The following is a 72,089-nucleotide window of genomic DNA, read 5'->3' as shown; positions in this document are numbered from 1 at the left end:
CAGGGGCAGACACCGTTATTAGGCCCTTACCACCAATTTTTAAAATAACAGCACTTAATGAGAGCCAGAAGGTTGAAGCTCAGCTTTATTCAGTTGAGGAAAAACACCAGGCAGGGGCAGACACCGTTAGTAGGCCCTAACCACCAATTTTTAAAATAACAGCACTTAATGAGAGCCAGAAGGTTGAAGCTCAGCTTTATTCAGTTGAGGAAAAACACCAGGCAGGGGCAGACACCGTTAGTAGGCCGTAACCAATGTTGAAGGCCAAATGCAGTTTAATATCTGATACTATAGGCCCAAAGCCAGAAGGTTGAAGCTCAGCTTTATTCAGTTGAGAGCAAACACCAGGGAGGGGCAGACACCGTTAGTAGGCCCTAACCACCAATTTTTGAAAACACAGCACTTATTGAGAGCCAGAAGGATGAAGCTCAGCTTTATTCAGTTGAAGACAAACACCAGGCAGGGGCAGACACCGTTATTAGGCCGTAACCAAAGTTGAAGGCCAAATGCAGTTTAATATCTGATACTATATGCCCAAAGCCAGAAGGTTGAAGCTCAGCTTTATTCAGTTGAGAGCAAACACCAGGGAGGGGCAGACACCGTTAGTAGGCCCTAACCACCAATTTTTGAAAACACAGCACTTAATGAGAGCCAGAAGGATGAAGCTCAGCTTTATTCAGTTGAGGACAAACACCAGGCAGGGGCAGACACCGTTATTAGGCCGTAACCAAAGTTGAAGGCCAAATGCAGTTTAATATCTGATACTATAGGCCCAAAGCCAGAAGGTTGAAGCTCAGCTTTATTCAGTTGAGAGCAAACACCAGGGAGGGGCAGACACCGTTGGTAGGCCCTAACCACCAATTTTTGAAAACACAGCACTTAATGAGAGCCAGAAGGATTAAGCTCAGCTTTATTCAGTTGAGGACAAACACCAGGCAGGGGCAGACACCGTTATTAGGCCCTAACCACCAATTTTTAAAATAACAGCACTTAATGAGAGCCAGAAGGTTGAAGCTCAGCTTTATTCAGTTGAGGAAAAACACCAGGCAGGGGCAGACACACCGTTAGTAGGCCCTAACCACCAATTTTTAAAATAACAGCACTTAATGAGAGCCAGAAGGTTGAAGCTCAGCTTTATTCAGTTGAGGAAAAACACCAGGCAGGGGCAGACACCGTTAGTAGGCCGTAACCAAAGTTGAAGGCCAAATGCAGTTTAATTTCTGATACTATAGGCCGAAAGCCAGAAGGTGGAAGCTCCGATTTAGACAGTGGAGGACAATTTGAATTAGGGACTGCAGACAGACTTAGTAGGCTGTCCCCTGTGGACCATGCATCCAACACATTAACCCATTGCGCCGTAATGGACACGTAATCTTCCGTGGCCATGCCTACAGGTCCATGCGTCTGTTGTCAGGTGCACCTTTATACTCACAGATTGCCAGAGTGCATGGACAATGCGGTCTTTTACATGCTGGTGGAGGGTTGGGATGGCTTTTCTCGCAAAAGAAGTGTCGACTGGTTAGCTTGTAGCGTGGTACAGCGTAGTCCATCATGGCCTTATTAATAGTAAATAAAATATATAACTAGGCTCTATGAACTTTTAAATAGGTTCCAGGGGTACACGGGCAGCATTGGTGTGGTCAGTGGAGGAGTATTGCAAGTAGGGGCCGCAGACAGGCTCACAAAGGCCTAAAATAACAAACAGTAGGCAGTCATGGCAGTTTTACATCAGTTACATGGATACACAGGCAGGCAGTATTGTGGTCAGTGGAGGAGTATTGCAAGTAGGGGCCGCAGACAGGCTCACAAAGGCCTAAAATAACAAACAGTAGGCAGTCATGGCAGTTTTACATCGGTTACATGGATACACAGGCAGGCACTCCAGGCAGCATTGTGGTCAGTGGAGGAGTATTGCAAGTAGGGGCCGCAGACAGGCTCACAAAGGCCTAAAATAACAAACAGTAGGCAGTCATGGCAGTTTTACATCGGTTACATGGATACACAGGCAGGCAGCATTGTGGTCAGTGGAGGAGTATTGCAAGTAGGGGCCGCAGACAGGCTCACATAGGCCTAAAATAACAAACAGTAGGCAGTCATGGCAGTTTTACATCGGTTACATGGATACACAGGCAGGCAATCCAGGCAGCATTGTGGTCAGTGGAGGAGTATTGCAAGTAGGGGCCGCAGACAGGCTCACAAAGGCCTAAAATAACAAACAGTAGGCAGTCATGGCAGTTTTACATCAGTTACATGGATACACAGGCAGGCAGCATTGTGGTCAGTGGAGGAGTATTGCAAGTAGGGGCCGCAGACAGGCTCACAAAGGCCTAAAATAACAAACAGTAGGCAGTCATGGCAGTTTTACATCGGTTACATGGATACACAGGCAGGCAGCATTGTGGTCAGTGGAGGAGTATTGCAAGTAGGGGCCGCAGACAGGCTCACAAAGGCCTAAAATATCAAACAGTAGGCAGTCATGGCAGTTTTACATCGGTTACATGGATACACAGGCAGGCAGCATTGTGGTCAGTGGAGGAGTATTGCAAGTAGGGGCCGCAAACAGGCTCACAAAGGCCTAAAATAACAAACAGTAGGCAGTCATGGCAGTTTTACATCGGTTACATGGATACACAGGCAGGTAGCATTGTGGTCAGTGGAGGAGTATTGCAAGTAGGGGCCGCAGACAGGCTCACAAAGGCCTAAAATTGCAAGGAGTGTCTGACACAGTTAGTACTCCAAAAAAATAAATAGATGTTAATGTCTCGCAAAACAACTATAAGTAAAAAAAGGGTTGCATGCTTAGGTACAGGGGTGGGCTCATCTGCAGAGTTTATGACAAAGTAATTTGGCAGTAAATTAGTATTTACTGGTGTCAATATAGGACACTGACCCAGACTACTTTAACTAGCATCATAGATGCAAACAAATTGGTATTGTTTGTCAGTGCCAGGCATTGAATGATGTCAGTGCATAGACTAAACATTGGTGGAGCTGTGCGAGATAATTTTGCACGTGGTAGACCACAGTTTGAGCTGGGGGGGGAACTCTCTTGAGGCCGGCGGTACCGCCCCAGGGCCCCTCATGTTACAACGGTGTGTCTGACGTTGGGTGCGCACCACCACCGCCAGAGACATTACATTGTACTATGAGGGACCCAGTGGCAATGCCGTCAACCAAAAGCGGGCACACCCGCCTCCTCAGACAATCAGCACTGTAACGGGTGCTTGCGCCATGTGGCGAGACAACGGCCCCGTGGGGGGATTTTTCCCATTGGGGGAGGTGTAAACATGTCGTATGCTGGACAAACAGCTGCTGCAATTAACAGATTGGAACACTCAGTAAGACCAGTCCACAAGCAAGACCTTTTTATAGGAAAGCTAGGTGTCAGCCGGTAAAGGTGGGGCAAAATAATTTGAAATCCAGGAGTGGTTCATTTTAATGAAGGTGAGATCATCCACATTTTGGGTAGCCAGACGAGTCCTTTTTTCGGTTAATATTGAACCAGCAGCACTGAATACTCTTTCTGATAGCACACTAGCTGCTGGGCAAGCAAGCTCCTGCAATGCATATTCTGCCAATTCAGGCCAGGTGTCTAATTTTGATGCCCAGTAATCAAATGGGAATGATGGTTGAGGGAGAACATCGATAAGGGAAGAAAAATAGTTAGTAACCATACTGGACAAATGTTGTCTCCTGTCACTTTGAATAGATGCTGCAGTACCTGTCCTGTCTGCGGTCATTGCGAAATCACCCCACAACCTGGTCAGAAAACCCCTCTGTCCAACGCCACTTCTGATCTGTGCACCTCTAACACCTCTGCCATGTAGCCCCCTGCAGCTTGTGTGAGAACCATCACCGGCGCTGTGTGCTGGGAATGCCTGAATCAAACGGTCTACAAGAGTAGCTTGTTTGGTTGCTAAGATTTGTTCGAGGTTCTCATGTGGCATAATATTTTGCAATTTGCCTTTATAGCGAGGGTCAAGGATGCAGGCCAACCAGTAATCGTCATCGCTCATCATTTTAGTAATGCGTGGATCCTTTTTGAGGATACGTAAGGCATAATCCGCCATGTGGGCCAAAGTTCCTGTTGGCAAATCTGCGGTTGTGCTGGTTTGAGGGGCAGTTACAGGCAAATCTACGTCACTTGTCTCCCTTAAAAAAACAGAACCCGGCCTTGCAACGCCACTAATTTCTGTTGGCCCAGGAGAAGCTTCCTCATTAAAAAAGTACTCATCCCCATCATCCTCCTCGTCCTCCTCCTCCTCTTCGCCCGCTATCGCGTCCTCTACACGGCCCTGACCAGACAATGGCTGACTGTCATCAAGGCTTTCCTCTTCCTCTGCTGCAGACGCCTTCTCCTTTATGTGCGTCAAACTTTGCATCAGCAGATGCATTAGGGGGATGCTCATGCTTATTATGGCGTTGTCTGCACTAACCAGCCGTGTGAATTCCTCAAAACACTGAAGGACTTGACACAGGTCTTGTAGCTTCGACCACTGCACACCTGACAACTCCATGTCTGCCATCCAACTGCCTGCCCGTGTATGTGTATCCTCCCACAAAAACATAACAGCACGCCTCTGTTCGCACAGTCTCTGAAGCATGTGCAGTGTGGAGTTCCACCTTGTTGAAATGTCGATGATTAGGCGATGCTGGGGAAGGTTCAAAGACCGCTGATAGTTCTGCATACAGCTGGAGTGTACGGGCGTACGGCGGATATGCGAGCAAAGTCTGCGCACTTTGAGGAGCAGGTCGGGTAACCCCGGGTAACTTTTCAGGAAGCACTGCACCACCAGGTTTAAGGTGTGAGCCAGGCAAGGAATGTGTTTCAGTTGGGAAAGGGCTATGGCAGCCATGAAATTCCTTCCGTTATCACTCACAACCTTGCCTGCCTCAAGATGTACAGTGCCCAGCCATGACTGAGTTTCATTCTGCAAGAACTCTGACAGAACTTCCGCGGTGTGTCTGTTGTCGCCCAAACACTTCATTGCCAATACAGCCTGCTGACGCTTGCCACTAGCTGTCCCATAATGGCACACCTGGTGTGCAACAGTGGCAGCTGCGGATGGAGTGGATGTGCGACTGCGGTGTGTGGACGAGCTCTCGCTTCTGCATGAGGAGGAGGAAGAGGAGGAGGGGGGGCGAACGCCTACAGCCAACTCTTTCCTTGACCGTGGACTAGGCAAAACTGTCCCAATATTGCTGTCCCCTGTGGACCCTGCATCCACCACATTCACCCAGTGTGCCGTAATGGACACGTAACGTCCCTGGCCATGCCTACTGGTCCAGGCATCTGTTGTCAGGTGCACCTTTGTAGTCACAGACTGCCTGAGTGCATGGACGATGCGGTCTTTAACATGCTGTTGGAGGGCTGGGATGGCTTTTCTAGAAAAGAAGTGCCGACTGGGTAGTGTTATGACCCCAATGGCAGAGGGTCTCAGGAATAATGCTAAGTCTGTAAATACAGAAAACCAGCTCATAGGGCAGTGGTAACTGGGCTAACCATATAACTAATCCTAGCACCACAAATACCAGCAGGCGGGGAACGTTCCTACGTTGATCCTAGACGTCTCGCGCCAGCCGGAGAGCTAACTACCCCTAGAAGGGAAAAGAAAGACCTTTCTTGCCTCCAGAGGAAATACCCCAAAAGTTGGATAGAAGCCCCCCACAAATAATAACGGTGAGGTAAGAGGAAAAGACAAACATAAGAATGAGCTAGGTATTTAGCAAAGAGAGGCCCACTAGCTAATAGCAGAATATAGAAAGATAACTTATATGGTCAGCAAAAAATCCTATCAAAAATATCCACACTGGAAATTCAAGAACCCCCGAACCGTCTGACGGCCTGGGGGGAGAACACCAGCCCCCTAGAGCTTCCAGCAAGGTCAGGAATCACATTTAGTACAAGCTGGACAAAAATGATAGCAAACAAATAACCCAAAAAACAAGGAAGCAAGACTTAGCTTAATTTTGCACGAACCAGGACCAGCAAACAGGAGCAAACAGAATGTGTCTGATAACACCGATGCCAGGCACTGGACTAAGGTTCCAGGAGGTTTATATAGCAACACCCCTGAAGTAACGACCCAGCTGGGTGCAAACTGAGGGAAGGAAATCCCAGAGTCATATCACTAGTAACCACAAGAGGGAGCCAAAAAAGTCTAATTCACAACAGTACCCCCCCCTTAAGGAGGGGTCACCGAACCCTCACCAAGACCACCAGGGCGATCAGGATGAGCAGCGTGAAAGGCACGAACTAAATCGGCCGCATGCACATCAGAGGCAACCACCCAGGAATTATCCTCCTGACCATAACCCTTCCACTTGACCAAATACTGAATCCTCCGCCTGGAGAGACGAGAATCCAAGATCTTCTCCACCACGTACTCCAACTCGCCCTCAACCAACACCGGAGCAGGAGGCTCAGCAGAAGTAACCACAGGCACAACTTAGCTTCGTAACAAAGACCTATGGAACACGTTGTGAATGGCAAACGAAACTGGAAGATCCAAGCGAAAGGACACTGGATTAAGCATTTCCAATATCTTGTAAGGACCGATGAAGCGAGGCTTAAATTTAGGAGAGGAGACCTTCATAGGAACAAATCGAGAAGACAGCCACACCAAATCCCCAACACGAAGTCGGGGACCCACACCGCGGCGGCGGTTGGCAAAACGCTGAGCCTTCTCCTGTGACAATTTTAAGTTGTCCACCACATGATTCCAGATCTGCTGCAACCTATCCACCACAGAATCTACCCCAGGACAGTCAGAAGGCTCCACATGTCCCGAGGAAAGACGAGGATGGAAACCAGAGTTGCAGAAAAATGGCGAAACCAAAGTAGCGGAACTAGCCCGATTATTTAGGGCAAACTCAGCCAACGGCAAGAAGGTCACCCAATCATCCTGATCTGCCAAAACAAAACACCTCAAGTAAGCCTCCAGAGTCTGATTAGTTTGCTCAGTTTGTCCATTAGTCTGAGGATGAAAGGCAGACGAGAACGACAAATCAATGCCCATCCTAGCACAAAAGGATCGCCAGAACCTGGAAACAAACTGGGATCCTCTGTCAGACACAATATTCTCAGGAATGCCGTGTAAACGAACCACATTCTGAAGGAACACAGGAACCAGATCGGAAGAGGAAGGCAGCTTAGGCAAAGGCACCAAATGGACCATTTTTGAAAAGCGATCACATACCACCCAGATGACAGACATACCCCGAGACACCGGGAGATCAGAAATGAAATCCATGGAAATATGTGTCCAAGGCCTCTTCGGGACAGGCAAGGGCAAGAGCAACCCGCTGGCACGGGAACAGCAAGGCTTAGCTCGAGCACAAGTCCCACAGGACTGCACAAATGACCGTACATCCCGTGACAAGGAAGGCCACCAAAATGACCTAGCCACTAGATCTCTGGTGCCAAAAATTCCTGGATGACCTGCCAACACCGAGGAATGAACCTCAGAAATGACTCTGCTGGTCCACTTATCAGGAACAAACAGTCTGTCAGGTGGACAAGAGTCAGGTCTACCAGCTTGAAATCTCCGAAACACGTCGCAAATCAGGAGAAATGGCTGACAAAATAACTCCCTCTTTAAGAATACCAACAGGTTCTGTGACTCCAGGAGAGTCAGGCACAAAGCTCCTTGAAAGAGCATCAGCTTTCACATTCTTTGAACCTGGTAAATACGAGACCACAAAGTCAAAACGGGAGAAAAACAATGACCAGCGGGCCTGTCTAGGATTCAAGCGTTTAGCAGACTCGAGATACATCAAATTTTTGTGATCAGTCAAGACCACCACACGATGCTTAGCACCCTCGAGCCAATGACGCCACTCCTCAAATGCCCACTTCATGGCCAGTAATTCCCGATTGCCAACATCATAATTCCGCTCAGCAGGCGAAAACTTCCTAGAGAAGAAAGCACATGGTCTCATTACCGAGCAACCAGGGCCTCTCTGTGACAAAACGGCCCCTGCCCCAATCTCAGAAGCATCCACCTCGACCTGAAAGGGAAGTGAGACATCAGGCTGGCACAAAACAGGCGCCGAGGTAAACCGGCGCTTCAACTCCTGGAACGCCTCCACGGCTGCAGGAGCCCAGTTAGCAACATCAGAACCTTTCTTGGTCATATCCGTCAAAGGTTTAACAACGCTAGAAAAATTAGCGATAAAACGACGGTAGAAGTTAGCAAAACCCAAGAACTTCTGAAGACTCTTAACTGACGTGGGTTGAGTCCACTCATGAATAGCTCGGACCTTGACTGGGTCCATCTCCACAGCAGAAGGGGAAAAAATAAACCCCAAAAAGGGAACTTTCTGTACTCCAAAGAGACACTTTGAGCCTTTAACAAACAAGGCATTCTCACGCAAAACCTGAAACACCATCCTGACCTGCTCCACATGTGAGTCCCAATCTTCAGAGAAAACCAGAATATCGTCCAGATAAACAATCATAAATTTATCCAGATACTTCCGGAAAATATCATGCATAAAGGACTGAAATACTGAGGGAGCATTAGAAAGCCCAAAAGGCATCACCAAGTACTCAAAATGACCTTTGGGCGTATTAAATGCAGTCTTCCATTCATCACCTTGCTTAATGCACACAAGGTTGTACGCACCACGAAGATCTATCTTGGTGAACCACTTGGCACCCTTAATCCGGGCAAACAAGTCCGACAAGAGAGGCAAAGGATACTGAAATTTTACAGTGATTTTATTCAGAAGCCGATAGTCAATACAAGGTCTCAAAGATCTGTCCTTCTTGGCCACAAAAAAGAATCCCGCACCAAGAGGGGAAGAGGATGGACGGATATGCCCCTTCTCCAGAGACTCCTTGATATATGAACGCATTGCGGCATGCTCAGGTACTGACAGATTAAATAATCTTCCCTTAGGAAATTTACTACCTGGAATCAAATCTATGGCGCAGTCACAGTCCCTATGAGGAGGCAGAGCACTGGATCTGGACTCACTGAATACATCCTGATAATCAGACAAATACTCAGGAACTTCCGAAGGAGTAGAGGAAGCAATAGACACCGGCGGGGAATCAGCATGAATTCCCTGACAGCCCCAACTTGACACAGACATTGCCTTCCAATCCAAGACTGGATTGTGGGTCTGTAACCATGGCAGACCCAAAACGACCAAATCATGCATTTTATGCAGAACAAGAAAACGAATCACCTCCCGATGTTCAGGAGTCATGCACATGGTCACCTGCGTCCAAAACTGCGGTTTACTTTCCGCCAATGGCGTAGCATCAATACCTCTAAGAGGAATAGGATTTACTAACGGTTCAAGAACAAAACCACAGCGCTTAGCAAATGACAGATCCATAAGACTCAGGGCAGCACCTGAATCCACAAACGCCATAACAGGGTAAGAAGACAAAGAGCAAATTAAAGTCACAGACAAAATAAATTTAGGTTGCAAATTACCAATGGCGACAGGACTAACAACCCTTGTTAGGCGTTTAGAGCATGCTGATATAACATGTGTAGAATCACCACAGTAAAAACACAACCCATTCTGACCGCTATGATTTTTCCGTTCATTTCTAGTCTGAATTGTATCACATTGCATTAAATCAGGTGTTTGTTCAGACAACACCACCAGAGGATTAGCGGTTTTGCGCTCCCACAAACGCCGGTCAATTTGAATAGCAAGCGCCATAGAATCATTCAGACTTGTAGGAATGGGGAAACCCACCATCACATTCTTAATGGCTTCAGAAAGGCCATTTCTGAAATTTGCGGCCAGAGCACACTCATTCCACTGAGTAAGCACGGACCATTTCCGAAATTTTTGGCAATACACTTCAGCTTCATCCTGACCCTGAGAAATAGCCAGCAAGGCTTTTTCTGCCTGAATTTCAAGATTGGGTTCCTCGTAAAGCAATCCGAGCGCCAGAAAAAACGCATCAATATTCGCCAATGCCGGATCTCCTGGCGCTAGCGAGAAAGCCCAATCCTGAGGGTCGCCCCGCAAAAAAGAAATAACAATTTTAACTTGTTGAGCTGAATCTCCAGATGAACGGGGTCTCAGAGAAAGAAACAATTTACAATTATTCTTGAAATTCCTAAACCTAAATCGGTCTCCAGAAATCAGTTCCGGAATAGGTATTTTAGGTTCAGACATAGGACTACTGGTAACAAAATCTTGTATACCCTGCACACGAGCTGCCAGCTGGTCTACACTTGTAATCAAGGTCTGGACATTCATGTCTGCAGCAAGCACAAGCCACTCAAAGGTAAAGGGGAGGAAGAGAAGGAAAGAAAAAAAAAAAAACTCAGAATTTCCTTTCTTATTATCCCACTTCTGCAATGCTTTAAACATTCAATGTTGGCCTGGCATACTGTTATGACCCCAATGGCAGAGGGTCTCAGGAATAATGCTAAGTCTGTAAATACAGAAAACCAGCTCATAGGGCAGTGGTAACTGGGCTGACCATATAACTAATCCTAGCACCACAAATACCAGCAGCAGGGGAACGTTCCTACGTTGATCCTAGACGTCTCGCGCCAGCCGGAGAGCTAACTACCCCTAGAAGGGAAAAGAAAGACCTTTCTTGCCTCCAGAGGAAATACCCCAAAAGTTGGATAGAAGCCCCCCACAAATAATAACGGTGAGGTAAGAGGAAAAGACAAACATAAGAATGAGCTAGGTATTTAGCAAAGAGAGGCCCACTAGCTAATAGCAGAATATAGAAAGATAACTTATATGGTCAGCAAAAAATCCTATCAAAAATATCCACACTGGAAATTCAAGAACCCCCGAACCGTCTAACAGCCCGGGGGGAGAACACCAGCCCCCTAGAGCTTCCAGCAAGGTCAGGAATCACATTTAGTACAAGCTGGACAAAAATGATAGCAAACAAATAACCCAAAAAACAAGGAAGCAAGACTTAGCTTAATTTTGCACGAACCAGGACCAGCAGACAGGAGCAAACAGAATGTGTCTGATAACACCGATGCCAGGCACTGGACTAAGGTTCCAGGAGGTTTATATAGCAACACTCCTGAAGTAACGACCCAGCTGGGTGCAAACTGGGGGAAGGAAATCCCAGAGTCATATCACTAGTAACCACAAGAGGGAGCCAAAAAAGTCTAATTCACAACAGGTAGTTCGTAGCGTGGTACAGCGTAGTCCATCAGCGCTTTGAAAGCTTAGCTTTCAACTAACCGGTAGGGCATCATCTCTAATGAGATTAGTCTAGCAATGTGGGCGTTCAAACCCTGTGTACGCGGATGCGAGGATGAGTACTTCCTTTTCCTAACAAGAGTCTCATGTAGGGTGAGCTGGACTGGAGAGCTGGAGATCGTGGAACTAGCGGTGGTGCCGGTGGACATGGGTGACTGAGAGAGGGTTGGAGATGGTATTCTTGCCGGTGCCCTACATGCAGTGTTTCCTACTACTAACCTGGTGATTCCCTGACTGCTTTGGCCTGGCGACGAAAGCTGCACAGATACTGCAGGTGGTGTGGGAAATGGTCGGCTTACAGGGAGGGAAGGGATGTAGCGTTGCTGACTAGCTTCATTGGCCGAGGGTGCTGCAACCTTTAGGGACGTTTGGTAGTTAGTCCAGGCTTGCAAATGCATGGTGGATAAATGTCTATGCATGCAACTTGTATTTAGACTTTTAAGATTCTGACCTCTGCTTAAGGTTGTTGAACATTTTTGACAGATGACTTTGCGCTGATCATTTGGATGTTGTTTAAAAAAATGCCAGACTGCACTCTTTCTACTATCGGATACCTTTTCAGGCATTGCAGACTGAGCTTCTTTAACCGGATGGCCACGCTGTCCTCCAACTGGTTTTGGTTTTGCCACGCGTTTTTGGCCAGATACGGGCCCGGTAGATGGAACCTGTTGTGATGTTGATGCCTGCTGCGGCTCCTCCTCCTCTGCTTCAGAACTACTGCCGCCTGCACCCTGTTCCCCCAATGGCTGCCAATCGGGGTCCACAACTGGGTCATCTATGACCTCCTCTTCTATGTCATGTGCGATTTCGTCTGTGTCACCGTGTAAGCCGGTGGTATAGCGTCCGTGACGGGGCACCATAGTCTCCGCTGGGTTTGATTCTGCCTCAGTACACTGCGAGGGCAATGTTCTGGTCTGAGTCAAAGGAACAGCATAGTAATCTGGCTGTGGCTGTGCATCTGTGCACTCCATGTCCGATTCAACTTCTAATGGACATGGCCTGTTAACTGTTTCACTGTCTAACCCAGGAACGGTATGTGTAAAGAGCTCCATGGAGTAACCCGTTGTGTCTCCTGACGCATCCTTCTCTCTTGTTCTGGGTGAAGAAGACAAGGAAGCGACTTGTCCCTGACCGGGAGCATCCACTGACGATGCACTGCTCTGACATTTGGCACTTTGCGAGGAGGAGGCGAAAGAGCTAGAGGCAGAGTCAGCAATGAAAGCCAATACTTGTTCCTGCTGCTCCGGCTTCAAAAGTGGTTTTCCTACTCCCAGAAAAGAGAGCGTTCGAGGCCTTGTGTAGCCAGACAACGAACCTGGCTCAACAACTCGAGACTTAAGGTACCTTCACACGAAACGACTTTGTAACGATATCGCTAGCGATCCGTGACGTTGCAGCGTCCTGGCTAGCGATATCGTTTCGTTTGACACGCAGCAGCGATCAGGATCCTGCTGTGATGTCGCTGGTCGCTGAATAAAGTCCAGAACTTTATTTGGTCGTCCGATCGCCGTGTATCGTTGTGTTTGAAAGCAAAAGCAACGATACCAGCGATATTTTACACTGGTAACCAGGGTAAACATCGGGTTACCAAGCGCAGGGCCGCGCTTAGTAACCCGATGTTTACCCTGGTTACCAGCGTAAAAGTAAAAAAAACAAACAGTACATGCTCACCTGCGCGTCCCCCAGCGTCTGCTTCCTGCTCTGACTGAGATCCGGCCCTAAAGTGAAAGTGAAAGCACAGCGGTGACGTCACCGCTGTGCTGTTGGGGCCGGAGCTCAGTCAGTATCAGGAAGCAGACGCTGGGGGACGCGCAGGTGAGTATGTACTGTTTGTTTTTTTACTTTTACGCTGGTAACCAGGGTAAACATCGGGTTACTAAGCGCGGCCCTGCGCTTAGCAACCCGATGTTTACCCTGGTTAGCCGGGGACCTCGGCATCGTTGGTCGCTGGAGAGCGGTCTGTGTGACAGATCCCCAGCGATCAAACAGCGACGCTGCAGCGATCGGCATCGTTGTCGCTATCGCTGCAGCGTCGCTTCGTGTGAAGGTACCTTTAGGTGCTGTACTGCTTTTACCATGACCACCTGATGCTCCATCACCACTACCATCATTACCAGCTGACAATGACCGCCCACGGCCACGACCTCTTCCACTAGACTTCCTCATTGCTTGCAAAACGTAACCAAAGTAACACTATTTGTTACTGTAAAACAACTTATAAGGTGAACTCAAACTTCTGTAGGATTTATATATACCTTTATAGGTGCCTGACACTGAAAGGAAAATCAGGCCCAATGTTACACACTAGGTTTTCTGTGGCCCAATAATTTGAGACAGATGGCACACACAGGCCCAGCACTCAAGCAGAAATGCCAATCTTAATCTCCCACTATTTTTTTTTTTCTGGGAGAATTTACCCTAAAAAAAAAAAAAAAGGCCCAATATTACACAGTGTTTTCAGTGGCACACAATGAGAGAGAGATGCCACACACAGCAATGGCACGGAGGCAGACTTGCCAATATTTATCTCCCAATAATTTTTTTTTTTTTAAAAGGGAGAATGTACCCCCCCAAAAAAAATGGCCAACTATTACACAGTGTTTTCAGTGCCACACAATGAGAGAGAGATGCCACACACAGCAATGGCACGGAGGCAGACTTGCCAATATTTATCTCCCAATAATTTTATTTTTTTTTTTAAAGGGAGAATGTACCCCCCCCAAAAAAAATGGCCAACTATTACACAGTGTTTTCAGTGCCACACAATGAGAGAGAGATGCCACACACAGCAATGGCACGGAGGCAGACTTGACAATATTTATCTCCCACTAATTTTTTTTTTTGGAAAAGGGAGAATTTAGAAAAAAAAAGGCCAAGTATTACACAGTGTTTTCGGTGCCACACAATGAGAGAGAGATGCCACACACAGCAATGGCACGGAGGCAGACTTGCCAATATTTATCTCCCAATATATATATTTTTTTTTAAAAGGGAGAATGTACCCCCCCCAAAAAAATGGCCAACTATTACACAGTGTTTTCAGTGCCACACAATGAGAGAGAGATGCCACACACAGCAATGGCACGGAGGCAGACTTGCCAATATTTATCTCCCACTAATTTTTTTTTTTGAAAAGGGAGAATTTAGAGAAAAAAAAAAAAAGGCCAAGTATAAGGCCGGAGACACACTGGTGCGAGAGACGGCCGAGTCTCGCTGGTTAAAAGCAAGCTGTGGCACCTGCACTTCGGAGCGGAGCGTGCGGCTCCATAGCAATACATGGAGCTGCACGCTCAGCTCCGGAATGCAGGTGCCACAGCTTGCTTTTAACCAGCGAGACTCGGCCGTCTCTCGCACCAGTGTGTCTCCGGCCTTACACAGTGTTTTCGGTGCCACACAATGAGAGAGAGATGCCACACACAGCAATGGCACAGAGGCAGACTTGACAATATTTATCTCCCAATAATTTTTTTTTTTTTAAAAGGGAGAATGTACCCCCCCAAAAAAATGGCCAACTATTACACAGTGTTTTCAGTGCCACACAATGAGAGAGAGATGCCACACACAGCAATGGCACGGAGGCAGACTTGCCAATATTTATCTCCCAATAATTTTTTTTTTTTTTTAAAGGGAGAATGTACCCCCCCCCTAAAAAATGGCCAACTATTACACAGTGTTTTTAGTGCCACACAATGAGAGAGAGATGCCACACACAGCAATGGCACGGAGGCAGACTTGCCAATATTTATCTCCCAATAATTTTTTTTTTTTAAAAGGGAGAATGTACCCCCCCCCAAAAAAAAATGGCCAACTATTACACAGTGTTTTCAGTGCCACACAATGAGAGAGAGATGCCACACCAGCAATGGCACGGAGGCAGACTTGACAATATTTATCTCCCACTAATTTTTTTTTTTTGAAAAGGGAGAATTTAGAAAAAAAAAAAAAAATGGCCAACTATTACACTGTGTTTTCGGTGCCACGCAATGAGAGAGAGATGCCACACACAGCAATGGCACAGAGGCAGACTTGACAATATTTATCTCCCAATAATTTTTTTTTTTTTAAAAGGGAGAATGTACCCCCCCCCAAAAAAAATGGCCAACTATTACACAGTGTTTTCAGTGCCACACAATGAGAGAGAGATGCCACACACAGCAATGGCACGGAGGCAGACTTGACAATATTTATCTCCAACTAATTTTTTTTTTTTTTAAAAGGGAGAATTTAGAAAAAAAAAAAAAAAAAAGGCCAAGTATTACACAGTGTTTTCGGTGCCACACAATGAGAGAGATGCCACACACAGCAATGGCACACAGGCAGACTTGACAATATTTATCTCCCAATAATTTTTTTTTTTTTTAAAAGGGAGAATGTACCCCCCCCAAAAAATGGCCAACTATTACACAGTGTTTTCAGTGCCACACAATGAGAGAGAGATGCCACACACAGCAATGGCACGGAGGCAGACTTGCCAATATTTATCTCCCACTAATTTTTTTTTTGGAAAAGGGAGAATTTAGAAAAAAAAAAAAAAAGGCCAAGTATTACACAGTGTTTTCGGTGCCACACAATGAGAGAGAGATGCCACACACAGCAATGGCACGGAGGCAGACTTGCCAATATTTATCTCCCAATAATTTTTTTTTTTTTTTAAAGGGAGAATGTACCCCCCCCAAAAAAAAATGGCCAACTATTACACAGTGTTTTCAGTGCCACACAATGAGAGAGAGATGCCACACACAGCAATGGCACGGAGGCAGACTTGCCAATATTTATCTCCCACTAATTTTTTTTTTGGAAAAGGGAGAATTTAGAAAAAAAAAAAAAGGCCAAGTATTACACAGTGTTTTCGGTGCCACACAATGAGAGAGAGATGCCACACACAGCAATGGCACGGAGGCAGACTTGCCAATATTTATCTCCCAATAATTTTTTTTTTTTTTTAAAGGGAGAATGTACCCCCCCCCAAAAAAAATGGCCAACTATTACACAGTGTTTTCAGTGCCACACAATGAGAGAGAGATGCCACACACAGCAATGGCACGGAGGCAGACTTGCCAATATTTATCTCCCACTAATTTTTTTTTGGGAAAAGGGAGAATTTAGAAAAAAAAAAAAAGGCCAAGTATTACACAGTGTTTTCGGTGCCACACAATGAGAGAGAGATGCCACACACAGCAATGGCACGGAGGCAGACTTGCCAATATTTATCTCCCAATAATTTTTTTTTTTAAAGGGAGAATGTACTCCCCCCCCAAAAAATGGCCAACTATTACACAGTGTTTTCAGTGCCACACAATGAGAGAGAGATGCCACACACAGCAATGGCACGGAGGCAGACTTGCCAATATTTATCTCCCAATAATTTTTTTTTTTTTTAAAAGGGAGAATGTACCCCCCCCAAAAAAAATGGCCAACTATTACACAGTGTTTTCAGTGCCACACAATGAGAGAGAGATGCCACACACAGCAATGGCACGGAGGCAGACTTGCCAATATTTATCTCCCACTAATTTTTTTTTTGGAAAAGGGAGAATTTAGAAAAAAAAAAAAAAGGCCAAGTATTACACAGTGTTTTCGGTGCCACACAATGAGAGAGAGATGCCACACACAGCAATGGCACGGAGGCAGACTTGCCAATATTTATCTCCCAATATATATTTTTTTTTTTAAAAGGGAGAATGTACCCCCCCCAAAAAAAATGGCCAACTATTACACAGTGTTTTCAGTGCCACACAATGAGAGAGATGCCACACACAGCAATGGCACGGAGGCAGACTTGCCAATATTTATCTCCCAATAATTTTATTTTTTTTAAAAAGGGAGAATGTACCCCCCCAAAAAAAAATGGCCAACTATTACACAGTGTTTTCGGTGCCACACAATGAGAGAGAGATGCCACACACAGCAATGGCACGGAGGCAGACTTGACAATATTTATCTCCCAATAATTTTTTTTTTTTTTTAAAAGGGAGAATGTACTCCCCCCAAAAAAATGGCCAACTATTAGGCCATGTGCACACGTTAAGTATTTTTCTCGTTTTTTTCGCGTTTTTTCGCTATAAAAACGTGATAAAAACGCGAAAAAAACGCTTACATATGCCTCCTATTATTTTAAGTGTATTCCGCATTTTTTGTGCAAATGTAGCCTTTTTTTCCGCGAAAAAATCGCATCGCCATAAAAAAAGCAACATGTTCATTAAAATGCGGAATTGCAGGGGATTCCGCACACCTAGGGGTCCATTGATCTGCTTACTTCCCGCACGGGGCTGTGCCCACGATGCGGGAAGTAAGCAGATTATGTGCGGTTGGTACCCAGGGTGGAGGAGAGGAGACTCTCCTCCACGCACTGGGCACCATATAAGTGGTCAAAAAATAAGAATTAAAATAAAAAATAGTCCTATACTCACCCTCGATGTCTTCCCGCCTCCACTGCACGCTGTCGCTTCGGTTCCTGTAGCTGATGTACGGTGAAGGACCTTGCCGATGACGTCACTGTCCTGTGATTGGTCGTGAGCGGTCATGTGACCGCTCACGTGACCGTGACGTCACGGAAGGTCCTGTGCGCACAGACCAGCTATAGGAAGAGGAACGGACGCCGCTGAGGAGATGTCTGGGTGAGTATAAGCATTTTTTTATTTTTTTTATTATTTTTAAACATTCTATCTTTTACTATAGATGCTGCATAAGCTGCATCTATAGTAAAAAGTTGGTCACACTTGTCAAACAGTATGTTTGACAAGTGTGACCAACTTGTCAGTCAGTTTTCCAAGCGATGCTACAGATCGCTTGGAAAACTTTAGCATTCTGCAAGCTAATTACGCTTGCAGAATGCTAAAAAAACGCGAAAAAAACTGAAAAAAAACGCAAAAAAAAAAATGCGGATTTCTTGCAGAAAATTTCCGGTTTTCTTCAGGAAATTTCTGCAAGAAATCCGCAACGTGTGCACATACCCTTACATAGTGTTTTCAGTGGCACACAATGAGAGAGAGATGCCACACACAGCAATGGCACGGAGGCAGACTTGCCAATATTTATCTCCCACTAATTTTTTTTTTGGAAAAGGGAGAATTTAGAAAAAGAAAAAAAAAAGGCCAAGTATTACAGTGTTTTCGGTGCCACACAATGAGAGAGAGATGCCACACACAGCAATGGCACGGAGGCAGACTTGCCAATATTTATCTCCCAATATTTTATTTTTTTTTTAAAGGGAGAATGTACCCCCCCCCAAAAAAAAATGGCCAACTATTACACAGTGTTTTCGGTGCCACACAATGAGAGAGAGATGCCACACACAGCAATGGCACGGAGGCAGACTTGCCAATATTTATCTCCCAATATTTTTTATTTTTTTTTAAAGGGAGAATGTACCCCCCCCCAAAAAAATGGCCAACTATTACACAGTGTTTTCAGTGCCACACAATGAGAGAGAGATGCCACACACAGCAATGGCACGGAGGCAGACTTGCCAATATTTATCTCCCAATGATTTTTTTTTTTTTAAAAGGGAGAATTTAGAAAAAAAAAAAAAAAGGCCAAGTATTACACAGTGTTTTCGGTGCCACACAATGAGAGAGAGATGCCACACACAGCAATGGCACGGAGGCAGACTTGCCAATATTTATCTCCCAATAATTTTTTTTTTTTTAAAAGGGAGAATGTACCCCCCCCAAAAAAAATGGCCAACTATTACACAGTGTTTTCAGTGCCACACAATGAGAGAGAGATGCCACACACAGCAATGGCACGGAGGCAGACTTGCCAATATTTATCTCCCACTAATTTTTTTTTTGGAAAAGGGAGAATTTAGAAAAAAAAAAAAAAAAGGCCAATTATTACACAGTGTTTTCGGTGCCACACAATGAGAGAGAGATGCCACACACAGCAATGGCACGGAGGCAGACTTGCCAATATTTATCTTCTGCAGTTATCTCAGAAAAGTATGGCAGGCAGCTGTAAAAAGGACTGCTGCACACAAAAGTGTGGACAAACACACAAGATAGCTGTGCAGAAAGGAAGGAAAAACAGGATTTGTGCTTTGAATAAAGCAGTTGGTTTACACAGCGGCGTACACACAAAGCAACGCAGCTATCAGGGAGCCTTCTAGGGCAGCCCAATGAGCTACAGCGCTGAGGAAAAAAAAATGTAGCTTCCACTGTCCTGCAAACAAAAGGTGGTATTGGACAGTGGAAATCGCTACAGCACAAGCGGTTTGTGGCTTTATGTACCCTGCCTATCACTATCCCTGCTTCCGAAGAAGCTGCAGCAACCTCTCCCTACGCTCAGATCAGCAGCAGTAAGATGGCGGTCGGCGGGAACGCCCCTTTATAGCCCCTGTGACGCCGCAGAAAGCAAGCCAATCACTGCAATGCCCGTCTCTAAGATGGTGGGGACTGAGATCTATGTCATCACGCTGCCCACACTCTGCGTCCACCTTCATTGGCTGAGAAATGGCGCTTTTAGCATCATTGAAACGCGACTTTGACGCGAAAGTCGCGTACCGCATGGCAGACCCCACACAGGGATCGGCTCGGTTTCATGAAACGCCGACTTTGCCAAAAGTCGGCGACTTATGAAAATGAACGATCCGTTTCGCTCAACCCTAGTAATTAGTCCTCCGGCTGTGTCGAGATGTCCAGGGAGTGCTAGGTACATTCCACGGCTACTTCTAGTTGCCATGTTAAGTTCAGGGTCTGCGGTCAGTACAGGTTCCACCTTCTCCAGAGTACGTCTCATGCTGCTCTTAGGCCACCAGATCATAACAGGATACCTTCCGATACTTGGTGTCCCATTGACTTGTATTGGTATCGGGTATCGGTATCGGCGATATCCGATACTTTTCGGGTATCGGCCGATACTATCCGATACCGATACTTTCAAGTATCGGACGGTATCGCTCAACACTACCTGTAATATAAAATTGTCCTCCTCTCTATTTATTACACTGCAGAGTTTAGTGTCATCTGCACATATTGAAATTCTGCTCTGAATGCCCCCTACAAGATCATTAATGAATATGTTAAAAAGAAGAGTGCCTGATACTGACCCCTGTGGTACCCCACTGCTAACCGTGACCCAGTCCGAGTGTGCTCCATTAATAACCACCCTTTGTTTCCTATCCCTGAGCCAGCTCTTAACCCACTTACACATATTTTCCCCTATCCCCATTATTCTCATTTTATGTATCAACCTTTTGTGTGGCACCGTATCAAAAGCTTTGGAAAAGTCCATATACACTACGTCCACTGGGTTCACTTGATCCAGTCTGGAACTTACCTCTTCATAGAAGCTGATCAAATTAGTCTGACATGAATGGTCCCTAGTAAACCTGTGCTGATACTGGGTCATGAGGTTATTCCTCTTCAGATACTCCAGTATAGCATCCCTTAAAATGCCCTCCAGGATTTTACCCACAGTAGAGGTTAAGCTTACTGGCCTATAATTACTGAGTTCAGTTTTTGTCCCCTTTTTGAATATTGGCACCACATTTGCTATACGCCAGTCCTGTGGTACAGACCCTGTTATTATGGAGTCTTTAAAGATTAAAAATAATGGTCTATAAATGGCTGTACTTAGTTCCTGCAGTACTAGGGGGTGTATCCCATCCGGGCCCAGAGATTTGTCAATTTTAGTGATTTTTAGATGCCGCCATACTTCCTGCTGGGTTAAGCAGGTGACATTTAATGGGGAATTTTTTATCACTAGTCATTTTGTCTGCCATGGGATTTTCTTGTGTAAATACTGATGAAAAAAAGTCATTTAGCATATTGTCTTTTTCCTCAGCCTCATCCACCATTTCACCCAGACTATTTTTTAAGGGGGTCAACACTATCATTTTTTAGTTTCTTACTATTTACGTAGTTAAAGAATATTTTGATATTATTTTTACTCTCTCTGGCAAGGAGTCTTTCTGTCTAAATCTTTGCTGCCTTGATTTGCTTTTTACAGAAATTATTTAATTTTCTGTATTTATTTAATGCCTCATCACTACTTACTTCCTTTAATTCTCTAAATGCTTTCTTTTTGTCACTTATTGCGCCCCTTACAGCTCTATTTAGCCATATTGGTTTCCTCCTATTTCTAGTATGTTTATTCTCATACGGTATATACTGTGCACAGGTCCTATCCAGGATGCTAATAAACGTCTCCCATTTTCTTTGTGTATTTTTATGTCTCAGGATATCGTCCCAGTTAATTGCACCAAGATCCTCTCTCATCCGTTGGAAATTTGCCCTCCTGAAGTTTAGTGTCCTTGTAACCCCTCTACTACACATCTTATTAAAGGATACATGAAAACATATTATTTTGTGATCAGTATTCCCCAAGTGTCCCCATAAAATGCTCCATTAAACATTTGCCCCATACAGTGCTCAATAAAGGTTGATTATGGCCCCATAAGATGCTCCATAGAAGCATTTGCCCCATATGCTGCTGCTGTGATTTTAAAAAAAATGACATACTCACCTCTTGTCCTGAGCAGGTGGGGACACCGGCACTTGCGATATTCACCTGTCCCCATTCTACCGCCGCTCCTTCTTCCGGCTCACTGTAGTTACTGTTCAGGCAAAGGGCGGCGCACACACTAAACCTGAACGTCATCTGACCTGAATGTCACAGCCAGAGGACGACAAAAATGGAGCCCGGTGGTGGAATGGGGACAGGTGAATATCGCATGGCTCACCCACCCCATCATACTCGCCCTCCTGGCGCGATCTGCACGTCCCTGCTTCTCTGATGCGATGGTCTCTCCGGTGCCGGCAGCTTGTTCCTGTGTTCAGTGGTCACTGGCTCTGCTCATTAAAGTAATGAATATGCACTCCACCCCTATGGGAGTGGAGTCGCGTCCATATTTAATGAGCGATACCACGTGACCGCTGAACACAGGAAGAGCTGCCGTCACCTGGAGACGATTGGAGAAGCAGGGTCCGTGCCGGGAGCAGGTGAGTATGATGTGACAGAGAGGGGAAGAGAGGAGACAGACCGGTGGGGGTGACAGGAGACAGACCGGTTGGGGTCACTCGAGTATAAGCCGAGAGGGGCACTTTCAGCCTAAAAAAATGGGCTGAAAATTTTGGCTTATACTCGAGCATATACGGTACTCTCCTCTCTTCATTGAGCAGTGGTTTGTATGGATATATTTTTAACCCTCCAAGAAAACGTTCTCAGCAATTTATCAGCAATACACTATTCTCTGGTCTGGAGTAAATTTCTGTGATATCTAACCCTCAAAAAATTTCCAAAATGTATCTGGATTCAATTACTCATCCATAAAGTATAATGTCTTCTTATGTTTCGGTGTTATATAAAACTAAGAAAAAAATTGAAAAATGGTTTACTGATTCAATTAATTGATCCATACAGTATTGCAGTTTTTTGTCACATTTTGGTGTTAAATAGTGTTTAGCGATACCTTCCGATACTTGAAAGTATCGGTATCGGATAGTATCGGCCGATACCCGAAAAATATCGGATATCGCCGATACCGATACCTGATGGGACACCAAGTATCGGAAGGTATCCTGGATGGTTCCCAGGGTCTGAAGGAGAGGAAACTCTCCTTCAGGCCCTGGGATCCATATTAATGTGTAAAATAAAGAATAAAAATAAAAAATATTGATATACTCACCCCTCCGACGGAGCCTGGACCTTACCAATGTAACCAGCAGCCTCCGTTCCTAAGAATGAGCGTGTGAAGGACCTTCGATGACGTCGCGGCTTGTGATTGGTCGCGTGAGCGGTCACATGACCGCTCACGCGACCAATCACAAGCCGCGACGTCATCGAAGGTCTTTCATGCGCTCATTCTTAGGAACGGAGGCTGCCGGTTACAGCGCTAAGGTCCAGGGGCCTCCGGAGGGGTGAGTATATCAATATTTTTTATTTTTATTCTTTATTTTACACATTGATATGGATCCCGATACCGATTCCCGATATCGCAAAAGTATCGGAACTCGGTATCGGAATTCCGATACCGCAAATATCGGCCGATACCTGATACTTGCGGTATCGGAATGCTCAACACTAGTGTTAAATGAAAATCCAATAAAGACTTGAAGAAATGCTCATGGATTCTTTGATTTTTTCATACACTGTAACACAGTTCTTGTTACATTTCGCTGATATATTAAACTCACAAAAACACTTCCAAAACTTTTTATGGATTCAATGATTCATATAGACAATGTAATGCGGTTCTTGTTTCATTTCGCTGATATATTAAACTCTGAAAAAAGCTTCCAAAATTTTTTATGAATTCAGTGATTCATGTACCTAGCCAAATCAATTCTCATGTTTCGCACTGATGAGGGCCTGAAACACCTTGTCTGCGAATTGAGATACTGATTTGGCTTTTATCCTAAGTCATATTGCAAGACTCGTTAAAGGGTTGATTGTGACTTGTAGGATCGCTACTTCCAATAGGTGGTGCTATAGAGTTCAAGTCTTTTTTTTCTCTGAAGAGGCAATTTGCATACGTGATTCATGCATACACTTTAATGTGCTTTGTGTAGCTTGTTAATGATCTCAAGGCAGCTGGGACCATAGTCACCAAGAAAACCATTGGTATCACATTAAGCCGTAAAGGTTTAAAATCCTGCAGTGCCCGCAAGGTCCCCCTGTTCAAGAAAGCACATGTGCAGGCCCATCTGAAGTTTGTCAATGAACACCTCGATGATTCTGTGAGTGATTGGGAGAAGGTGTTGTGAGCAGATGAGACAAAAATTGAGATCTTTGGCATTAACTCAGCTCTCCGTGTTTGGAGGAAGAAAAATGTAGGTGGAGGTGGAAGCATTATGTTTTGGGGGTGTTTCTCTGCTAAGGGCACAGGACTACTTCACCGCATCAATGGGAGAATGGATGGAGTCATGTACCATAAAATCCTGAGTGACAGCCTCCTTCCCTCTGCCAGGAAATTAAAAATGGGTCATGGCTTGGTCTTCCAGCAGGAAAATGTTCCAAAACATACAGCCAAGGCAACAAAGGAGTGGTGCAAAAAAGAGCACATTAATGATATGGAGTGTCCTAGCCAGTCTCCAGACCTGAATCCCATAGAAAAGTTATGGAGGGAGTTGAAGCTCCGAGTTGCCAAGCAACAGCCTCAAAATCTTAATGATTTAGAGATGATCTGCAAAGAGGAGTTGACCAAAATTCCTCCTGACATGTGTGCAAACTACATCATCAACTACAAAAATGTCTGACTGCTGGGCTTGCCGACAAGGGTCTTGCCACCAAGTATTAAGTCTTGCTTGCCAGATGGATCAAATGCTTATTTTTCACTGCAAAATGCAAATAAATTTATATAATTTATACAATGTGATTTCCTGGATTTTATTTTTGATATTCTATGTCTCAATGTTAAAATTAACCTATCCTTAAAATTATAGACTGTTCATGTCTTTGTCAGTGGGCAAACTTACAAAATCAGCAGGGGATCAAATACTTTTTTCCCTCACTGTATCTGATCCAACTGCATTTTCACCTATATGGGGGTGTTGTATAGAGATGAGCAAATCTTTCAAGGTTTGTTTCAGTTTGGCAAATGTCCCGTTGTTTGCCAAACATGTTCACCGAACAGCTCGTCGAACATATCTGAACCCCATTGATTTTAAAGGGAAACAAAACCAAACACATAGACAGCTCCTTCAGGGGAACAAAAATGCTGCCCAAACAGCTAAAATTAGGGGCAGCAGGTAAAGTAGCATTAATTGACCCAAAGTACAAATAGCATAATTGTGTAGCATGGATGCATGGGACAGGGCTTAAACCATCATTTCTAGTTAAAAATTGATCAGTAACAGGAGTGATAGGTGTAGGCATGGTGCTCTGAGAGTCCTGGCAAATTCAGACAACACACATGAAGGAGACCAAACTTGGAGTCCAAACATTTCTAAAAATTGGGGAAAAACACCAGGAAAAGTGGCATCAATTAACCCACAGAAGAAATGTGATAATGGCACAGTAGCATGGGCTGGATGTACATTTACAGCTTTAAATTTAAGTTTAAAAGAACACAAGTTGGGTGAGGGAGAGGTGTCAGCCTCCTGTTCTGGGAGCCCTGACACTTCATGCAACAGCTCAAACTGCTTTTTTGCTTAGCCACACTCAGGTGGCACAAATATCTGCTAGGTATACACTAATGTTAGAAAAATGTAAGGATAGTAACACAGGTAGTTGACAGATCAATTCACTCACAGTAGAAATGGGTGAGGAACTGGTGTAAGCTTGCTGTGCTGGGAGCCTTAATATCTCACATAACTGCTCAAACTGCTTATCTGCTATGCCAAATATCAGCTTTGCCTCATGCAGCACACCACCATGAGGGACTGATCCTCATCTGCTTGACCCCCAAACTCTAGCATCAAACTGGGTGAATCTGAACATCCACTAGTGTCAGTATTCCGGGTTTTCTATGTCACCTTCTGAATGATTTTGCCCTTTGTTAAAATGGAGTTTGCTGTTTTTGTCTGCTCTACTTCCTGTTCATTTGTTTAAAACCCGGGTGAGGTGTCAGCCTCTTTGCTGGAGTATTCTGATTCTGTTCTCCTTCAGCTCAGCTGCTGGTTCTGAGTGTGTCTCTACCTCTTGCTCTGGACATTTCTGCATTTGTAAGCTACACTCTCTAGGTTATCATTAGTCTGCTGACTTGGAACATAACGCTCGGTTCACTCCTTCTGGTAAGAACTGTGTTTTTGGACCTTTGTTTCAGGACTTGTTTCGGGACTGTGTGTTGCTACTTAATCCTTCATTTACTCCCCCCGGTGGGAGCTGTTGGAAACAACACCAGTATAATACTTTAATGTGAACCTGTTTCTGAACTTACCCGTGTTTATGCCACATTTGGGATCAACTTGAGAACTAGTTTCTGGACTTACCCTTGTTCATGCCACACCTGGGATGAACTTGTGGACTTGTTCTGGACTTCCCTGTGTTTACTTCATACCTGGATTTGTCTCTTTCTGTGCCGACAGTGTTTGGATCTGCACCACGTCACCCATCACACTCACCTTGCTGAGAACTCTGCCTTAAGAACTCCGCCAATTTACTGTATATATTTCAAGGACTCGTTTCATTCTAGGACACTGTGGGTTATCAGTATATTTTTTGTGTTATTGCTGTTGTACAAATACACTATTTGCACTAAAGAAACTCTTCTCTGTCTGTTCATTGCCCCATGCTATCAGAATCCTTGAGTTCCTACAATAGTATTACAGGATACTCCAGCCCAAAAAAAGGATTCTGCTGGGGCAATGACAGAGACATGGGTAGACAAGATGTTTGATATGATTAACTCCTTGCAGCAGGAGGTGGCGGCTATACAAAATAAGATTAGAGACATGGACTCCCGGGCTAACCACTATGCACAGGTGTTTGGTCAGGCTCTCCAAGATTTACGTATCTTGGTAGAAGCTCAGGTTACACCACCTGCTCAGCATACACCACCTGTTTAGCATACACCACCCACCACTATGCCTAAATTGCCTCCTTTCCAGTTTAATGGTGACCGAAGTCAATTCTGCGGGTTTGTTAATCAATGCATATTATTTTTTGATGTACATGCCTCCTACTATCAGTCAGATAGATCTAAGGTACTATGTATTATTATGTTGTTGACATCACGGGCACTGGCTTGGGCAAATCCTATGGTTGAAAGTCGCAATGTCCGTCTAAATGATTTGGATGATTTTCTTGTAGCTATGGCGCAAATGTTTGATGATCCCAACTGCCGTGCCTCTGCTGAAAAATCCTTTCTTTCCTTACGCCAGGGGAAACGTTCAGTCATAGAGTATATTACTGAATTTAAGAGGTTAGTAGTGGATACTAGGGTTGAGCGAAATGGGTCGTTCATTTTCAAAAGTCGCCGACTTTTGGCAAAGTCGGCGTCTCATGAAACCCGACCCGATCCCTGTGGGGGTCGGCCATGCGGTACGCGATCTTGGCACCAAAGTCGCGTTTCGTATGACGCGATTAGCGCCATTTTTTCAGCCAATGAATGAGCGTGGGCAGAGTGATGACATAGGTGTTAGGGGAGTGAACGCCTATCGTCATGTTATCGCTTGTGCGCAGTAGCGATTTGGAATGTGCAAATCGAAATTTTCTGTTCTGGGACGGAGGGGGAGAGAGAGAGAGAGAGAGAGAGGGAGAGAGAGAGAGGGAGAGAGAGAGAGAGAAGAAAAAAAAAAAAATAATATCTTCACTGGGTTTCGTGTTTCGGCCGAAACCCGACTTTTCACTGTGGTCGGCCGATTTCACTCGACTCGACTTTTAAGACAGTCGGGTTTCACAAAACCCGACTCGACCCTAAAAAACTAAAGGTCGCTCAACCCTAGTGGATACCAACTGGGATAACAATTCTTTATTGCCAATTTTTAGGAAAGGGTTGGATGAGCTAGCTCGCTCAGAGTCTCCACAGGAGTTTGAGTTATTTTTACAACACTGTGTGCGTATTGATATCCGCCTAACTGAACGCAGACAAGAGAAATGGGCGGCTTCAAATCGCATCACTAATTTTACTCTTCCGTCTAGGGAAACTACCAGCAAGATCCCGCGGGAAGCTGAGGAGGTGCCTATGCAAGTGGACTCACTACAAAAACGTGAGAGTAACGAACGCCATGAATATCGGTTTCATGAGCACTTCTGTTTTTACTGCGGTCAATCGGATCATTTCCTCATTAATTGTCTTAAATGTCCCAGGCAACCTAGCAAAGTGTTGGCGGCAGTAGGGGACTATGACAATACGGACACTGAGTCAGAAGTTTCGGAGACCAGTTAACATATAGATGCTGTGGTTCCCCTCACAGTGATGCCGACCTCCCCTAAAGATCAAGGGGAGAAATACTCACATTGTTCTCTTCCTATTCAGATTCGGTGGGAGGGACAGTGGATACCAAGTTCTGCTATGATAGACTCTGGAGCAGGTGGAAATTTCATGGATTCTTCTTTTGCCAGGGAACATGGTATTAAGACACAACTAAGAGCCTCACCAGTCACCATGGAAACGGTGGATGGTTCTCCATTAGTTTCCGGACCAGTAGATCGGGAGACGGTGCTTCTGAAGTGTAAGATGGAACCAGACCATCAGGAAACACTTTCCTTTATGTTAATATCTTTTCATTTTCCTGTAATTTTAGGAATTCCCTGGTTGCAGAATCCAAACATCAATTGGGAAACCAAGGAGATATCCTTCCTTCCGAAGTGCAGCCCTACCATCAGTCCACCGGTAATGGCTCCAGTTACCCAGAACTTGGAGGAAACGAAACAGGTATCTACTCTCCCTCTGGTTTACCAGGAATTCTCGGACATTTGTGACAAGAGGAAGGCAGACCAACTCCCTCCACATAGACCTTATGACTGCCCCATAGAGCTGCTTCCTGGGGCAGCGATTCCTTTCGGCCATGTTTACCCGTTGTCAGCTCCAGAATTAAAGACATTACGTGAATACATAGATGAGAATTTAGCCAAGGGGTTTATCCGACCATCCTCTTCACCAGCGGGAGCCCCCATATTCTTTGTAAAGAAGAAAGATGGCACTCTAAGACCTTGTATTGACTATCGGGAGCTAAACCGGTACCCGTTGCCTTTAATTCCTGAATTGTTGGAGAGAGTTCGCCAAACTAAAATATTTACCAAATTAGATCTTCGCGGGGCGTATAATTTACTCCGTATACGTCCCGGAGACGAATGGAAGACAGCTTTCAGATGTCGGTATGGACATTTTGAATATTTAGTGATGCCATTCGGACTCTGTAACGCTCCTGCTGCTTTCCAACACTTAGCCAACGATATCTAGTTACCTGGATCAACGCCCTATCAAGGAATCTAGTATATATAACCTGTAACATTATACTTTTCAAGAAAGGTATCCAGTCCCCTCTTAAATTTTAGTAATGTATCACTCATTACAAAATCATACGGCACAGAGTTCCATAGTCTCAGTGCTCTTACAGTAAAGAATCCGCGTCTGTTATTATGCTTAAACCTTCTTTCCTCCAGACGTAGAGGGTGCCCCCTTGTCCCTGTCTCAGGTCTATGATTAAAAATATCATCAGAAAGGTCTTTGTACTGTCCCCTCATATATTTATACATTAAAATAAGATCACCCCTTAGCCTTCGTTTTTCCAAACTAAATAGCGCCAAGTGTAATAACCTATCTTGGTATTGCAGATCCCCCAGTCCTCTAATAGCCTTGGTCGCTCTTCTCTTCACCCGCTCTAGTTCAGCTATATCTTTCTTATACACCGGAGACCAGAACTGTACACAGTATTCTAAGTGTGGTCGAACTAATGACTTGTATAGAGGTAAAATTATGTTCTCCTCATGTGCATCTATGCCTCTTTTAATGCATCTCACTATTTTATTTGCCTTTGTAGCAGCTGCCTGACACTGGCCACTACATGTGAGTTTGTTAATCCACCCATACACGCAGATCTTTTTCATTAACGGTTTTGCCTAGAGTTTTAGAATTAAGCACATAGTTATACATCTTATTACTTCTACCCAAGTGCATGACCTTACATTTATCCCCATTAAAGCTCATTTGCCATTTATCAGCCAAAGCTTCTAGTTTACATAAATCATCCTGTGATATAAAATTGTCCTCCTCTGTATTGATTACCATGCAGAGTTAAGTGTCATCTGCAAATATTGAAATTCTGTTCTCTATGCCCCCTACAATGTCATTAATAAATATGTTAAAGAGAAGAGGGCCCAATACTGACCCCTGTGGTACCCCACTGCTAACCAGTCCTAGTGTGCTCCATTAATAACCACCCTTTGTTTCCTATCCCTGAGCCAGCTCTTAACCCACTTACACATATTTTCCCCTATCCCCATTATTCTCATTTTATGTATCAATTTTTTGTGTGGCACCGTATCAAAAGCTTTGGAAAAGTCCATATACACTACGTCCACTGGGTTCCCTTGATCCAGTCCGGAACTTAGCTCTTCATAGAAGCTGATCAAATTAGTCTGACAGGAACGGTCCCTAGTAAACCCATGTTGATATTGGGTCATGAGGTTATTCCTCTTAAGATACTCCAACATAGCATCTCTTAGAATACCCTCCAGGATTTTACCCAGAGAAGAGGTTAATCTTACTGGCATATAATTTCCGAGTTCAATCATGAATCATTCTATGCAGTCTTTATTCTCATGTTTTGAATTTGTCATGAGTAAACAAATGTAAGATAGAAGGTTCTGAAATATTATTGTTTTGCATTTGTGATGGTGCAATATTATGATTTTTATTCCATTTGTTATATATGATTGTTGGACACCCCTTACCATTTAATCCCTATCTCCCTCCCTTGCCCAGTGTATCCATTCCTGGTGACCCTTTTTGCCCCTGTTGGAATCCACTCAGGGAAAGGAGGGTCAGCCATCAGTAGCGGGGATGCCATTTTTGTTTCCAATTTAGGATGCCAACCCCCACTGATTGTGAAGAAAAATAAAAATTGCAACACAGTCTGCAGAGTGCTCAGATGAAAGTCACAGGGGGCCAGTGGTGAAGAGAATAAAAACTTTTAATCCACATCACGTTTCAATGGCATATCGCCATCTTCATCCCTCCCTCGGGGGCACACAGCTGGAGCTGCTACAGATGGACCACATGTAACTCCCCTTACCTGCCGACAGGACTATTCCCCAGCGCTCCCCCAGACCGCGCTTCATTTCCTCTCAAAACCCCCACTGATTGGCAGTGTGTAGATAAGGGAAATTTGTCCTCCTTCCCCCATCATTGGCATTTAATTTATTGCCTATTAATTTGCACTCATGTAATTTTTGATTGCAGAATCACTCCTTATCTGTATAAGGTTCTGCAAAATAGGCTTGCAACACAAGCAAAGCTAACTTTTGGACACATTTGCATCCTATTAGACTGTTTATGTACCCTCTTTCTCTTTCTCCACCCCATCCCATCCCATACAGGGTGATCTAGGGGAAGAAGGGTCAGCTGTCAGTGAGTGGGGGCGCCAGTGTGCAGGTTCTAGGGTGTCAACCTCCGCTGCAAGGCAGGATAAGTCCAGTAATCGGTAGGTTCAGGCACTTCCTGGGTCCTATTCTCTTCTTTTTAATGGTGATAGTGGTCTCCTTTTTAATTATTAACTTCACGATAAGTCAAGACATTAATAAAGGTTACATAAAAAGTACACAATTCTACAAGGTGAATTATATCAGCTTTGCAGACTACAATTGTAAGGGCTCATACTCATCTGCGAGGAAAAAATCGGATTACACTCTGATCAATGTTTTATTGTCAGCTAAAATCAGACTGAGAAAAAAAATCACAGCATGCTGTGATTGTCCTCGTAACTTGGACGAGACTCGCAACTGCAAGTCAATGAGTGCAAGAAAATAAATCGCACGGCACTTGGACCATGCGAGTACCGTACAATTTTTACACACCGATGTCCTTTAAATAGCCAGCCATTCACCTGTCGCGTACAGTAAAATCACAGCATGACCCGCCAGAATAGAATAGATACTGTATATACACATAGAATAGATATAAATATGTCAAGTCACATATATTTAGTGGTGTGCTTTTGTAGCTTACTGAACATGTATTTTTTACATAATTATTTTCTGGAAAAAAATGGCGTGGGATCCCCCAACATTTTATTAATAAGCAGAGTGAAAGAGCTGGGAGCAGAAGTTTATAGCCTGGGAAGGTAATACCGATGGTGCTTCCCAGGCTATTATGATCAGCTCACAGTTGTATACTTAACCCTTAACTGGTTATTAACCCCCCTCTGCCATCCGACGTACTATTCCATCCATGTGACCTGGGACTTACTTCCCATTGACGGAATAGTACTTCATCGCAATCGGCTGCGCACATGGGGGGTGCACGGCCGAGTGTCAGCTGTTTCTCACAGCTGACTCCTGTCACTAGGTACCAGAAGCGGTCACAGACCTCTCCCAGCACTTAAACCCCTGAAATACTGCAATCGCAGCATTTTGGAATCAGGGGTATGGGCTGACAGCCCCTCTGCCTTTGCAACGGAGACCCCCGCGGTGTGACGCGGGGTCCCAATCACTGCCATGGTAACCCGATGTCATCATGATGACATTCGAATTACCAGAGCTAAGAAACTTCCTGGTCATGCGCAGCGCATGCAGTCTCTCAGTGTCAGTGCAGTGCTGACAGATTCTATAGCATGCAGATGCTGATTTATCTGCATGCTATTGAAGCGATCAGCCTGCAAAAAATGATTGTCCCAAAGTGGGACAAAGTCCAAAAGACAGAATAAAGTAAAACTTTTGTTAAAATAATTGTAAATATATAATAATAATAATAATAATAATAATAAAATTAATAAATCAATATTTATTCTATCACTAAAATAAATGTTCGAATGAAAATAGAAATCTAAACAATAAAAGTACACATATTTGGTATCGCCGCATCTGTAATGACCCGACCCCTATAGTGAACACCATAAAAAAGGCAAAAACAATGCTTTATCCTCATACACGCCAGCGCAAGGCAATATTGCCTTGCGCAGGCGTGTACTCCGGAGGACAGAGAATGAACTTTAATCCAATATTGCGGCCAGCATGCAGCCAGCGGGTAAGGAAAGGGTGAATCAAACACCCGAAAACCCCACCCATATGACCCAAAACTGGTCCCGCCAAATTCAGGTGACAGGTTCCCTTTAATTCCAGCCAATTCCCTTCTGAGCTCTGCCATGCACCAAAACAGTGGTTTACCCCCACATATTAGGTATCAGCGTACTCAGGACAAATTGCAAAACAACGTTTGGCATCCAATTTTGTCCTGTTACCCTTGGGAAAATAAAAAAGTGAGAGCGAAATTATAATTTTTGTGAAAAACTATGATTTTTAAATTTTTACAGCTCTACATTGTAAACTTCTGTGAAGCACTTGGGGGTTGAAAGTGCTCACCACACATCTAGATAAGTTCCTTAGGGGGTCTAGTTTCCAAAATGGTGCCACTTGTGGGGTCTTTCCACTGTTTATGCACATCAGAGACTCTCGAAACGCGACATGGCGTCCGATCTTAATTCCAGCCAATTTTGCGCTGAAAAAGTAAAACGGCACCCCTTCCAAGCTCTGCCATGCGCTCAAACAATGGTTTACCCCCACATATGGGATATCAGCGTACTCAGAAGAAATTGCACAATAACTTTTTTGGTACAATTTCTCCTGTTACCCTTAGAAAAATAAAAAATTGAGGGCAAAAAGATTACTTTTGTGGAAAAACTATGATTTTTTATTTTTACGGCTCTACATTATAAACTTAGGTGAAGCACTTGGGCGTTAAAGTGCTCACCACAGATCTAGATAAGTTCCTTGGGGGGTCTAGTTTCCAAAACATTGTCACGTGTGGGGGGTTTCTACTGTTTAGACACATCAGGGGCTCTCCAAACGTGACATATCATCCGATCTCAATTCCAAACAATTTTGCATTGAACAGTCAAACAGCGCTCCTTCCCTTCAAAGCTCTGCCATGTGCCCAAACAGTGGTTTACCTCTACATATGGGGTATCGGTGTACTCAGGACAAATTGCACAACAACTTTTGGGGTCCAATTTACAGCAGGCTGTTTCACATTTTGCAACAGAAAAAATCATATTTTTTTTATGTGCCTTAGGTCTGCAGCCAGTTTCATATCTCCACAGCACTGAATGACAAGGTGGGATACAGCAGGCTGTTTCACATTTAGCTAGTGAAAAATTATTATTTAGAATGCTATACTCGTGCATGGAGCAAAATAGAAGCAGTGCACAACACATTTGTAGGATATGTGCACTTCTGGCTTTGTCTGTGGACCACAGCAATGGCCAAAAAAAAGTGCTGGAAGGTAAATTTAACAGCCTCACTGGACACTAGCTAGTTACACTATCTTTAATCACAAGAAAAAAAGGAGTTCTATACAAAATTATTATAAAATCAGTTTTTTATTAGAAATAAATTTTATAAAAACAGTGTTATACAAAAAATACGTATATAGAAGAAAGGAGACCCTAGTACAAAAACATCCTAATCACAGGCACGAAGCTGTGTATGTTACCATGGTATGAATATGTAAATGAGCACCAATATTAGCACACAATGGTGTAATATAAAGAGTTGTATAATATCAATTTCCATATGGACAAGTGTCCTCCATGCAAAATAAGCAAAGGAACCACCCTGATGCGCGTTTCGCATTACTTTCTCAAAGAGGGATTTCAGAAAGTAACGCGAAAAGCGCGTCAGGGGGTAACCAGAGTCCCAGGCACTGATCACCTTACTATGGGTAAGAAACTTTGCACTTGATATGCACCACAATTGGTTCCTTTGCTTATTTTGCATGGAGGACACTTGTCCATATGGAAATTGATATTATACAACTCTTTATATTACACCATTGTGTGCTAATATTGGTGCTCATTCACATATTCATACCATGGTAACATACACAGCTTCGTGCCTGTGATTAGGATGTTTTTGTACTAGGGTCTCCTTTCTTCTATATACGTATTTTTTGTATAACACTGTTTTTATAAAATTTATTTCTAATAAAAAACTGATTTTATAATAATTTTGTATAGAACTCCTTTTTTTCTTGTGACTAATGATTATATGGATTATACGTTACTGTCCTTATATATACATGGGTAGAGCTAAATATCCTTCTACAACTACACATGGTGTGTGTGTGATCCATGTTATTTCTGTAGGTGTGTTTTCATTGCTAGTTACACTATCTGACTGATATACAACTGCCTAACTAGCTAAAATCTTGCTTCTAACAGTGTCAGTGTCAGGAGCAGCCTCTCTGCGCTGTGTCAAAATGGTGCTAAACCAGGTGTCAGCTATTCTTATGGAGAGGGACATGTGATTTCAGCAGCCAATGACACAAGCCATAGTGTCAGGACATAGTGGGTGTTTCCTGCACCCTGATTGGCTCGCCGCAATGTGCACACATAAAGTTAGGGGAAAAAATGACTGTTTACAAGAACGCCGCACCTCTGAGCTCTGCAAACCCCCTCCCCTCATCAAACACGTGCCAAACGCTCATGATACACCACCATTTTTGTTGCTAAAGTGCTGAAAATACTTTAACCATTTTTTGTCCGATTTTGTAAAATATTGCTCATATTTCCGATCACGGACACAAATGTGCCATATTCGTGCCGAATTTATGTTTGGCGATCATTTTCCAAACAAATTCACTCATCACTAAATATAACTTGCACCATTTTTTGAAAAAAGCTTTTTTTTCTATTTTCTTCCCAAAATTTGGGGTGTAACATAGTAGCATAGTTATTAAGGTTGAAGGGAGACTTTAAGTCCATCTAGTTCAACCCATAGCCTAACCTAACATGCCCTAACATGTTGATCCAGGGGAAGGCAAAAAAAACCATGTGGCAAATAGTAAGCTCCACATTGGGGGAAAAAATTCCTTCCCAGCTCCACATACGGAAATCAGACTAGTTCTCTGGATCAACACCCTAACAAGGAATCTAGTATAGATAACCTGTAACATTATACTTTTCAAGAAAGGCATCCAGTCCACTCTTAAATATAAGTAATGAATCACTCATTACAACATCATACGGCAGAGAGTTCCATAGTCTCACTGCTCTTACAGTAAAGAATCCGCGTCTGTTATTATGCTTAAATCTTCTTTCTGCCAGACGTAGAGGATGCCCCCTTGTCCCTGTCTCAGGTCTATGTCTTAGGGTATGTGCACACCTTGAGTATTTGCTTGCAGAAATTCCTGCAAAGTTTCTGCATCTCTTGGCAGCAAAAATACGCTGTGTTGTTGATGCATTTTTGCATGCATTTTTTTTCCTGTACATTCAATAGGTCAAAAACTCAGGCTAAAGCGCACAAAGGATTGACATGTTGCAGATTTAAGCGCACAGCAAGTCCTGAAAGGAAAAATACTGATCATGTGCACAACACTTGAGGATTCCCTTTGATCTTTCTGGCATAAGAATTACCTAGCATTTTTGAGCCAATTCCTCTTGGAAAAAATGCATCAAAAACGCATCGTGTGTACACAGCCTTATAAACCGGCACGTGTTATAATCCACAAAATACGGTATTTCGCTACCCTACTCATCAGTTAACCAAGATATGTAGGATGAAGTTTGCGGTGCCTTGGTGACCATCTATACCACACTCTGTACCTCTCTTTTTGTCTATCAAAATTTCTTTTCTTTTCTGCTTCCTCCAATAGATGCGATTAAAGGTTTGTTTGGGCCTCTCATAGTTTGTTTTCATGACGTGTAGATGGGCTGTTTCCAAAGGCCATTTCCGACATTTTTAATTCTGAGTGTAACATTACATCTTTGGCTTTCTTGTTTGGACTTAATAATATAAATATGTTGTATAATGATGCCCCTAACAAATGCTTTCATTGCATGCCATATATAAAAGAACGAGGTCGTTCCTTCATTTATCTGAAAGAATTCAGAGAGTTTTTTGGGAATATATTTTTCTTTATTATTTATAAATAACCAAAATGGATTTAGTTTCCAACCAACATTCCTATACATTAAAGCATCTAAGAATCTTAAGGTAACTTGGGGAGGGGAATGATCAAATTGTGTTCTGGTAAGATATTCAATGTTACTTACATAACAAAGAATTAATTAATTTCCCAAAGCCATATCAATTCTGGAAAGAGTAGAGTATGTAGATGAACACCATGAGTATTGTCGAGCTTCCAGACATCTCCTTCTCCATATGTCAAATAGAGCTACCTCAGTCAAGAGCTGTTCAAATCCTGAAATAGAGCCACCCCCAGGTTGTCATTTAACCAACATTTATCTAACCTTGTATCAATGATGTCATTAAAGTGGCCTAAAATCAAGATTGGAGTATTGAGATATTGTACCACAAAGTTTAGTACTTTTTTAAGGATTTTAGCAGAGAAAGGTGGCAGAATATATATCACAATGAGAATAATGTGTTAGTTATGGATTTTACCGGCGACATATATATTGGTCTTCAAGGTCTATATTTTATTTTAGAGCAACAAACGGGTTATTTTACATATTAATAAACTAAATCTTCTAGAGTATGAATAGTATATGGAATGATAAGACTATTCTATCCAGCTTTTACCTCCCATGAGACTCAGTTTATTAGTCATTATAATGGGTTTCTTGTGGAATATGTATAGCTTGCGAGAAACGTTTAAGATATTGGAATATAACCTTTCGCATAGTAACACCAGATAGATCTCTAAAATTCCAACTAATTATAGACAATTTCGTCGCCATTATATCTAATTGTGCTTATCAATTGAACTGGCGGTAAAGCCACAGTAGAACATACATATAAATTCATCATCAGTAGTCCACATTTTTTCAGGTGAATGGCATTCCCCAAAGAAGAAAACAACAAAAAACATACAGCAGTATATACATGTGAAGAGTTCTGTAGGTTCCTCTTCGAACTAAAGAGTGGGTGTAAGTGTCGGTATTCACCCAACTTGGCACCCTATGCAAAGTTACTTTAATTTAACAATGTATGCCATGATTTTAAATTAATCTAGTCAACAAATATTCTCCTCTAATACTAGTCCAACTCTTTTTTTTCAATCTCATGTAAAAATACAAGCAGAGAGAAAGTAGGAGTATGAAAAGGCCAGTGCAGAAGAAGATGAAGGCCACAAAATAAGGCAAAAAGGGGGAAAGAGAGAGGAGGAAAGGAGAGAAGAGAACAATACATTTCCTTCCCTCTCACAAGTTACCACCATTTCTTATTAAATTAGTATTCCCATCTCCAAGATTCTATCCCAATATGTAGTAGTTGCTTGGATTGTGTGCCTCTCCACTCTTCCTCCAGACTCTGGCACCTTGATTTTTCAAATGAAATGCAAATATACTTTCATCTGAAAACAACACCTTGGACCACTGAGCAACAGTAAGTTCTTTTTCCCCTTGGCCCAGGTAAGATGCTTCTGGTGTTGTCTATTGGTCATGAGTGGCTTGACACAAGGAATGTGACACTTGAAGCCCATGTCCTGGATTCATCTGTGTGTAATGGCTTTATTTCCTTCCACTCAACTTTCCTTAAAAATGCCTGGTTACAGCATCCTTTGAACAGCCAGCTTCCTTAGCAATGACCTTTTGTGGCTTACCCTCCATCTGGAGTGTGTCAATGACTGCCTTCTGGACATCTGTCAAGTCAGCTGTCTTCCCCATGATTGTGAAGCCTTCTGAAACAGAGTAAGGGACCTTTTTAAATGCTTAGGAAGCTATTGCAGGTGTTTCTTCATAATTATTTTAATTCACTGAGATAATGACTTTTGGGTTTTCATTGGCTGTAAGCCATAATCATCAACATTAAAAGAGATAAACACTTCAAATACATCACTCTGTTTGTAATGACGCAATATAATATATGAGTTTCACTTTTTTATTGAAGAACTGAAATAAATTAACCTTTTGATGATATTCTATTTTAGTGAGAAGCACTTGTATATTGAAGGACCTTATGTATCCATGGTTGCGACCTCTGATATAGTACAAGCCACAAGATTGTACTTCTATCGCTGAAATGGAGAACTTCAGCTAGGATCGGACTCGGTGGTCTTTCTGCTGGCAGGGGGCAGGTGAGGACCCAATGGACCCTTTCTATAGCTTAAGGTGAGAGAGCCTCTTTTCCAAATTTTTACAGTAGCCATGACATTAATTCAGTAGGGCATGGGCCTTCACGTTTCTTTGGGAACCTCACCATTCTGATGTTGCAGTTAAGTCCATTTTTTAAATCGTCTGTTTTAGCCCATAATTTACCAACCTCTCCAGTAGATTTTTTAGCAGCTTTCCCCACCTTTTCAAGTGCGTCCTCCAGTGTAAAGACTCTGATTTCTCTATCACTGACTCGTACTTTTTGCAGGTCAAGCCTAATAATATTCAATCAAGTCCTCTCTAATTTTGCCCATATGTAGGGAAAACGCATTAATAGATCAGTTTCCCTGAGCTACAGCAGTCAATAAATCTCTCATTTTGGGTTTCTTTATCCTTATCTGTACTTGTAAGATCATTTATACCTCATGAGTGTGTGAACATAACGGTAGTGTGGACTTGTCTGTGCGTGTGTTCAGGGCAGGCGTATAGCCTTTAGAATTCCGGCACCTCCGGAGAGGAGTTCGTGTGCGTGCATACGCTGCGTTTGTGTCCACTACCTGTTCCCTTGCCCCTGTGAGGGTTACTGTGTGCGTCTGACACAGCTCTACTGCAGAGCATTTTTTCCGTTACTGTGTAAGACTGACACAGCCTTGTGTGCTATACACTGAGTGACATTTAACTCAGTGGGAGCTAGCTATCGCTCGCTGTGTGTTCCGCCATTATTCACATGTAAAGAATATTGACTGGTTTTTTATGTGAAATAACTTGACATCTTGGCCTAAGGACCTAATTTTTGCATATACAGCTCTGGCAAAAATTAAGAGACCATTGCAAAATTTTCAGTTTGTCTGATTTTTCTCTTTCTTGGTATATTTTTGAGTAAAACATAAATTGTTCTTTTATTCTACAACCCCTGACAAAAATTATGGAATCACCGGCCTTGGAGGATGTTCATTCAGTTATTTAATTTTGTAGAAAAAAAGCAGATCACAGACATGGCACAAAACTAAAGTCATTTCAATGTGGTGGTCCTTCATCTACACCTTGATTGACCTAGCTGTGTGGCATGGCGCATTGTCCTGCTGGAGAAACCGGTCCTCAGAATTGGGGAACATTGCCTGAGCCGAAGGAATCAACTGTTTTTCCAGGATAACCTTATATGCTGCTTGATTGATATGTGGCAGATTAACCTGCCCAATTCCAGCCTTGCTGAAGCATCCCCAGATCATCACCAATCCTCCATCAATTTTCACAGTGGGTGCAAGACACTGTGGATTGTATGCCTCTCCAGGTCTCCGTCTAACCTTTAGATGACCAGGTGTTGGGCAAAGCTGATAATTAGACTCATCAGAGAAGATTACCTTACTCCAATCCTCTATGGTCCAATCCTTATGGTCTTTGACAAACTTCAGCCTTGCTCTCCTTTGCTTCTCATTGATGAGAGGCCTTTTTTCTAGCTTTACATGACTTGAGTCCTGCCTCTAGGAGCCTGATACAAACTGTTCTTGCCCTCCACTTCACCCCAGCTGCCATTTGCCATTCCTTTTGTAGGTCACTTGATGTCATCCTGCGGTTGCTGAGTGATATTCGAGTAAGGTGACGGTCACTCCGGTGAGTGGAGAGTTGTTTCTGGCCTCTGCCAGTCTGTAGCTTTGTTGTCCTCACAGTCTGTTGCTTGACCTTGTTGTAACGGACTGCAGTCTTAGAAATTTTCAGGATGAAGGCAACATGACACTCACTGTGTCCCTCTGCTAGTAAAGCCAGAATTGAGTCCTTCTTTTCCTCACTAAAGACTTTTCTTTTCAACTCTTTCGGCATGGTTAAAAGTTATTTTTCATTCCTATTACTTTTGGGATATTACTAGCACTTGTTTTGCCATCCAGCTTGTCCTATTGCAAGAGGATTGTGAACACAGCAGTGCTTTTAATACTTTCCTTCGTTAAATAAGATTTGGTTCAGGTGATCACCTAATCAGAAGCACATTAAGTAGAATAAGGTGTACTCTGGTTGGAATTCAACTGACACTGGAATGGAATGGCTGTCAGACATCTAGAGAAGCTTATTTTTATAAAATTGTGCAGTGGTCGCTTAATTTTTGCCAGAGCTGTATATTCTGAACACTAGGCTGTAGAGCGATAAACTCCTATGTAAACTTGTCAAAAGCGCCAGGCTTACTTATGCCAAAACCCAGTCCTATTTTGCATAACTGTTGTTTTGTGTGGTGAGAAACTTCATAGCAGTTTGTATCTCAGTCTGCTAGGGAGTTTGAGCAGCTTGATTTTTCCAGGCAGGGAGCTCACTGTTGCCTGTAGACACTGCAATGGTTTGTTGAAGAAGCTCTGCTGTTTTCAGTGATGCATCTGGTCAGCCCGGTGACTGGTTTCCGTTTTATTTTGTGAATGGCGATAATGGTATAACCTAGACATATGGAACCTGGTCTACAACCTTCCAAAGTGCTTGATTTGCTTATATGCCAAATTTGGTGCAGATTGTTAGTCATTTGGCTGTGCATAAAGAACAGACATCAGAAATTAGTGCCAAAGCATGCTTAAAACCACCTCTCTCAGTGCTGTGAATGATGACTGTAATTGGTCATTGCACACCAGCATGACTGAAAGCCAGCTGCTGCTGGGAAAAATAAAGTTAATTTTCTCCTGTGTGCACTTTCAGTGCACTGACCAGACACTTTCATAATGATATTAACATACAGATTAACCCATCAGTTCACAATGACTTGCAAATTAAAAGATAGAGTCTACAGATGGGAAAACTGTTGAAAGCGCAGGATACAGGTCATATACAATGGGGAAAATAAGTACCGTATATTCTCGAGTTTAAGCCGACCCGAGTATAAGCCGAGACCCCTAATTTTGCCACAAAAAACTGGGAAAACTTAATGACTCGAGTATAAGCCTAGGGCGGAAAATGCAGCAGCTACCGGTAAATGTCAAAAATAAAAATAGATACCAATAAAAGTAAAATTAATTGAGACATCAGTAGGTTAAGTGTTTTTGAAAATCTATATTGAATCAGGAGCCCCATGTAATGCTCCGTACAGTTCATGATGGGACCCATAAGATGTTCCATATTAAAATATGCCCCATATAATGCTGCACAAATGTTGATTATGACTCCATAAGATGCTCCATAGACACATTTGCCCCATATAATGCTGCACAAATGCTGATTATGGCCCCATAAGATGCTCCATAGACACATTTGCCCCATACAATGCTGCACAAATACTGATTATGGCCCCATAAGATGCTCCATATAGACATTTGCAACATATAATGCTCCACAAATGCTGATTATGGCCCCATAGGATGCTCCATACAGACATTTGCCCATACAATGCTGCACAAATGCTGATTATGGCCCCATAAGATGCTCCATACAGACATTTGCACCATATAATGCTCCACAAATGTTGATTATGACCCCATAAGATGCTCCATATAGACATTTGCCCCATATAATGCTCCACAAATGCTGATTATGGCCCCATAAGATGCTCCATAGACACATTTGCCCCATACAATGCTGCACAAATACTGATTATGGCCCCATAAGATGCTCCATACAGACATTTGCCCCATATAGTGCTCCACAAATGCTGATTATGGCCCCATAAGATGCTTCATAGACACATTTGCCCCATATAATGCTGCACAAATGCTGATTATGGCCCCATAGACTATTATGCCCCATATGCTGTAGCTGTGATAAAAAAAAAATTGACATACTCACCTCTCGTCGCTCAGGTCCCCGGAAATTGCTATAGTCACCTTTACTAATAGATAGATCTATCGTATCTATCGTATCTATTATCTATCTATAAATATAGCTATCGATAGATATATCTATAGATAGATTGATCGATATATCGATAGATAGATAATAGATAGATAGATGATAGATAGATAGATAATAGATAGATACAATAGATAGATAATACCAAGCCCGATGTTTAGTATATCTATGTATCTATAGATATATCTATCTATAAATATATCTATAGATAGATTATCCATCTATCTATATAATCATCTAAGGGGTACCGTACTTCCATTTGTCTGTCTTTCTGTCTGTAACGGAAATCCCGAGTCGCTGATTGGTCGCGGCTGGCAGTCCGGCCCCGAGTTGATCCCTCCCTACTCCCCATCCCGGACCAACTTTTTTACTATTGATGCTGGCCAGGGGCTGGCTGGCACTTTTCAGCCTGGGGGGCAATCACAAGGTAGTGGCCCTCGAGTCGCGGTGTCCCTCCTTTTCCCTGCTTACATCTGGCCATTGCATTGAAGAAGTAGAGATAACAGGCTTTAAAAACAGGCTGGTATGTAGATACGGGAACAGAACAGAGTTTACTCTGGAGATATTGGAGCAGAACCGAGCTTCCTACAGAGATATGGGTGCAGAACCGAGCTTAAGGTACCTTCACACTAAACGATATCGCTAGCGATCCGTGATGTTGCAGCGTCCTGGCTAGCGATATCGTTGAGTTTGACAGGCAGCAGCGATCAGGATCCTGCTGTGATATCGCTGGTCGTTGCTGAAAGTTCAGAACTTTATTTGGTCGTCAGATCGCCGTGTATCGTCGTGTTTGACACCAAAAGCAACGATGCCAGCGATGTTTTACACTGGTAACCAGGGTAAACATCGGGTTGCTAAGCGCAGGGCCGTGCTTAGTAACCCGATGTTTACCCTGGTTACCAGTGTAAAATGTAAAAAAAACAAACACTACATACTCACCTTCGCGTCCCCCGGCGTCCGCTTCCTGCACTGCCACTGACTGAGTGAGCGCCGGCTGTAAAGTGAAAGTACAGCACAGCGGTGACGTCACAGCTCTGCTGTTAGGGCCGGCACTCACACAGTGCAGGGAAGCAGACGCCGGGGGATGCGAAGGTGAGTATGTACTGTTTGTTTTTTTTACATTTTACACTGGTAACCAGGGTAAACATCAAGTTACTAAGCGCAGCCCTGCGCTTAGCAACCCGATGTTTACCCTGGTTACCCGGGGACCTCGGCATCGTTGGTCGCTGGAGAGCGGTCTGTGTGACAGCTCTCCAGCGACCAAACAGCGACGCTGCAGCGATCGGCATCGTTGTCGCTATCGCTGCAGCGTTGCTTAATGTGAAGGTACCTTTACTACAGAGCAGTGGCATAACTACAAAGTTATGGGCCCCGATGCAAACTTCAAATGGGGTCCCCCCCATGCCAAAATATATAGGTGAATTAGAAATGGTGACACACGCAAACGACATCTGCGTTAGTAATACCTGCACCATTATGGAATTTGTCATGTTCTCAATGGCAAGAGAACATAGCATAAGCATATATAAGAACTAGCTCTTGGAAGATGGGAACTGAGCTGACCATGAACTAAACCTAACACACAACTAGCAGTGGCCGGGTAGCATGCCTACGTTGATTCTAGATGCCCAGCACCAGCCGGAGGACTAAATAATGCTAGCAGAGGGAAATATTAGTCCTAGCTCACCTCTAGAGAAATACCCCGAAAGGAGACAGAGGCCCCCCACATATATTGGCGGTGAATCAAGATGAAATAACAAACGTAGTATGAAAATAGGTTTAGCAAATTTGAGGTCCACTTACTACATAGCAGAAGACAGAAAGGGCACTTTCATGGTCAGCTGAAAACCCTATCAAAACACCATCCAGAAATTACTTTAAAACTCTGGCATTAACTCATAACACCAGAGTGGCAATTCCTGTTCACAAGAGCTTTCCAGACACAGTAACGAAACTACAGCTGTGAACTGGAACAAAAATGCAAAAACAAACATGGACAAGAGTCCAACTTATCTAGTAGTTGTCTAGGAGCAGGAACAAGCACAGAGAGGCTTCTGATAACATTGTTGACCGGCAAGCAACTAACAGAGCAGCAAGGTTATATAGCGACTCCCACATCTTGATGGGAACAGGTGAACAGAGAAGATGACAACACCAGTTCAATTCCACCAGTAGCCACCGGGGGAGCCCAGAATCCAAATTCACAACAGTACCCCCCCCTCAAGGAGGGGGCACCGAACCCTCACCAGAACCACCAGGGCGATCAGGATGGGCCCTATGAAAGGCACGAACCAGATCAGAGGCATGAACATCAGATGCATTCACCCAAGAATTATCCTCCTGGCCGTATCCCTTCCACTTGACCAGATACTGGAGTCTCCGTCTGGAAACACGAGAGTCTAAGATTTTCTCCACAACGTACTCCAACTCACCCTCAACCAACACCGGAGCAGGAGGCTCAACGGAAGGCACAACCGGTACCTCATACCTGCGCAATAACGACCGATGAAAAACGTTATGAATAGAAAAGGATGCAGGGAGGTCCAAACGGAAGGAAACAGGGTTAAGAATCTCCAATATCTTATACGGGCCGATGAACCGAGGCTTAAACTTAGGAGAAGAGACCCTCATAGGGACAAAACGAGAAGACAACCACACCAAATCCCCAACACAAAGCCGAGGACCAACACGACGGTGGCGGTTGGCAAAAAGCTGAGTCTTCTCCTGGGACAACCTCAAATTGTCCACCACCTGCCCCCAGATCTGATGCAATCTCTCCACCACAGCATCCACTCCAGGACAATCCGAAGTTTCCACCTGACCAGAGGAAAATCGAGGATGAAACCCCGAATTACAGAAAAACGGGGACACCAAAGTGGCAGAGCTGGCCCGATTATTGAGAGCGAACTCCGCCAATGGCAAAAAAGCAACCCAATCATCCTGGTCAGCAGACACAAAACACCTCAGATATGTCTCCAGGGTCTGATTAGTCCGCTCGGTCTGGCCATTCGTCTGAGGATGGAAAGCGGATGAAAAAGACAAATCTATGCCCATCCTAGCACAGAATGCCCGCCAAAATCTAGACACGAATTGGGTCCCTCTGTCAGAAATGATATTCTCAGGAATACCATGCAAACGAACAACATTTTGAAAAAACAGAGGAACCAACTCGGAAGAAGAAGGCAACTTGGGCAGAGGAACCAAATGGACCATCTTAGAGAAACGGTCACACACCACCCAGATGACAGACATCTTCTGAGAAACAGGCAGATCTGAAATAAAATCCATCGAGATGTGCGTCCAAGGCCTCTTAGGAATAGGCAAGGGCAACAATAATCCACTAGCCCGAGAGCAACAAGGCTTGGCCCGAGCACAAACGTCACAAGACTGCACAAAGCCTCGCACATCTCGTGACAGGGAAGGCCACCAGAAGGACCTTGCCACCAAATCCCTGGTACCAAAAATGCCAGGATGACCTGCCAACGCAGAAGAATGAACCTCAGAGATGACTCTACTGGTCCAATCGTCAGGAACAAACAGTTTATCAGGTGGGCAACGATCCGGTCTATCCGCCTGAAACTCCTGCAAGGCCCGCCGCAGGTCTGGAGAAACGGCTGACAATACCACTCCATCCTTAAGGATACCTGTGGGCTCAGAGTTACCAGGCGAGTCAGGCTCAAAACTCCTAGAAAGGGCATCCGCCTTAACATTCTTAGAACCCGGTAGGTATGACACCACAAAATTAAACCGAGAGAAAAATAATGACCAGCGCGCCTGTCTAGGATTCAGGCGCCTGGCGGTCTCAAGATAAATCAAGTTTTTGTGGTCAGTCAATACCACCACCTGATGTCTGGCCCCCTCAAGCCAATGGCGCCACTCCTCAAAAGCCCACTTCATGGCCAAAAGCTCCCGATTCCCAACATCATAATTCCGCTCAGCGGGCGAAAATTTACGGGAAAAGAAGGCACAAGGCCTCATCACGGAGCAGTCAGAACTTTTCTGCGACAACACTGCCCCAGCTCCGATCTCAGAAGCGTCGACCTCAACCTGAAAAGGTATAGCAACATCAGGCTGACGCAACACAGGGGCAGAGGAAAAACGGCGCTTAAGCTCCCGAAAGGCCTCCACAGCGTCAGGGGACCAATCAGCAACATCAGCACCCTTCTTAGTCAAATCGGTCAATGGCTTAGCAATATCCGAAAAACCAGCAATAAATCGACGATAAAAGTTAGCAAAGCCCAAAAATTTCTGAAGACTCTTAAGAGAAGAGGGCTGCGTCCAATCACAAATAGCTTGAACCTTGACAGGATCCATTTCAATGGAAGAGGGAGAAAAAATATATCCCAAAAAGGAAATCCTCTGTACCCCAAAAACACACTTAGAACCCTTCACACACAAAGAATTAGACCGCAAAACCTGGAAAACCCTCCTGACTTGCTGGACATGAGAGTCCCAGTCCTCCGAAAAAATCAGAATATCATCCAGATACACAATCATAAATTTATCCAAATAATCGCGAAAAATATCATGCATAAAGGACTGGAAAACTGACGGAGCATTTGAAAGACCAAAAGGCATCACTAAATACTCAAAGTGGCCCTCGGGCGTATTAAATGCGGTTTTCCACTCATCCCCCTGCCTAATTCGCACCAAATTATACGCCCCACGAAGGTCAATCTTAGAGAACCACTTGGCCCCCTTTATGCGAGCAAACAAATCAGTCAGCAACGGCAATGGGTATTGATATTTTACAGTGATTTTATTCAAAAGCCGATAATCGATACATGGTCTCAAAGAGCCGTCTTTTTTTGACACAAAGAAAAAACCGGCTCCTAAGGGAGATGACGATGGACGAATATGTCCCTTTTCCAAGGACTCCTTTATATATTCTCGCATAGCAGCATGTTCAGGCACAGACAGATTAAATAAACGACCCTTTGGGTATTTACTACCCGGGATTAAATCTATGGCACAATCGCACTCTCGGTGCGGAGGTAATGAACCAAGCTTGGATTCTTCAAAGACGTCACGATAGTCAGACAGGAACTCAGGAATTTCAGAGGGAATAGATGATGAAATTGAAACCACAGGTACATCCCCATGAGCCCCCTTACATCCCCAGCTCAACACAGACATAGCTTTCCAGTCGAGGACTGGGTTGTGAGATTGCAGCCAAGGCAATCCTAGCACCAAATCATCATGTAGATTATGCAGCACCAGAAAGCGAATAATCTCCTGGTGATCCGGATTAATACGCATAGTTACTTGTGTCCAGTATTGTGGTTTATTATTAGCCAATGGGGTGGAGTCAATCCCCTTCAGAGGAATAAGAGTCTCCAAAGGCTCTAAATCATACCCACAGCGTTTGGCAAAGGACCAATCCATAAGACTCAAAGCGGCGCCAGAGTCGACATAGGCGTCCGTGGTAATAGATGACAAAGAGCAAATCAGGGTCACAGATAGAATAAACTTAGACGGTAAGGTGCAAATGGAAACAGATTTATCAAGCTTTTTAGTGCGCTTAGAGCATGCTGATATAACATGAGTAGAATCACCACAATAGAAACACAACCCATTTTTCCGTCTAAAATTCTGCCGCTCGCTTCGGGACAGAATTCTATCACACTGCATACTCTCTGGCGACTTCTCAGTGGACACCGCCAGATGGTGCACTGGTTTGCGCTCCCGCAAACGCCTATCGATCTGAATAGCCATTGTCATGGACTCATTCAGACCCGCAGGCACAGGGAACCCCACCATAACATCCTTAATGGCATCAGAGAGACCCTCTCTGAAAGTCGCCGCCAGGGCGCACTCATTCCACTGAGTAAGCACAGACCATTTACGGAATCTTTGACAGTAAATTTCCGCTTCATCTTGCCCCTGAGATAGGGACATCAAAGTTTTTTCTGCCTGAAGCTCCAAATGAGGTTCGTCATAAAGCAACCCCAAGGCCAGAAAAAACGCATCCACATTGAGCAACGCAGGATCCCCTGGTGTCAATGAAAAAGCCCAGTCTTGAGGGTCGCCCCGGAGCAAGGAAATCACAATCCTGACCTGCTGTGCAGGGTCTCCGGCAGAGCGAAATTTCAGGGACAAAAATAATTTGCAATTATTTCGAAAATTCTGAAACCCAGATCTATTCCCCGAGAAATATTCCGGCAAAGGAATTCTCGGCTCAGATACAGGTGCATGACAAAGTCTTGCAAATTTTGTACCTTCGTGGCGAGATTATTCAAACCTGCAGTTACACTCTGAAGATCCATTACAAACAGGTGGACACAGAGCCATTCAAAGATTAGAAGGAGAAAAAAAAAAAAAAAAAATCTCAGCAGACTTCTTATTTCTCTCCTTTCTCAGCCAAGGATTTTAACCCTTTAGTGGGCCGGTCAAACTGTCATGTTCTCAATGGCAAGAGAACATAGCATAAGCATATATAAGAACTAGCTCTTGGAAGATGGGAACTGAGCTGACCATGAACTAAACCTAACACACAACTAGCAGTGGCCGGGTAGCATGCCTACGTTGATTCTAGATGCCCAGCACCAGCCGGAGGACTAAATAATGCTAGCAGAGGGAAATATTAGTCCTAGCTCACCTCTAGAGAAATACCCCGAAAGGAGACAGAGGCCCCCCACATATATTGGCGGTGAATCAAGATGAAATAACAAACGTAGTATGAAAATAGGTTTAGCAAATTTGAGGTCCACTTACTACATAGCAGAAGACAGAAAGGGCACTTTCATGGTCAGCTGAAAACCCTATCAAAACACCATCCAGAAATTACTTTAAAACTCTGGCATTAACTCATAACACCAGAGTGGCAATTCCTGTTCACAAGAGCTTTCCAGACACAGTAACGAAACTACAGCTGTGAACTGGAACAAAAATGCAAAAACAAACATGGACAAGAGTCCAACTTATCTAGTAGTTGTCTAGGAGCAGGAACAAGCACAGAGAGGCTTCTGATAACATTGTTGACCGGCAAGCAACTAACAGAGCAGCAAGGTTATATAGCGACTCCCACATCTTGATGGGAACAGGTGAACAGAGAAGATGACAACACCAGTTCAATTCCACCAGTAGCCACCGGGGGAGCCCAGAATCCAAATTCACAACAGGAATTAGTTGTAGGCTGGATTCACAAGAGTGAAGTACACGGTCTATATACAGACCACAACCTCCAGCCTTGTGGAGGGTATCCCAATCCGAACTCACACCCTCATGTGTCTATGGTAATACGCTCCTGTAAACCCAGCCTAACAGGGATGACCCCTTATAAATGGAAGTGTGCCCCTCTAAACCCTGGTGGGGAAAGTCACATCCTGACAAGTAATATTGCCAATTCTCCAACCATAAATTGTGCATTTCCAGAGCTGGCAAATGGGAGTTCAATACTAGAACACGTCAACTATGATTCCCATCCCGCCTCAAGGAAGTATGGCAGACAGGTGTGATAAGCCTATTAAAAGAACTACTGCCACACACATGGATGTGTAGTGCCCGTGTATGGACATGTCAGAGGTTAGAAAGAAGAAAGTTTGGTCCCTCTTAGCTTCTGGCAATGTTTTACCTCAGCTCACATTTGGGCCATAACATTGTAAAACAGGTAGACACATTTACCCACTGACCCTACTATTCATAAGGAACTGCTGTCTACACCTTAGTTGCCCACTGTATATAGTCAGTGTGGGGATGTGGGCTACAGAACAACACAGGGTGATGATACTGCTACCTGAACCCTTCAGCTGCCCCACAATATGCAGGGAGTAAAACCAGTACAAAGTATGGCAGCCTCCCTGCAGAGCTGTCCAGGGCCGGACTGGGACTAAAAAGCAGCCCTGAAACACAAACCCCACAAACTATAAAACTCCCCCCACACCCGATCAGTGGATTTTGCTTTATTGTGTTGTGCCCTTCAACAGTCCTCTTAAAGGCGTTAGTTGAAGAGCCACGTGTAAATGCCGCAGCAGTGCGCATGATCGACCACCTCTATAGAGCGCCTGTTCTCGAGATCATGGGGGTCCCAGCGGTCAGACTCCAGCGACTACAAAGCTCTCGGGAATGGGGATTACTTGGCATAATCCATTTAAATGGGTTTTCCAATATAAACCAATATTAACCCTCCCAAAGACCAATGTCGCCTCTCCAAGAACAGGACAGGAGCAGTGGTACTGTACAGTGTATATACACAGGACAGGAGAAGTGGTACTGTACAGTGTATATATAAAGGACAGGAGGAGTGGTACTGTACAGTGTATATATACAGGACAGGAGGAGTGGTACTGTACAGTGTATATATACAGGACAGGAGAAGTGGTACTGTACAGTGTATATTTACAGGACAGGAGGAGTGGTACTGTACAGTATATATATACACACACCGTATATACACTCGAGTATAAGCCGAGATTTTCAGCCCAAATTTTTGGGCTGAAAGTGCCCCTCTCGGCTTATACTCGAGTCATGATCGGTGGTGGGGTCGGCGGGTGAGGACTGTCATATACTTACCTGCTTCCGGGGCTCCTGGCGCTCTCCCTGCCCGTCCCATGGTCTCCGGGTGCCGCAGCCTCTTCCCCTGAGCGGTCACGTGGGACCGCTCATTAGAGAAATGAATAGGCTGCTCCACCTCCCATAGGGGTGGAGCCGCCCATTCATTTCTCTAATGAAGCGGTGCCGGTGACCGCTGATAGAGGAAGAGGCTGCGGCACCGAAGACAGGCAGGGGGAAGGAGCGGGACGCCGGGAGCAGGTAAGTATCGCATATTCACCTGTCCTCGTTCCACACGCCGGGCGTCGCGCCATCTTTCCGGCATCTCTCTGCACTGACTGTGCAGGTCAGAGGGCGCGATGACGCATATAGTGTGCGCGCCGCCCTCTGCCTGATCAGTCAGTGCGGAGAGACGCCAGGAAGATGGCGCCGAGGAGCTGCAAGCAAGAGAGGTGAGTATGTGTTTTTTTTTTTTTTATTGCAGCAGCAGCAGCACAGATTTATGTGGAGCATCTATGGGGCAATGGTGCAGAGCACTATATGGCAGAGCTATGGGGCAACGGTGCAGAGTACTATATGGCACAGCTATGGGGCAATGGTGCAGAGCATTATATATGGCACAGCTATGGGGCAACGGTGCAGAGCATTATATATGGCACAGCTTTATGTGGAGCATCTATGGGGCCATAATGAATGGTATGGAGTATCTATTTCTAATTTTGAAATTCACCGGTACCTGCTGCATTTTCCACCCTAGGCTTATACTCGAGTCAATAAGTTTTCCCAGTTTTTCGTGGCAAAATTAGGGGGGTCGGCTTATACTCGGGTCGGCTTATACTCGAGTATATACGGTAATTGTCTAAGGGTTTTTCCGTCTGTCTGTCTTTCTGTCTGCCTGTCCTGGAAATCCCGCGTCTGATTGGTCGAGGCCGCCAGACCTCGACCAATCAGCGACGGGTACAGCATGGCGACGATGATGTCATAATGGAAATCCCGTGTCTCTGATTGGTCGAGGCCTCCACCAATCAGCGACGGGCACAGTATCGACGATGATGTCATAATGGTTGCCATGGCGACGATGATGTTATAAAGGTTGCCTCGACCAATCAGCGACGGACACAGTCTGCCGCTAATTCTGGAATCATCATTGTCCATATACTACGGGGATATGCATATTCTATTCTAGAATACCCGATGCATTAGAATCGGGCCACAGTCTAATATATATATATATATATATATATATATATATATATATATATATATATATATATTGCACTTTAATAAAGCATTTTTACTTAAAGACATTAGGTTATCTTTTTTGGATTTATTTCCATATATATATATATATATATATATATATATATATATATATATATACATACACACACACATACACAGGACAGGAGGAGTGGTACTGTGCAGTGTATATATACACAGGACAGGAGTGTATATATACAGTGTATATATACAGATACTTAGATTTACAGATTTACACCACGCAGGCAATATATATATACCATAACTGAGCAGCACCAAATCTTTAAGGGGTTGTCCGCTACTAGGACAACCCCTAAATGTTTGGCCCTGATAAAATTATAAAGCCTACACTTGCCTCCCGTGCCAGCGTCCAGGATCAAGCAGCTCATCCTGGACTTCCTCTTCATGTTCAGTTTGTCTGAAGGCAGAGACAGTGACACCAGCGCTGATTGGCGCCGGGCATCACGTGTCACAACACATCACAGCCACTGTGGGAACGGCGCTGGCAAAGGAGGTGAGTATAGGCTTTAGTTTAAGAAGAGGTTGTCCTAGTGGGAGACAATCCCTTAAAGCAGTGGACGCTTTATTGGCCCATGTGGCAACATTTCAGTTCCATATCAGAGAAATGCTCTGTTATTGATCCGAAACATTGCCATATGGGCCAATAAAGAGTCCGCACTTTTTTCACGATTAATCAGAGTGGTGTGTGTCTGTGTATGTATGGGTATAATATACACACACACACATACATAGACACACACTCATACACTCACACACACATTACATAGGTGAAACTGCGACTATGGTATGTACATTATATAGGTTATACCACTGTAATATACTGCGTCCGCTGTGTATAGCCCATATAGGGCAGCTACAGAGAGTGTGTGTGTGTGTGTGTCTGTGTGTATATATGCATACACACACACTGCGGCTGGCCTATATGGGCTATACACAGCGGTCGCAGTATATTACAGTGGTATAACCTATATAACGTACATACCGTAGTCGCAGTTTCACCTATGTAATGTATATAGACTGCTGTACATACATTATATAGGTGATACTGCTACTGCGGTATATAATGGCAGTATCACTTATACTGTATATACAACAGTCAATATACATTAGACAGGTCAAACTGCAAATGCTGCATATACAATATATAGGTGATACTATGATTGCAGTGTATAGTTCCAGTATATATATACAGCAGTATCACTTATATAACGTATATACACATCAGCTGCAGTATCACCTATATAATGGAGCGGATGCCGGCCGGGGATTGGTGAGGAGAGCGCTGTTCTCTTACACTGGTCCTGGCCAGGGTCAGACACAGTGAGGCTCGGGCATCTGTGCACGCAGTGGCGGCCTTTTCAATCTTCTGCACAGGTCCAGGTGCGTGCGCTTTCCTGTTTTCCCTCACTGACAAAGGCCGCAGCTACATACGCAAGCACGAATGAGGGCTGCCATGGCCTTGGTCAGCGTGGGCACCGAGAGAGTGCGCACAAAGGCCTGTGCAGAGGATTTGAGGGGCGGGCGACCCATTTTGTAGCTCAGAGTGCTCCAGGCCCTTGATAGTTGTATACTATGGGCACAGATACACAACATTATATACACTGGATGGATCCATCCTGCACCTGGCCCTGGACATACATGCACTGTATATATACAGGGCCATGTATACAGCATGTGATGTCCAGTCACCAGGTTCAGGCGTGATCACTCCAGTGCTGGATTCTGCAGTCTCTGCTCACTATCAGTATAGGGAGATTTATTGCAGGAGACTGAACTTTCCTGGAGCCGATGACCTGGCACTGACAGGGTGACCCTGAAAGTTCAGACTCCTGCAATAAATCTGTGAGCATCAGCAGAGCGCCCGCTAATACTATAGAGGGACCGGCCCTGGACTTATCGGGAGGTGAGCAGCAGCGTCCATCTCCTCACCGCACACAGAGCTGAAGCTCCCCCTGATGTCAGTCTGAGTCATCCACTAGATCCTCTCCTGCAGGTAGATGCAGCCATGTTCCCTCTTCAGGAGGCCGCACACAGGGAGCAGGAGGGGGCGTGTCAGCTCCACTGTGAGTGTGATGATGCAGCTGGCCGGACATAGAGAACAGCGCCGGCCACCAGCAGCCCGAATCGCTGCTAAGTGACCGGCCCGGGGGGCACACGCCCCTTTGCCACCCGGCCCAGCCCGCGCCTGATGCTGGCTATGCAGCATCAATAGTTTAAAGATATAATGGTAAAAGTAATAAAAAAAAATAAAAAATCATGCTATTCTGACCTTCCGTCGCCTCCGCAGCTTTCCCGCTCCTCCCGATGCTCTCGGCAGCTTCCGTTCCCAGAGATGCATTGCGAAATTACACAGATGACTTAGCAGTCTCTTGCAAAGACCAATAAGTCATCTGGGTAATTTCGCAATGCATCTCTGGGAACGGAAACTGCCGGCCGCATCGCGAGGAGCGGCACAGCTTCGGTGGACAAGGGAAGGTGAGTATATAACTATTTTTTACTTTAATTCTTTTTGTGGGTTGTGTTATTTACTATGTGGCTGCTATATACTGCGTGGCTGCGCTATCTACTGCGTTGGCTGTGCTATATACTACGTGCCTGTGTTGTATACTATGTGGACTGTGCTATATACTACATGGCTGTGCTATCTACTGCATGGGCTGTGCTATATACTATGTGGACTGTGTTATATACTACATCGTTGTGCTATATACTACGTGGCTGTGCTATCTACTGCGTGTGCTGTGTTATATACTATGTGGGCTGTGTTATATACTACATCGCTGTGCTATATACTACGTGGCTGTGCTATAAACTACGTGGCTGTGCTATATACTACGTGGCTGCGCTATCTACTGCGTGGGCTGTGTTATATACTACGTGTGCTGTGTTATATACTACGTGGCTGTGCTATATACTACGTGGCTACTATATACTACGTGGCTGTGCTATCTACTGCGTGGGCTGTGTTATATACTACATGGGCTGTGTTATATACTACATCACTGTGCTATATACTACGTGGCTGTGCTATATACTACGCGGCCGGCTGCGACCAATCAGCGATATTGGTGTGGAATTTAACCCCCACTCACAGCGCAACGTACATACATACATACATATTCTAGAATACCCAATTCGTTAGAATCGAGCCACCATCTAGTATATATATATATATATATATAAAATCGTCTAAGGGTCTGTTTGTCTGTAACATAAATCCCGCATCGTTGATTGGTCACGGGGGCTGGCGCGACCAAACAGCGACAAATGCAGTCCGGCCGTCAATTGGCGCAGGATTTAAACCACGCTTCGCTGATTGCTCGCGCCCGGCCGGCCGCGACCAATCAGCAATATTGCAGCGGGATTTAAACACCACTTCGTAAATAAACTACATACATATTCTAGAATACCCGATGCGTTAAAATCGGGCCACCATCTAGTAGATATGTAATAGCAAGGCCGATGTTTATGAATGAACGTTTAATTTAAAAAAAAAGGGGAAAAAAATGGTGTGGGCTCCCGCGCAATTTTCTGCGCCAGAGGGGGAAAGCCGACGGCTGGGGGCCAATATTTGTAGCTTGGGAAGGGGGTAATACCCATGGCCCCTCCCTAGGTTATGAATATTAGCCCGCAGCTGTCTGTGTAGCCTTTACTGGCTATAAAGATAGGGGGACCCCCCCAAAAAAAGGCGTGGGGTCCCCCTATATTTAATAGCCAGAAAGGCTACACAGACAGCTGCGGGCTGATATTCATAGCCTACAGAGGGGCCATGGTTATTGCCCCCCCCCCAGCTACAAATACCAGCCCTCACCCACCCCAGAAATGGCGCATCTGTAAGATGCGCCAATTCCGGCAACTTAGCCCCTCTCTTCCCACTTCCGTGTAGCGGGGGGATATGGGGTAATAAGGGGTTAATGTCACCTTGCTATTGTAAGGTGACATTAAGCTGCGTTAATAATGGAGAGGCGTCAATAAGACGCCTATCCATTATTAATCCTAGAGTAGTGAAAGAATTAAAAAACGAAATAAAAACACAGCTTGAAAAAAGTATTTTAATATTCTTAATTTAATACTTACCATACTCGATCATCTGCAAAAAATTAAAAATAATAAATCGTATACTACCTGTCCGCAGTAGTCCAATTAATAACGAGTGTCCCACAACGATCTCCCCTATAGAACAGTGACATCGGGTGATGTCACTGCTCTATAGACCTCCTGAATGTGGAAACATACCCTAAGAAGCATTTCAAGGTCCTGGAGTGGATTAGCCCATCTCCAGACCTGAATCCATTAGACAATCTTTGGAGGGATATCAAACTCAATGTTGCCCAGCGACAGCCACAAAGCCTGAAAGATGTGGAGATGATCTGTATGGAGAAGTAGGCCAAGATCCCTGCTGCAGTGTGTGCAAACTTGGTCAAGAACTACAGGAAACATCTGACCTCTGTATTTACAAGCAAAAGTTTCTGTACAAAATATTAAGTTCTATTTTTCTATTGTATAAATACTTATTTCATGCAATAAAATGTTTATTAATTATGTAAAAAATTATACAATGTCATGTTATGGATTTTTTTAGATTTTGTCTCTTCTCTCACAGTTGAAGTGTATCGACGATAAAAATTCCAGACCTCTCCATTCTTTGTAGGTGGGATAACGTGCAAAATGAGCAGTGTGTCAAATACTTATTTTCCCCACTGTATGGACGACAAATAATATTATTTCTCTTGTACTTAAACATCACAGTGCTTAAATATTTGACCGAACCTGTATCTTTGACAAGTGATTTTGTCATTAATAATATAGTGGAAAACTCTGAAAAGACAGAGCCATTGTTAATACCTAGTATTGATAAATCACAAAGCTAGCAGTCTATAAAAAAAATTGTTGCATGCCTTTCTTTTAAATAGATATGGCTCCTTGTGACACGGAGTGAAAAGCGGTAGCTGAAGTCCATGTAACCTGATGATTAGTAATCTTGGTGTGACATAACGGAATTGAACTTGTAACTAGAATCTGTCAGCAGTTTTTTGCTATGTAATCTGAAGACAGCAGGAGATGGGTGCTGAAACACAGATTTCAGCGATGTATTTAGTAGGCAGTGTGCTGTTTACTTACAATAAAGGTTTTATCACCACATTATCACTACAGCTCATGCAACTGCTAAGCCGACCACACCCCCAGCATTGAGCAACTGTCAATAGACAATGATCATAGAAAGTTATGGTGTGGGTTGTCAGCTTTCTGAGCTCTGCTGCATGCTACAGCTATAAACTCTGATTGTGTCACAACTGCTGCACTCAGTAAACTAAGTGATACATCGTTGGATTCAGGGTCTCTTTTACTACATTGTTCTGCTCTCAGATGAGGTAGCATAAATCTGGGGACAGGTTCCCTTTAAGTATAATATTTCAAACTGCTGCATGCTACATTGCCCTGAAATTCTGTTTAGTAAGAGGAACAGTGCAGATTTACATTTTTATACGCACACCCTTAACATATACAATAGGCTGCTGTGCATGGATGTCCAGTTATTGTCTACAATTTTTTTCTAGAACAATAACCTGCTGTCAAAGATAAAGCGTGGCATATTTCAATACCACATCACTATTCCTATGCATGGATAGACATGAATGCCGGGCTCATACTAATGGTATTTGAATTAACTGTTGCGTATGTAGAAATTTCTCCGATTGAAGTGAGAGAAATGTAATTCCAAGTTTGCTTACATAGCATAGACTAGACAAACAACACTAAAGGAAATATATGGACAGACTGGTCCAAAATAAATTAAATACCTCAGCACATTTCACATCTGTTACGCAGAAGATTTCCACTTTTATTGACAAAAGTTGTCTGGTTGGTTGAGATAACAGAACAAACACAAAATTAATAGACCAAGATAGTCAATACTTTAAAATGAGGTGACTTGCTTTGTCCATTTTCTGCTTGCTCCATGAGATTCCAATGTTTTCTTTTCAGAGAGATTAGTGTAGATTTCATGAAAAGTCGGCTATGTACCGTACATCACAAGACATACCTCCTTCAAGTTACATATTATGAACAATTTCTGCAAGGATTATAAAATAGAGGTAGAAAATGTATTTTCACTTTCTTGAAAGGCATAAATTAGTATATATAACTTTTAGGGTAAGTTCACACTAGGTGTTTTTTTCAGCGTTTTTTTTTTCTGCAGCAAAACCTGATCTCTTAGCAGGAAAGAAGCTGCAGAAAAAAAAGCATGCTTTCCTTGGTTTTTCTTGCGTTTTTTGGCATGCTAGATTTGTCTCTTGTGCATGCTGTCTTATACCATAGAATCAGGTTTTGATGCAAAAAACACAACAAAGCATGATATTTGCGTTTTTTGTGCATTTTTCAGCGTTTTTTTTTTACCACCCATTCAAGTCAGTGTGTAAAAAATGCTGAAAAAACACTGAAAGTAGTGACATGCTCTATGTCCAAAAAAACAGGCAAAACACAAAATACTTATGATAAAAAAATGATATGTGAGCATGAGACTTCTGAAATCTCATAGGCTTTGCTGGTACTGTAAAACACAGCTGAAAATTAGCATGAAAATACACATAAAAAAAAACGCCTTGTGTGAAATTAACCTTACACGAGATTTGAGGATGAGCTACGCATCATTTGAAATTAAACAGCATTGTGTTTTTTGGTATAAGTATTTTCAGGAACATGTTTGGATAACTGAGAGCATTATGTCTCCACCTTCATCATACCTCATTGTGCTGTGTATTAGGCCGGCGTCACACTCAGCGTATGTAAATACGGTCCGTTTTTTACGGCCGTAATACGCAGAAAAGTCCCCAAAATAGTGATCCATATGTCATCCGTAGGCAGGGTGTGTCAGCGTATTTTGCGCATGGCATCCTCCGTATGTAATCCGTATGGCATCCGTACTGCGATATTTTCTCGCAGGCTTGCAAAACCGACATCTAATGGATTTATGTGCTCAAATGTTCGTTAAAACATATATACAGTATATATATATATATATATATATATATATATATATATATATATATATATATGTCATTGAGACACATATATATATATTCTGTATTTATATTTAATTCAGCGCGATATATGTGAAAAGCCGGTAATTCAATTGCCGACTTTTCATTTCTCCCTCACAAACCCGACATGATATGAGACATAGTTTACATACAGTAAACCATCTCATATCCCTTTTTTTTTTGCATATTCCACACTATAATGTTAGTAGTGTGTATGTGCAAAATTTCAGCGCTGTAGCTGCTAAAATAAAGGGTTAAATGGTGGAAAAAATTGGCGTCGGCTCCCGTGCAATTTTCTCCGCCAGAGCGGTAAAGCCAGTGACTGAGGGCAGATATTAATAGCCTAGAGAGGGTCCATGGTTATTGGCCCCCCCTGGCTAAAAACATCTGCCCCCAGCCACCTCAGAAAAGGCACATCTGGACCATGCGCCTATTCTAGCACTTGGCCACTCTCTTCCCATTCCCGTGTAGCGGTGGGATATGGGGTAATGAAGGATTAATGTCACCTTGCTATTGTAAGGTGACATTAAGCCAGGTTAATAATGGAGAGGCGTCAATTATGACACCTATCCATTATTAATCCAATTGTTCTAAATAGTTAATAAAACACACACACATAATTACAAAGTCCTTTAATGAAATAAAGAAACATGTTGTTGTAATATTTTATTAGACTCTTAATCCACCTGAAGACCATCGTCCTGAAACAAAGTTAAAAAAACAAACAACAATATTCCATACCTTCCGTCGTTATGTCCCACGATGTAAATCCATCTGAAGGGGTTAAATCATTTTACAGCCAGGAGCTGCGCTAATGCACTCGCTCCTGCCTGTAAAACCCCGGGTACTGAATGGAAAGCAGGGTGACCTGTAGTTACCTTGAGTCGCGGTGAGGCGCCCTCTGCTGGATGTCCTCATATGAACTCGAGCGTGGGAACTTTTCCAAGGCTCCAGTTCATGAGGACATCCAGCAGAGGGCGCATCACCGCAACTCAAGGTAACTACAGGTCACCCTGCTTTCCATTCAGTACCCGGGGTTTTACAGGCAGGAGCAAGTGCATTAGCGCAGCTCCTGGCTGTAAAATGATTTAACCCCTTCAGATGGATTTACATCGTGGGACATAATGATGGAAGGTATGGAATATTGTTGTTTGTTTTTTTAACTTTGTTTCAGGACGATGGTCTTCAGGTGGATTAAGAGTCTAATAAAATATTACAACACCCTGTGTCTTTATTTCATTAATATACTTTGTAATAATGTGTGTGTGTTTTATTAAACATTTTGTACTATTGGATTAATAATGGATAGGTGTCATAATTGACGCCTCTCCATTATTAATCTGGCTTAATGTCACCTTACAATAGCAAGGTGACATTAACCCCTTATTACCCCATATCCCACCACTACACGGGAGTGGGAAGAGAGTGGCCAAGTGCCAGAATAGGCGCATCTTCCAGATGTGCCTTTTCTGGGGTGGCTGGGGGCAGATGTTTGTAGCCAGGGGGGGCCTATAACCATGGACCCTCTCTAGGCTATTAATATCTGCCCTCAGTCACTGGCTTTACCACTCTGGCGGAGAAAATTGTGCGGGAGCCCACGCCAATTTTTTCTGCGATTTAACCCTTCATTTTACAAGCTACAGTGCCCAAATTTTGCACATACACACTACTAACATTAGTAGTGTGGAATATGCAAAAAAAAAAGGTATATGAGATGGTTTACTGTATGTAAACCATGTCTCATATCATGTCGGGTTTGGGAAGGAGAAATGAAAAGCCGACAATTGAATTACCGGCTTTTTTATAGAACACTGCTGCGTATTTTTCGCAAGTCACACTGCTGGTCCATGTGTAATCCGTATTTTTCTCGCCCCCATAGACTTTCATTGGCGATTTTTTAGCACAATACGGTGACAAACGCAGCATGCTGCGATTTTGTACGGCCGTACAAGACCGTATAATACGGATCAGTAAAATACGGCTGATAGGAGCTGGGACATAGGGAATCATTGGGCCGTGTGTTATGCGTATTTTACGGGTGTATTTTCTGCGCTCATACGTCCGTAAAACTCGCCAGTGTGACGCCGGCCTTAGAGACATCACAGGGGCTAGTCTCCAGCTACTAGCTCAGATGCAACCTGTAAATGAGGAAAAATGGTAGATTAGCCATGTATTGGCCCAAACTAGTGCTGCTCCTCAAATGAACCCCCTGAAACAAAAGGTAGATTTTCAAAAGTCCAGCTTTGATTTTTTTGCACACAAAAAAAAATTAGTACCCCACTATAATTTTAATTTAATTTTATCAACGTTAGAAAACGAGGTGAGGGTGTTTAACATCAGTTAATTTGAAAAACCAAACACACTGGATTCTAGAGAGCACCCAGTGAAAGGTGTTCTCCACAGTACTTACTATTACTACGTGTTATATACATGTACAACAGCTTAGGGTCTTTTCTCACAGCGTTTTTGTTCATGTTCGTTGGTCCCATTGGGGCTTACGTCCGAATCCCCTCGCAAAAAGGGATTTGGGCTTATGCGTCGATGGGGACATAGACTATATTGGTGCCAACAGAGCAAACGTGTGCTATTTACTCTATGCATCACTCTACCATTCGTTATCTAAATGTGTATACCTAGCCATTTTATATTTACAATCAATGTGGTATTTTTATATTGTGCCATGGGTCTGTTTTTTTGCATCCTACACATTTCCCTATTTTCTTTATTTAAATGGTTTTAATATATCCCTTTGAATTGATGTACCAATAAAGGATTTCTACGTTAATCATTGAAGAGAGCCTCCTTTTTTTCTATCAGATCTACAGAGATAGATAATAGATAGACTTAGATGACAGATATAGACAGACATAAAGACAGAGCGACAGACATATAGACATATATAAAATGCCCCCCGGCATATTATAAAATTTTACCCTGTGAAGCTTATTGAACAGCATTTTATTAAATAAATAAATGAAAAAAGATGTGACCCCCCTCTCATTTTTGTTAAGGAGGAAATATAGAGCAGACAGCTGTGAACTGATATTATCAGACTGGTTATTGGGCCCTTGCCAACCTAAATATACCAGCTCGCTGCTTTTCAGAAACGTCGGGTCTTCTGCAGCGCAGCAGGAGTCAAAGTGGCAGCTGCTAAAGGCTATTGAGCCTCAGATTGAGGCTCCATATTCTTTGCACAGAGGATTTGAAGAACTTCTCTGGATTCGCTTGGACTACATTGGACCTGTTTGGGGGGCATTTTTTCTAATTGGTGAACGAGAGACAGTGTCTTGTCCTTTTTCCTCTCTTTTTATGTTCTTTAGGTTTCCATTCGTGGACTATGGCGGATTCTGTGTACTATGGCAGATTCCCTGGATTATGACGGACCTGCGTGGCTTTTTTTTTTATAAATTCATATAAATTCATCAACCAGGGAAAGTGTGGGTGAGTGTTTTATCAAATAAAGTTCAAATAAAGTATTTTTTGTGTCTGTTTTATTTTTGATTAGGGGTGTTGATTGGAATAAGTAATGGATGTGTATCGCCCAGAGCGGGGTACTCAGATCGCCGGGCAGCAATGGATTCTGGGTGTCACGGGGATGATGGCCGTACCCGGTGCATGTGCTCCAGGGATAGTGAAACAGGTATTAAAAATAAAAATAAAAAGGAAAGCAAAAATTAGAACAAAGAGTTTGTGATGCCAGCTGGAGTGTTCATCTGTAATATGGCCGGCACTGCAGATGATCCCTGGGGGGTAGATGATGATGGCAGAGCAGGTGTATAACTTTCCTCCAACTAGAGCTGGCCCCCAGGGATCGTGATAGAAGTAGATGGTCCCGAGTAATAAGGCAGGAGACAAGAAAAGTCCCTTTACCATTTACTGAAGTCCAAATACAGTTTCAGAGGTTGGAATGCTACTCTCACCAGGTATAGAGTCTGCTCTGCACAATGGAAATTATCTCTCTCTGCTGTGATTCAGTATAAACCCCCTGCTGCTCTAATCCCTTCTGCGACTAAGGTTTCCTGGAGTCTGAAACTTCCAGTACAGCCAAGTACTCATGGCATTTTCCGCCCCGGCAACCTGCAGCATGAATCCTATGTGAAGCACATGTTTGTTCTTGCACAATCTCTCACCGATTCTCTGTTGCTACAAAGCTCCTGGGAAAAACACTTCACTGCTGGTTATGAAAACCACACAGCATCTCAGCTTGCCACCTGACTCTGGAAGTCTGGATGGCCTAGGAGATGATACCTTGATCCTTCAAAGCACTGTCCCTGGAGAAAGCACATGTCTCTCCTCCCTGAACACTCTCCATTTTTTTACTGTCTTTTCACAGACTAACTATCCCATCCCAGTTAGGATATCTGTGCAAAGCTCTAAGCTTCAGGCAGAGTAAGGGAGTGGGGTAAATTGTGTGTGCAGTTGTCCCCATCAGAGAAAGCATATCTCCCATAATTTGCAATACACATATAAAATAGTACGTGTGACTATTTTGTGGCCACAGATACAGGGCAACCACAGATGTGTCTGATAGACACTTTTCCATCACTAACAACAGCTGACATCAACCCCAACTACCATTACTCAGATTGCCACTGCACAAGGGCAATCGAGAAGAGCAAAGGCGAAGCGCCAGAACTGGTACATTTAATGTCATATGCCACTTCTAGTGTGGCTGAAAGCTGGTACTTTTAAGCTAGGAAGGACCCAATAACTATGGACCTTCCCAACTCGATAATATCAGCTCACAGCTATCTGCTTTACATTTGCGGGTTATCAAAAATGGGGGGGACCCTACATTGTTTTTTTCATTTATTTATTTAATCAAATAAATCTGTCCAATAAACTCCACAGAGTACAATTTTATAATATGTCGGGGGTTGTATAATTTTATGGCTATATGTCTGTCTATCTGTGAGGCGTCGGGATTCTCCCATGCAGCAGGATAGATTCTGAGCATTATCTGCTTCTGCAGTCTCCCTTTTAGGTCCGGCCACTGCAATTGCTGCTCAGCACAGACGTCGGTCCCAGCATCTTGCTCCGGCTTGTGGTATACTGCTGGCTTTCCAGTCAAGTCTATGGTAACCAATGATATGTGGGTGCAGCCTTGAGCTCTGGAGTCTAAGGCTACTTTCACACTAGCGTCGGGCTCGGTCCGTCGCAGTGCGTCGGGCCGAGGTCACCGACGCTAGCGTTGTCTCCGCCGCACAACGGGGGCAGCAGATGCATTTTTCCAGCGCATCCGCTGCCCCATTGTGAGGTGCGGGGAAGTGCGGGGAGGTGGGGGCGGAGTTCCGGAAAAAGCGGACAGTCGTGAGCAAAAAATGTTACATGTAACGTTTTTTGCTCCCGACGGTCCGCCACAACACGGCGCAACCGTCGCACGACAGTTGCGACGTGTGTCAATGCGTCGCTAATGTTAGTCAATGCAGAAAAAACACATCCTGCAAGCACTTTTGCAGGATGCGTTTTTTCGGCAAAACGACGCATTGCGACATATTGCAGTTAACGCTAGTGTGAAAGTAGCCTAAGTCCAGAGATCACCTTACTAAGAATGTTTGTGAGGTGGCGGCTTCTCATTGGTGGTCGAACATTAGGTGCTCTGTTGATGTGGCAGCTCTGGATTGACCCGCCGGCGATGTCTCGGCCGACTGGCCGTGAGTGTTTGGGGTGGAGCCTAGCATATAAAAGGCTCTCAGCAGTGCACGCAGGCGCGCTAGTGTAATTTATGTTTGGTGTGTGTGGGTGGATACTCTACCATTCTGCACTTGTGTGTGTTTTTGCTCAGAGACTGTACACGTTGGCAGGCTGGTTGCACACTTATGCGGTTTTGTTCCCTTGGCTCAACTCCTGAGTTTCTTGTCTGCTACATGCTTCGGGTTCGGTCATGCACAGGTTTAGTAGTTATGAGAACTGGGGTAACTAGCCGCAAGGCTTTGCATCTGTTTTGTTCATGTCGTGATTGGCACAGTTCACCTATGGAGCAAGCTCAACCTTTATACTATACTTCTCGGTGAAAGCAAGTGTATTGTATCTAGAGTCAAAGAGCATTCTCTCTTGGCTCAGCATCTGCTTCATTCAGGTGTTCGGTTAGCACTATTTAGTTGCAGGGCTAGTCCAAGCCACGTGCACTTTGCATATTTGTGCCATACCTCTCGGTGAAGTAAATGAGCTTGGTAATCAGTGTTCCTTTCACACTGAATGGCGTTAACTTAATGAGTTCAAGGTAACGCTTGCTGTTGTGTTCCGTCATTATTCACAGTAACAGCAGGGTTTTTCTCTCTACGGTGGACCCTGGGTTGCGATTGCACTTTATTTTTATATTTTATTTAGTGCAATCCGCCAACCCTAAGACTATCTATATATCTTTTTGTCTATATGTCTGTTTAAATGTCTATCTGTTTTTATCATATCTATTACCTATCTGTATAGCATTCATTGTTGTTCAAAAATGGTAGAAAATGCGTTTCTCCTGGCAACAGATGCAGAAATGGTGCTGAGATGTCTGCATCCAAATACCCAATGTGTGCACATAGCCTTAGAATCTCTCAATTGTACTGTATGTGAGAAACATCTTAACAGTTAGTGTCCGCTACCTAACATAGGGACAACTTAAAATTAGAAAGAACCTTTTTACAAGTCATGTAATGACTAGAAATAATGCTATTCCTCATGTACTCATACACAACTGCTTGTGCGAGGTTCACATAATAAATAATTCATGATTAAATGATTAATGATAATTGACATAATAATTCAATAAGTGCGGTTTTACTCAAACTAGGTATTCCATAAACAATAGAATTACTGAAGAAAAAAATACCCTTATAATCAGTCTTTATTTAGTAAACATTAAAAAGACACCACTTCCCAAATACACAAACCAGGGCCGGCTTCAGGTTTTCGTGGGCCCCGGGAGAAAGAGTCTCAGTTGGCCCCTTTAACACATACCAAAATTCATAATGCACAGTTACAGCAGAAAAATATAGGTATAGTACATTGCCAAAGATTTCACTTCTTACATTACATGAGTGATATCTATTGTAAATTCTTCAATAGGTCAGGAAACGGAAAGTATAGTCCTCCATACAGTATTATGGGCATCACATATTGCTCCATGCAGAATAATCTGCACCATATATTGCTCCTTACAGTATTATGGGCATCACATATTGCTCCATACAGAATAAAGTGCCCCATATATTGCTCCATACAGTATTATGGGCACCACATAATGCTCCATATATAATAATGAGCCCCACATATTGCTCAATCTATCTACTATATAATTGTCTAAGGGTCACTTCCGTCTTTCTGTCTTTCTGTCTGTCTGTCACAGATATTCATTGGTCGCAGCCTCTGTCTGTCATGGAATCCAAGTCGCTGATTGGTCGTGGCAAAACGCCCACGACCATTGCCACGACCAATCAGCGACGCGCACAGTCCAGAAGAAAGTGGCCGCTCCTTACTCCCCGCACTCAGTGCCCGGTGCCCGCATACTCCCCTCCGGTTACCGCTCACACAGGGTTAATGCCGGCGGTAACGGACCGCGTTATGCCGCAGGTAACGCACTCCGTAACCGCTGCTATTAACCCTGTGTGTCCCCAATTTTTTACTATTAAGGCTGCCTATGCGTCATCAATAGTAAAAAAATGTAATGTTAAAAATAATAAAAAAACAAAAAACCTGCTATACTCACACTCCGTAGTCCGCCGAGCCGCTCGCGCCAGCCGCCATCTTCCGTTCCCGGCGATGCATTGCGAAATTACCCAGAAGACTTAGCGGTCTCGCGGAGCTTCGGTGTATCCCAAGCGTCGGTAACCGCTTCCTGGATCCAGGTGCCAACGGTAGGTGAGTATATAATTCTTTTTTTTTAACAGGGATATCATGCCCACATTGCTATATACGTGGGCTGCGCAATATACTACGTGGACTGCGCAATATACAACGTGGGCTGCACAATGTACTATGTGGGCTGTGCAATGTACTGCGTGAGCTGCGCAATATACAACATGGGCTGCACAATATACAATGTGGGCTGTGCAATGTACTACGTGGGCTGAGCAATGTACTGCGTTGGCTGCGCAATGTACTTCGTTGGCTGCACAATATACTGCGTTGGCTGCGCCATGCACTGCGTTGGCTGTGCAATGGACTGCGTTGGCTGCGCAATGTACTGCATTGGCTGCGCAATGTACTGCGTGAGCTGCGCAATGTACTGCGTGGTCTGCGCAATATACTGCGTGGCTGTGCAATATGCTACTACTAGAATACCCGATGCATTAGAATCGGGCCACCATCTAGTATATATATATATAATTGTCTAAGGGTCTGTTTGTAATTGAAATCCTACGTCGCTGATTGGTCACGCCCGGCCGGCCTCGACCAATCAGTGTTCATAAATAAACTACAGACATATACTAGAATGAGAATAACATGAAGGACAGTCTGTGAGGGAGAGAATAACATGGAGGACAGTCTGTGAGGGACAGAATAGCATGGAGGTCAGTCTGTGAGGGCGACAATAACATGGAGGACTGTTATGACCCCAATGGCGAGGGTCTCAGAGAAACAAGTAAGTCTGCGACGTACAAAAATCCAGCTCATAGGGCAGTGGTAACTGGGTTGACCATATATCTACTCCTAACGCCAACACTAGCAGTAGCCGGGGAACATGCCTACGTTGGTCGCTAGATGTCTCGCGCCAGCCGGAGGACTAACTACCCCTAGAAGAGGAAAACAAAGACCTCTCTTGCCTCCAGAGAATAGACCCCAAAAGTAGGATAGTAGCCCCCCACAAATAATAACGGTGAGGTAAGAGGAAATGACAAACACAGAGATGAACTAGATTTAGCAAAGAGAGGCCCACTTTACTAATAGCAGAATGTAGTAAGATAACTTATATGGTCAACAAAAACCCTATCAAAATCCACGCTGGAGATTCAAGAACCCCCGAACCGTCTAACGGCCCGGGGGGAGAACACCAGCCACCCTAGAGCTTCCAGCAAGGTCAGGAAACAAATAATATGCAAGCTGGACAAAAATGCAAACAAAAACAAATAGCAAAAAGCAAGAAAGCAGACTTAGCTTAATCAAGCAGGAACCAGGATCAGTAGGCAAGAGCACTACAGATTAGCTCTGATATCAACGTTGCCAGGCATTGAACTGAAGGTCCAGGGAGCTTATATAGCAACACCCCTGACCTAACGACCCAGGTGAGCATACAAGGGATGAATGACATACCCAGAGTCAAATCACTAGTAGCCACTAGAGGGAGCCAAAAGGTAAATTCACAACAGTACCCCCCCCTTAGTGAGGGGTCACCGAACCCTCACCATGACCACCAGGGCGATCAGGATGAGCGGCGTGAAAGGCACGAACTAAATCAGCCGCATGCACATCAGAGGCGACCACCCAGGAATTATCCTCCTGACCATATCCCTTCCACTTGACCAGGTACTGAAGCCTCCGCCTGGAGAGACGAGAATCTAAGATCTTCTCCACCACGTACTCCAACTCGCCCTCAACCAACACCGGAGCAGGAGGCTCAGCAGAAGGAACCACAGGCACAACGTACCGCCGCAACAAGGACCTATGAAATACGTTGTGGATGGCAAACGACACCGGAAGATCCAAGCGAAAGGATACAGGATTAATGATTTCCAATATCTTGTAAGGACCAATGAAGCGAGGCTTAAATTTGGGAGAGGAGACCTTCATAGGAACAAATCGAGAAGACAGCCATACCAAATCCCCAACGCGAAGTCGGGGACCCACACCGCGGCGGCGGTTGGCAAAACGCTGAGCCTTCTCCTGTGACAACTTCAAGTTGTCCACCACATGCCCCCAGATCCGCTGCAACCTATCCACCACGGAATCCACCCCAGGACAGTCAGAAGGCTCCACATGTCCCGAGGAAAAACGAGGATGGAAACCAGAGTTGCAGAAAAATGGCGAAACCAAGGTGGCGGAATTAGCCCGATTATTAAGGGCAAATTCAGCCAACGGCAAGAAGGTCACCCAATCATCCTGATCAGAAGAGACAAAACACCTCAAATAAGCCTCCAGAGTCTGATTAGTTCGCTCTGTTTGTCCGTTAGTCTGGGGATGGAAAGTGGATGAAAACGACAACTCAATGCCCATCCTACCACAAAAGGATCGCCAGAACCTGGAAACAAACTGGGATCCTCTGTCCGACACAATATTCTCAGGAATGCCGTGCAAACGAACCACGTTCTGGAAGAACACAGGAACCAGATCAGAAGAAGAGGGCAGCTTAGGCAAAGGAACCAAATGGACCATCTTGGAGAAACGATCACATATCACCCAGATGACAGACATGCCCTGAGACACCGGAAGATCAGAAATGAAATCCATAGAGATGTGTGTCCAAGGTCTCTTCGGGACAGGCAAGGGCAAGAGCAACCCGCTGGCACGAGAGCAGCAAGGCTTAGCTCGAGCACAAGTACCACAGGACTGTACAAATAACCGCACATCCCTTGACAAGGAAGGCCACCAAAAGGACCTGGCCACCAGATCTCTGGTGCCAAAAATTCCCGGGTGCACTGCCAACACCGAGGAATGAACCTCGGAAATGACTCTGCTGGTCCATCTAGCAGGCACAAACAATCTGTCAGGTGGACAAGAGTCAGGCCTACCAGCCTGAAATCTCTGCAACACACGTCGCAGATCTGGAGAAATAGCAGACACGATAACTCCTTCCTTAAGAATACCCACAGGTTCAGCGACTCCAGGAGCATCAGGCACAAAGCTCCTAGACAGAGCGTCGGCCTTCACATTCTTAGACCCTGGCAAATACGAGACCACAAAGTCAAAATGGGAGAAAAACAATGACCAGCGGGCCTGTCTAGGATTCAGGCGTTTAGCAGACTCGAGATACATCAGATTTTTGTGATCAGTCAAGACCACCACATGATGCTTAGCACCCTCGAGCCAATGACGCCACTCCTCAAATGCCCACTTCATGGCCAACAACTCCCGATTGCCCACATCATAATTTCGCTCTGCCGGCGAAAACTTCCTAGAGAAAAAGGCACAAGGTCTCATAGTAGAACAACCAGGGCCTCTCTGTGACAAAACGGCCCCTGCCCCAATCTCCGAAGCATCCACTTCAACCTGAAAGGGAAGTGAGACATCAGGCTGGCACAAAACAGGCGCTGAAGTAAACCGGCGCTTCAACTCCTGGAAAGCCTCCACGGCAGCAGGAGCCCAGTTAGCTACATCAGACCCTTTCTTGGTCATATCCGTCAGCGGTTTAACAACACTAGAGAAATTTGCGATAAAACGACGGTAGAAGTTAGCAAAACCCAAGAACTTCTGAAGACTCTTAACTGACGAGGGTTGAGTCCAATCATGAATAGCTCGGACCTTGACTGGATCCATCTCCACAGCAGAAGGGGAAAAAATGAACCCCAAAAAGGGAACCTTCTGTACACCAAAGAGACACTTTGAGCCTTTTACAAACAAAGAATTTTCACGCAGAATCTCAAAAACCATCCTGACCTGCTCCACATGCGAGTCCCAATCATCAGAAAAAACCAGAATATCATCAGGTAAACAATCAAAAATTTATCCAGATACTTCCGGAAAATGTCATGCATGAAGGACTGAAAAACTGAAGGTGCATTAGAGAGACCGAATGGCATCACCAAGTACTCAAAATGACCTTCGGGCGTATTGAATGCGGTTTTCCATTCATCGCCCTGCCTAATGCGCACAAGGTTGTACGCACCACGAAGGTCTATCTTGGTGAACCACTTGGCACCTTTAATCCGGGCAAACAAATCTGACAACAGCGGCAAAGGATACTGAAATTTGACAGTGATCTTATTTAAAAGCCGATAGTCAATACAAGGCCTCAAAGATCCGTCCTTTTTGGCCACAAAAAAGAATCCCGCACCAAGAGGGGAAGAAGAAGGACGGATATGCCCCTTCTCAAGAGACTCCTTGATATATGAACGCATCGCGGTATGTTCAGGTACCGACAGATTAAACAGTCTCCCCTTAGGAAACTTACTGCCAGGAATCAAATCTATTGCACAGTCACATTCCCTATGAGGAGGCAGTGCACTGGACTTAGACTCGCTGAAGACATCCTGATAATCAGACAAATACGCCGGAACTTCCGAAGGCGTAGAAGAAGCAATAGACAAGGGCAGGGAATCTCCATGAATTCCATGGCAGCCCCAACTTGACACTGACATAGCCTTCCAGTCCAAGACTGGATTATGGGTCTGTAACGATGGCAACCCCAAAACAACCAAATCATGCATTTTATGCAGAACAAGAAAACGTATTACCTCCCGATGTTCGGGAGTCATGCACATGGTAACCTGTGTCCAAAACTGCGGTTTATTTTTTGCCAATGGCGTAGAATCAATACCCCTAAGAGGGATAGGATTTTCCAATGGCTCAAGAACAAATCCGCAGCGCTTGGCAAATGACAGATCCATAAGGCTCAGGGCTGCACCCGAGTCCACAAACGCCATGACAGGATACGATGACAGTGAGCAAATCAAAGTTACAGATAGAATAAATTTAGGTTGCAAATTACCAATGGCGACCGGACTAACAACCCCACAGGTTCAGCGACGTACAAAAATCCAGCTCATAGGGCAGTGGTAACTGGGTTGACCATATATCT

Source organism: Ranitomeya variabilis, chromosome 2 (genome assembly GCF_051348905.1).
Source record: "Ranitomeya variabilis isolate aRanVar5 chromosome 2, aRanVar5.hap1, whole genome shotgun sequence".
In the NCBI taxonomy this organism is placed as follows: Eukaryota; Metazoa; Chordata; class Amphibia; order Anura; family Dendrobatidae; genus Ranitomeya; species Ranitomeya variabilis.
Note: the sequence above shows the minus strand (reverse complement) of the source record.